Source organism: Poeciliopsis prolifica, unplaced genomic scaffold (assembly GCF_027474105.1).
Source record: "Poeciliopsis prolifica strain line A6 unplaced genomic scaffold, Auburn_PproV2 SCAFFOLD068, whole genome shotgun sequence".
In the NCBI taxonomy this organism is placed as follows: Eukaryota; Metazoa; Chordata; class Actinopteri; order Cyprinodontiformes; family Poeciliidae; genus Poeciliopsis; species Poeciliopsis prolifica.
The window spans coordinates 583,616-655,704 of NW_026562443.1; the positions used below are offsets into that span (position 1 = coordinate 583,616).

The following is a 72,089-nucleotide window of genomic DNA, read 5'->3' on the forward strand; positions in this document are numbered from 1 at the left end:
GTACCAGATCACACACCTGAAATCGTCTATTAGACCTGCAACACTGTGACAAACATAATAATGATAAGAAATGTTTCTGTCTAGTTTCAAACCTGAGACCTTTTTCATGTTAGGTAGACATGATAACCACTACACTACATAATCTGATCTTCCATGAATGGTTGAGTTAAACCTCAGACTTTATTTTACTTGAGTATCTTGAAAAATTGCTCTTAACAGATTCTCTCCAGTCCGAATGGACAAAAATTTCAATGTGCAGAAGAGATATATCCTGAAAGGCTTGCATCTTCATCGGCAATTTGGTTTTCCTCTGCAGAATATTGACTCAGGGTATTTGAATACAAATGCATGCCACTTTTGAGATCTATATTTGTAAAGAGAATAAAAGCTATGTCTATATTGTCTTCCAATCACAAATAGCCACCATTTTGTGTCAGTGTTTCACATAATACTCCAAAAACATATACAGAACTTCAAAGAAAATTGAGTGGAGAAAAAGCTAAGGGAAGTAGTTGTGTTCTCTATAGTCTAGATAAGGGAATAAGGACTGATTGTATGAAAAGCAGCATTGACATTTCACAGACTTTTCACAAAAAGAATGTAGCCATTCAGGTCCATGAAGCCTTACCTGCTGCTGTGAAAGCACTACAGACATGTCATGATCAAAGACAACAGGATAGAAAAGTGAAAAAGAACACAAAGCATAGAATATAACAAGGAGTATAATGAAAGAGTTCTTTATGCTGGAAGGATTCACTGATCTTAACAATCCTGCTGGACATTATAAGAACCTTCAATATTTGTGTAGTTGCTGGAACAAAGTAAAAGCCACAACACATTGGCATCACAACCACCACAACCTGTTGACTCAGGTTGTTCTTTCATGTTGTGGTGGAGGTAAAGACCATGACTAATACATAAAACAATCAACTTTCCTCAGTAAGTTGATATATACAGTCATATGAAAAAGTTTGGGCACCCCCATTAATCTTTATTATTTTTATTTCTAAATATTTGGGTGTTTGCAATAGCTATCTCAGTTTGATATATCTAATAACTGATGCACACAGTTATATTTCAGTATTGAAATGAGGTTTATTGTACTAATAGAAAATGGGCAATATGCATAAAAACAAAATTTGACAGGTGCAAAAATTTGGGTACCCTTTTCATTTAATTGATTTGAATGCTCCTAACTACTTTTCACTGACTTACTGAAACACAAAATTGGTTTGGCAGCCTCAATAAGCTTTGAACTTCATAGCCAGGTGTATCCAATCATTAGAAAAGGTATTTAAGGTAGCCGATTGCAAGTTGTTCTCCAATCTGGATCTCCTATGAAGAGTGGCATTCATAGGAGTGGCATCTCCTATGAAGAGTGGCATCAGATCAACTCTCACATGATCTGAAAACAAAGATTGCTCAACACAGTTGTTTAGGGGAAGGATACAAAAAGTTTTCTCAGAGATTTAAACTGTCAGTTTCCACTGTGAGGAACATAGTAAGAAAATGGAAGACCACAGGGACACTACATGTTAAACCCAGAAGTGGCAGGCCAAGAAAAATATCAGAGAGGCAGAGAAGAAGAATGGTGAGAACTGTGAAGGACAACCCACAGACCACCTCCAAAGACCTACAGCATCATCTTGCTGCAGATGGTGTCACTGTGCATCGTTCAACAATTCAGCACACTTTGCACAAAGAGAAGCTGTATGGGAGAGTGATGCGACGGAAGCCTTTTCTGCAAGCACGCCACAAACAGAGTCACTTGAGGTATGCAAAAGCACATTTGGACAAGCCAGCTTCATTTTGGAATAAGGTCCTGTGGACTGATGAAACAAAGATTGAGTTGTTTGGTCATAAAAAAAGGCATTATGCATGGCGGCAAAAAAACACAGCTTTCCAAGAAAAACACTTGAAATTTGGTGGAGGTTCTATCATGCTTTGGGGCTGTGTGGCCAATGCTGGTACTGGGAATATTGTTAAAGTTGAGGGTCGCATGGATTCCACTCAATATCAACAGATTCTTGAGACTGATGTTCAAGAATCTGTTATGAAGTTGAAGCTATGCCGGGGATGGATATTTCAGCAAGACAATGATCCAAAACACCGCTCCAAATCTACTCAGGCATTCATGCAGAGGAACAATTACAATGTTCTGGAATGGCCATCCCAATCACCAGACCTGAATATTATTGAACATCTGTGAAATGATTTGAAGCGTGCTGTCCATGCTCGGCGACCATCAAACTTAACTGAACTGGAATTGTTTTGCAAAGAAGAATGGTTAAAAATACCTTCATCCATCCTCAATATAATTTTCAGAACCCAACAAAACCCAAAAGGAAATTGCTCTGTACAAAGTCTGTTTTTTGATCAGATAGACTGCAGTACCAGGCAATGACACAAAACATTACAGCAGTCAATAACACTTCACAAAGTCAATTAACATGGCCTTAGTATGCAGTGTTTCTCTTTAAAATTCAAACCAAGAAAAAAAAGAAAAAAATAGAATTAATGCCAGACCTTCACACCCTGTACCACAGAAATGTGTCACTGGGTGGCGCTGTTTTTCCACTTTGGTAAAGAGAGACGTTTTTTCCTTCCTCTTATCGGACACTGTTGTTTACCAGGAAGGTGTCTTCATATAAAACTGATTGTCCAGACCAAATACAGTCTCCAGCACCTCTGTACGTTAACATTCCATTAGCTGACCCAAACAGAGCACTGCAAATTTATGACAAACAATTGCATTATATAATAGTTTTATAATGACATGATATTTTTTGGTCAGGGCATCTATAAGAGACAATGCCTTTAGAAATCAGTAAATTGATTTCTAAAACCAAACTATTGCCAAAGGTAGGACCCAGCACCCCTCCTGATCCCACTAGGGACAAGAATGTTAGAAAATGGAAGCATGGACATATATATTTGTGTATAAATCAAACATAATGTAGTATATGTTAAAATATATACTAAATGACTATATGAAAGCAAAATTCAGAAATAATAAAACATCCTGGAAACTTTGCCTTAGACATGCAAAAGCAAAAATAACAGAGTATTACATTGCTGGCAAAACAAGGAATCTGATAAACCATGAATTAGTAAAGATACTATATAGTTCAACTATCACGTCATGATTTTTTTGGTGATGTTCATGTATACTGCTGAATAAATTTTCACTAGTAACACTAACGCTCCGCATTGAGCCACAATATGCACAGACTTTCAATTGATAGGACAATAATTTGGTAGCAGTATTCACTTTATTTTAAAGAACGTTCTTGGAGCCAGGAGGTGAATTGTCTGTAGCACTTCCTTTAGTATTAACAGTTCTTGTAAGTCCTGCAAGTGAAACTTTGCAGGTGGTACTAATTAACCCAACATTGTATTTATGTATGTGATGAGTACAGTTCTGCTCAATGAAGGTTTGTAGGTTTCCAAAATAATCAAATCGGTATGACAGCCTGTTTGATAGAATTCAGAAAACAAAATGGCTCCACAGGGCCACCATGTGTTTCCTCTTTTACATACAAAACTCAACAATCTTATTTGTTTCAGAAGAAGACACAATGTGCATCCTTATATGCTGTATGCATGGTAATGCTTTACAAATGAAATTGCACTAGACATTTTCAGGAAAAAGAATTTATTTTGGCTTTATTCATTTTGCTCAGATCACTGTTTACACTATTCTGTATGTCATAATTCAACATACAAAAGAAAGAAAAAAAACTTTATTTTTAGAAAGAAAGAAAGAGAGAAAGAAAAAGACTCTCCCCTTCCCATCACCAGAAGTATTCAGTTTCTTTTTCCCTGAGCTGACTTCCTCCCACTGGAGGTGTAAACTGCAGCAGTCCGCCCTCTGCTGGTTGTTACCTGCCAGCTTTTATTCTGCAACAAGACAGGAAATACTGGTAAAGAGTGACTCAGGAAACAAGTACACATATTAAATATGCAGAGAGATAAGAATGTCTTGTGGTTTGCATGAAGCTCCAGACTGATAAAAGCTTCTCCAGCTGGCAGACATGTCTGGACTGGACAATCTTCAGTGGGTTGAGAAAATCTTTCAGAAGGTGGAACTGAGTTGAGTTGCAATGCAGCTGCCAAGCTAAAGTTGCTGCCCATCCTTTTTAGCTCCTGAGCAGAATCATGTTGCTGTGGATATTTGACATGTGCTAAATGTCCTGTATGTGTCCGTGAGCCTGCATGGTGGAATCATTTCCTTCTTCTTCTTATCTATACAAATGTCTATTCTTACTGATGGGACTGCTTGCTACTTGTGGCAAATGTGTCCACTTTGTATTGTTACATTTTATTATTTATTTCTGCATATGTCTGCATAGTGTGATTGTGTGGATAGCATGTGAGACAAAATAATAGAGCTTGAAAGCTCAATCTATAGGACAGTTGTTCTTTTGTTTACAGAGTAAGGAAGTTTTGCTAGAAGAAATTGAAATGTGTTCTAATGGTTACCTTTAGCTTTTTTGTTGAACGTTTTCTTTATAGTAACCTTCGTTTGTTATGTTCCCAGCTGGGCGGTATTGCCCAACCACAAAGACAGTGTGACCATCAGTGGCAAAGCCAAGACCAAGCTCCTTGGTGTCTTTCCACACCACCTGGGTAAAATGTCCTGCAGGAAGACAGACAGACATCCAATCAGACTGTGGTGTTAAACTCTGTCGAACATTCCCCCATGCTGACGCAGATGGTCATCTGCAGCCTCTTCAAGCTCGATCTTTTCAGGATCTGCAGAATCTTTTCAGGATTGCCAGTATAAACATGTGATTTGCGAGGATGATGGTATTGTTATTGTGCACTTTTTCTCTAAATCTATATGTTTTTAATAGATCTGTGTTTCAGTTAAAAGTTGTTGAGTGTGTTGTGCTTTACCAGTGTTTTCTTGCCATCCAGGCCGGCTGAAGTCATAATCCTTGATTTCACTGTACCAATCATCTACAGCTGCGTTTCCTGAAACATCAGAGAACAAACAGGTGAGAATACAAAAAAAAAAAAAAAAAAAAAAAACAGATTGGAAACAGTAACTTCTTCTTTCATTGACCAAACATTAAGCAGACAACATTGACTGTTTTTGTTTTCTATATTATTTTTTCACAACTGTGATCATAATTCATTACTTTGAAATCAAAGCCAGTAAAAAAAAATGTGATAGAAAAGGAGAAGGCACCTTGTGGTGTAACTTTCTGTGAATTGAATGAATAGAAGATGTTTTCTCCATCCTCAGTGTTACTGTGTTTCATAGTCTTTGTGCTTAAAATTTCCTCAGCCCATTTCTGCGCTGCAGAGTTCAGCTCGCTGTTGTATGTCAGTTTTTGAGCACCATGCGCAGCCCTGTAGTTATTATGCGCGTCCAGGAACTGTTTCTTAAAGGTTTCGTCTAAAAAAAATGGAAAAAAAACTTATGAGCCATAGTAAACCCAGACAACACAGGTTTCAATGGTAAAATCAGTCCATTGTATTGCATTTATACTGCACCTTCACATCTTTACATTATTGTGTCTGTATGTTTCAGTCACAACACTTCTGGTGTCAAGAATTTATCTTAGAGTTATGTCTTGGAAAATTCTTGTAAAAAGCCACACTTACCTGCCATTGTTTGTCTGCCAATAAAGTCTGAAAAGGAATGAAACCAAGTTTAAAAGAATTAACAACAGTTAAATACAGCTCAGAAATTTATTAAGCTAATTTATATGAGAAACTTTCTACAGATGTACAACACAAATTACATGCAACCCCTCTGATTGTAGTCTACTCCAGAACTCACCTGCTTTAGGATGCCAGGTGTCCAGTGAGGATGAAGCTCATCTGTCTGAAGCTGCTATTTATCCACACAGGCTGCAAGTGGGAGGAGAGCAGCACACTGCTCTTCCTGTACATTTACATATCTGGTTACCTGGAAGGTAATCAAACACTCTTTCCCTGTTACTGGACTTCTTTTGCTAGTTTGAACTGCTCCTTATGTGGGGAATGAGAGTAATGCTATTAAGATATTAAGGATGCAGTACAGGAGCTGTAAGTATCAAAGCGAAAATTATTAAAGATGACTTAGTATGACAAAGAAAAAAAAATCATTTTTTACCATCGATGCAGGTGGGACACTTCACAGTTGCTTCAGGTCTTAAAAAGCACAACATGAATTTAACACAAGTAAGCCAAAAAATAAATAAAAAATAAACTGAATGTTGTTACTTAATCACAAAAGACTCTTCTTCCATGTGCTTAACACCGGGAGACACTTAATCACAAATTCAGGAAACCAGTGTGTGTGTGACTTCAGGAGGTAGAATCCAGGGAAAAGCTTCCTGCTCCTCTAATGTGTACAGACTTGTTTGTCTCAACTTTTAGACAGAAAGAAAAAATGATTTGATATCTTTAAACTCATGTATTCTCTATGAAATGATCCATGTAAACATTCAATACAACTTCAAATGAACACATTCATAAATGAAAGTTCAGAATTATTTAAAGCATACAAAACACCTTCATAATCCCAGATATTCTGAAAAAATATTTTGTTAATCAATTTTGAAATAAGAGTCATATTTTAACATCGCTCTTGCTCTGTCCATACTCTTAAAGAGCAATATTCATATTATTTATTTGACTCAAATAAATTGCCAACTTTGCTTGACCAAGAACGATATTCATCAATGGCACTGCTTTCTTCTTTCTTTTGACTTATGAAAAACCTCAAATAAATGAAACTGTCTCCAAATGATTCCTTCACATCCCTAAGTTATATCAATAAATTATTTTTTAAAACATTGTACAAAAAATAACAAAAAACTGTTTCTTGGCTTATAAAAAAACAATAGAGGTTTAACCTCAAAACCCAATCAAAAAATAATCTCTCCAAGGAGTTTCTTTTTCTCTTTTAATTTTATTTTGATCAAAGTCTTAACTCTGTGGATGTCAAAATTGATGTAATTAAAAAGAAAAGTAAAAATTTACGCTTTGTTTTTTCTTTTCCTCTTACATGCATTCTCGTTTCTTGAAGAGAAGAAAGAAAAGAAAAAACTCTCTCTCTATATATATATACATATACGAGGAATTAATTTTTTACACTAAATTAATTTAGTTGAAGAAACCAAACCAAAGTCCAAATGGAAGAATATAAACCTTACAACTATTTCTTTTGACTGCCAAGCACGTGACATTCATGCAACTCATTCAGCGGAACAGCCCTTTGTGTGCTTAATCTTCGAGCCTTTCCATGGAATTACATTTTCCAAAAAAGTACTTCAAACATTTTTTATTTGGTTCAGTGAAATGCAACACACCAAACTGGTTTTGATAAGAGCTGCTGCAAGAGAACTAAAAAAACAACTGCCAGTTATTCATCTGTTTGCTGCAGGAATGTTGCCTCCTGAAAGTAAAACAAAATGTGGGCACGGCAGTAACAAACAAATAGCAGACATGAGGAAACAAAAACAACAAAACCAGTTAGAACTGCAGTATTTACCACTTTGCACTGAAAGTTCAGAAAGGCCTACAGTGGATGACTGGAGATATGAAAAAGAAAAAAAAAACACCAGCAATGCTGATTTGTATTGTGTTTACTGACAAAAATAAAGTTAGTCTCTATTGCTGTGATCATGAGAAGAAGATCTCTAAAAGTTTCACTGGGTTTTTCCGTGGACCTGGAAAAATGATCCAGGTGGAGACAAGAAGCAGAGGGGCTTGTTACCTCATCAAAGCTTTCCCACTCAGGAAGACCCACATGTAAATATGTTATGGCTTTCTTTATGCGGTGACTGGTGTTTGATTCCAGGTAGACAGGAGTCTGACAAGATTCCACAAAAATGACACGGTGTCATTTCAGATGAACATCAATCAATGAGATGCAAAACTGATACCGGTTAGTTAAGTGGCATCTTTTTCAGTGGAAAAGCTTCAAGAACTGTGAAAATGAAATCAATTAAATTTAAATTTAGCTGAAACATTGAGACATGTGTTGAACTACTTCAATAAATTTTCATCTCCTGTACCACAAACAAGTAGGAGCAAATTAAGTCAGCCAGATCTATGAAGAGAAGGAAGACGGTGCCATTCAGTTGTTGTCACCCTGAATGTTGTTTACGGCACTCCTACAGCATCAAACAAAGTTTATCACGTAAAGCAAGATGAGAAGGAACTCAAAACTCCAAGGTTTCTTTGGAAAAGATAATATAATAACCGGCCTATCTACCTTCATTCCCCACAACACGAAACAGAGCAGCAACCAAGAAAAGAAAACAACAACAAGAGGCTGAATTCTGAGGCACCATTACTATGTTGCCAAAGAATCTCTGTTCCTGCAGGCCTGAATTGTTTTAAAGGTAAACAATTCAGGTAACATTGTTGTTCATGTACCAGTTCTGACTTCTATATCTTTTCAGAATGTCAAAGAACAATACCTGCTCAATCATTAGACACATAATTAAAAATAAGCACAAGTTTAATACAAGTGTAGCCACCGCTTATGATGAACAACATTGCATGAGTTTTTTCCTGATGCTACTGTAGAACAACCAGAGAACATATGTTTTCTCTACTATTTACTGCTACTTCTACTTGCATGGAATGCCAGGTTGAAGGAGGAGTTGCTGATCTTAATCTGCTTTGCATGTTAGAAACACATCAAACTATTGGTTTCAAATTTCTGATGACGCTCTTAAACATTTTAAAAGCATTCCCAGACTCCACTACAGAACACCCTGCTCATTATAACACCATACCTTATAATTTAGCTGCTGTTTGGAATGTGTAGGTTATAGTAAACAACCATCCCTCGAGCCTCTAAGGGTTGGCATGTTTGATGTTTTAAAGTGGAGCTGCTGAAACTGAATAATTAAGTTAATGTTAAAAAGGAAGTGATATGATAAACTAGGAAGTTTCAGAGATATTGAGACTCTCTTTGGGAGTGATGGGGATGATGACATCAAGGTGTGAGTGTGTGTGTTTGTCCTGTCTGTCTCTGTGTTGCCCTGCGACAGACTGGCGACCTGTCCAAGATGACCTCACCTCTCACCCGGAACGTTACCTAAAGGTAGGCTCCACACCCCACTAGGGACAAGGATGTTAGAAAATGGAAGCATGGACATATATATTTGTGTATAAATCAAATATAATATAGTTTGGAAAGCGAAAAATAATGAATATAATAACAGCATATGTTAAAATATATACTAAATGAGTATATGAAAGCAAAATTCAGAAATCATAAAACATTCTGGAAGCCTTGCCTTAGACATGCAAAAGGAAAAATACAGTATTACAAGATTCTATACGATTCAACTGTCTCATCATGCTTATATTATTATGTGGAGATTTGAGGAAACTCATAATTCATAAAAGGTTGCATCTGGAGCACAGAAACTCCTTATATTAAAGATGAACAAGATGGAATGTACAGAACTTGTCAAAATCAAAACTGCTCAAATAAAATACAGAGCAGAAAATAATTCCAAGAAAATATTTAAAGAATATTCTCAGACAAAGGGAGTAATGAATAAGGAGGTTGAACAGATTTTACAAAACAAAATTCACAAACAAAATGTGCACAGCAGTCAGAGTGAAACAGGAATAGAACGCAAATCAGGTAAACAAAAGTAAAAACAAAACAATTATAAAAGCACTTGGATGTAACAGAGTATCTGGTGGATAATGGATGAAGGAAGTGTGACCTCAATGAGGGCAAATTATATGCACATATTTATAATGTGGAAAATATATGAATCCACATGCAGACTGACTAAGACAAAGAGAGAAAGAAATTAATTAGCTGTGGCATTTCCCTGTTCCTTTTTGAACTAAAATCAACGTTTTATGGAGACCCTGGAGCTTTGGAGTTCATCTTGTCTCACCGGTAGATTGCTGGTTAAAACCCGTCAGACTGGATCTTTTCGGTCTTTGTGTTTTTGGGCAAGACACTTCACCCAGCTTCCCTGCCTGCTGGTGGTGGTCAGCGGGTCTGGTGGTGCGTGCATCAGGCTGCTCCATGGCAGCTGTGGCTACAGTCCAGTAGCTCACCACCATCAGTGTGTGAATGTGTGTGAAATTGCTGCTCATTCAATTTCCCAGGACAAATTGTGTGAATGTGTGTCTAAATAGGTGAATAAGTGAATATAGGTTCTCTTAACTTTATGAAGGACATTAGAGACCGTTTACACTTTTATTTTTTTATGTTTAATTCTTACTTTTATTTTATATAATGTTGCTGTTGAGATTTTTTGTTCAGATGTTGAAAACAATGTTCTACTTAATAAGGATTTTTTGTTTAAGAATTCCATTTATTATTTTTTACAATTGTTTTTAAGGTAAATGGATTGGTTGAGGAATTTGCTTAACAGTTTCAGAGATCTGAGTGATTCTTGTTAGGAGTATTTTGAGGCGGATTGTATTGTTAGGAGTATTTTGAGGTGGTATTAAAGAATACCATTTTGTGACTGCTTTGAGAATTTATCTTCCGTCCTTGTTTTTTTTTTTTAGTTCAAATTTTTTCAGTTTTTTTGGAAATGTTCATGTATGTTGCAGCAGGAATTTTCACTAGTGAAACTGACTTAAATTTGATTTATTTCTTCTTGCTTTTGAGTCAAAGTAACATGAAACTGAAAAGGAAGTGACTTAATCCTCCAGGCTTAAGGACTGGAGGTGGACCACAATATTCACAGATTTTCAATCTGTAGGACAATAATTTGGTAGCAGTATTTACTTTATTTTAAAGAAAACCTTTATGTTCTTGGAGCCAGGAGGTGAATTGTCTATAGCACTTCCTTTAGTATTAACAGTTCTTGTAAGTCCTGCAAGTGAAACTTTGCAGGTGGTACTAATTAACCCAACATTGTATTTATGTATGTGATGAGTACAGTTCTGCTCAATGAAGGTTTGTAGGTTTCCAAAATAATCAAATCGGTATGACAGCCTGTTTGATAGAATTCAGAAAACAAAATGGCTCCACAGGGCCACCATGTGTTTCCTCTTTTACATACAAAACTCAACAATCTTATTTGTTTCAGAAGAAGACACAATGTGCATCCTTATATGCTGTATGCATGGTAATGCTTTACAAATGAAATTGCACTAGACATTTTCAGGAAAAAGAATTTATTTTGGCTTTATTCATTTTGCTCAGATTACTGTTTACACTATTCTGTATGTCATAATTCAACATACAAAAGAAAGAAAAAAAACTTTATTTTTAGAAAGAAAGAAAGAGAGAAAGAAAAAGACTCTCCCCTTCCCATCACCAGAAGTATTCAGTTTCTTTTTCCCTGAGCTGACTTCCTCCCACTGGAGGTGTAAACTGCAGCAGTCCGCCCTCTGCTGGTTGTTACCTGCCAGCTTTTATTCTGCAACAAGACAGGAAATACTGGTAAAGAGTGACTCAGGAAACAAGTACACATATTAAATATGCAGAGAGATAAGAATGTCTTGTGGTTTGCATGAAGCTCCAGACTGATAAAAGCTTCTCCAGCTGGCAGACATGTCTGGACTGGACAATCTTCAGTGGGTTGAGAAAATCTTTCAGAAGGTGGAACTGAGTTGAGTTGCAATGCAGCTGCCAAGCTAAAGTTGCTGCCCATCCTTTTTAGCTCCTGAGCAGAATCATGTTGCTGTGGATATTTGACATGTGCTAAATGTCCTGTATGTGTCCGTGAGCCTGCATGGTGGAATCATTTCCTTCTTCTTCTTATCTATACAAATGTCTATTCTTACTGATGGGACTGCTTGCTACTTGTGGCAAATGTGTCCACTTTGTATTGTTACATTTTATTATTTATTTCTGCATATGTCTGCATAGTGTGATTGTGTGGATAGCATGTGAGACAAAATAATAGAGCTTGAAAGCTCAATCTATAGGACAGTTCTTTTGTTTACAGAGTAAGGAAGTTTTGCTAGAAGAAATTGAAATGTGTTCTAATGGTTACCTTTAGCTTTTTGTTGAACGTTTTTTTCAAAGTAACCTGCGTTTGTTATGTTCCCAGCTGGGCGGTATTGCCCAACCACAAAGACAGTGTGACCATCAGTGGCAAAGCCAAGACCAAGCTCCTTGGTGTCTTTCCACACCACCTGGGTAAAATGTCCTGCAGGAATACAGACAGACATCCAATCAGACTGTGGTGTTAAACTCTGTCGAACATTCCCCCATGCTGAAGCAGATGGTCATCTGCAGCCTCTTCAAGCTCGATCTTTTCAGGATTGCCAGTATAAACATGTGATTTGCGAGGATGATGGTATTGTTATTGTGTACATTTTTCTCTAAATCTATATGTTTTTAATAGATCTGTGTTTCAGTTAGAAGTTGTTGAGTGTGTTGTGCTTTACCAGTGTTTGGTTGCCATCCAGGCCGTTTGAATTCATAATCCTTGATTTCACTGTACCAAGCATCTACAGCTCCGTTTCCTGAAACATCAGAGAATAAACAGGTGAGACTGCAAAAAAAAAACTGATTGGAAACAGTAACTTCTTCTTTCAGTGACCAAACATTAAGCAGACAACATTGACTGTTCTTGTTTTCTACATTAATTTTTTCCAACTGTGATCATAATTCATTACTTTGAAATCAAAGCCAGTAAAAAAAGATGTAATAGAAAAGGAGAAGGCACCTTGTGGTGTAACGATACGTGAATTGTATGAGAAGTGGATGTTTTCTCCATCCTCAGTGTTACTGTGTTTCATAGTCTTTGTTTTCAAAAGATGCTCAGCCCATTTCTGCGCTGCAGAGTTCAGCTCGCTGTTGTATGTCAGTTTTTGAGCACCATGCGCAGCCCTGTAGTTATTATGCGCGTCCAGGAACTGTTTCTTAAAGGTTTCGTCTATAAAAAAAGGAAAAAAACTTATGAGCCATAGTAAACCCAGACAACACAGGTTTCAATGGTAAAACCAGTCCATTGTATTGCATATATCATTTTGGCATCATTATGAATACTTTGGGTTGAGGAAATTATGTAGATGATTTCTGCTCTAAATGAGCCCAAAAACTTCATTTTCCATGCAGCCCAAATCTACAATGTAAAAGAAAAAGTCTCTAATTTAAGGGAAAAAATGGCAGCTGTGGTTGCCATATTTATACAATACAATTCATATGAAATTCTAGCAAAGACAGCTGTTGGTATCTTATTGTAAATTTGAGGTAGACCTATTCTTTTTTTTTTTTTTACAGTGGAGACTTGCTAAAAATGAAAATCTTGATGAAAATAATTGGGTCATTCTCAACCTCCTCTTTTTCTATCCATCTACTGTATTTAAACAGGCAAAAAAACACCTTCATGGACTCGTCCTGTATAAATTATTAGGGAAATGCTACAGAGCTTTTAACTGCAAAATCATTTAAAACAATCTTTTTTTCCAACCTCCATGTCTTTTAATGAACCCACTGTCATTTGCAAAATGTCAGAGTAAGCCTTTTTTGCATTTGAAGTTATCTTATGCAATTAATTTAAATATCTAATTGTTTCTTTTTTGTGCTTTTCAAGGTAGTGGCTTTAAATCATTAAAATTGGACCAAACTGCATTCCTATGATCTGTACTGCACCTTCACATTATTGTGTCTGTATCTTTCAGTCACAACACTTCTGCTGTCAAGAATTTATCTTAGAGTTATGTCTTGGAAAATTCTTGTAAAAAGCCACACTTACCTGCCATTGTTTGTCTGCCAATAAAGTCTGAAAAGGAATGAAACCAAGTTTAAAAGAATTAGCAACAGTTAAATACAGCTCAGAAATTTATTAAGCTAATTTATATGAGAAACTTTCTACAGATGTACTAAACAAATCACATGTAACCCCTCTGATTGTAGTCTACTCCAGAACTCACCTGCTTCAGGATGCCAGGTGTCCAGTGAGGATGAAGCTAATCTCTCTGTGTTGAAGCTGCTATTTATCCACACAGGCTGCAAGTGGGAGGAGAGCAGCACACTGCTCTTCCTGTACATTTACATATCTGGTTACCTGGGAGGTGACCAAACACTTCTCATCCAGGTTGTCAGACACACTCAGACACACACACATAGGCCTACATCATACACATGCACAACAAAATATAGGCATTAATGTCAGAAAGCTTGGTGAAATAAGTACCAGGTGCAACAAGAAGCGCATCGTTGATTCGTGGGCGGGGTGTGGCTTCCATCTAGTCCTCACTTGTTGGTCCGCTCCCTCTCTGGGAAACTGCTTCCACTCCTGGGCACGAGATTGCTGTGGGCATTGCAGCGCTTTGAACGCTCTGCTGTCTTGTCCTGTCAGTGTGGTGTGAGCAGTTCTGAACGGAATCTGCTGCTATATGGACATGTGGGGCGTGACTCCTTCGGTCCTTTTGTGAGCGGCTTCTGAAATCGGACATCCACAATTATTCCATTGTTTGAAGTGTTTTGTTTGTTTGCAGTCCGTGCTTATTTGTTATTGGATTTATTATTCCTTTGTTTTTCTTTTTTTTGCATGGCATGTTTTGTGTTCATTTATTTCTTTTGGAATGATTTAACTTGTCTTTATTTCACAGAATTCCTTCCCCTTCCAGGGACTAAGTAGTACGCCTGAAATGTGTTTTTAAAAAGAGAAGTGTTTTAAAGAAATTGTTTAATAAACCGTTGTATATTAATCAGTGTTCTGGTGCGTCCTATAAATAAAAGGAACCCCGCCCCTCGGCCGGGTCACACAAACATCAGATCAAACATGAATCCATGGTTACTGTACTTCTTTTAACTGTTTGGGCAGCTGATTATTTAGCGAATGAGATTAAAGCCAATAAGACATTAATGATCCAGTACAGGAGCTGTAATATTCCCTTCTCACCCACCGCGGGTGGTTCTTATCCTCTGAGCTCGGGTCCTCTACCAGAGGCCTGGGAGCTTGAGGGTCCTGCAGTATCTTGGCTGTGCCAAGGACTGCACATTTCTGGACTGAGATGTCTGATGTTGTTCCTGGGATCTGTTGTAGCCACTGCTCCAGTTTGGGGGTTACTGCCCCGAGGGCCCCGATGACCACAGGCACCACTGTGGTCTTCACCTTCCAGGCCCTCTCCAGTTCCTCCCTGAGGCCCTGGTATTTCTGCAGTTTCTCGTGTTCTTTTTTTCTGATGTTGCAGTCGCTTGGTATTGCTACATCTACCACAACAGCTTTCCTCTGTTGTTTATCCACTACGACAATGTCTGGTTGGTTCGCCATTACCATTCTGTCTGTCTGGATCTGGAAGTCCCACAGGATCTTAGCTCTGGTGTTCTCCACAACCTTTGGGGGTGTTTCCCACTTTGATCTTGGGGTTTCCAGTCCATATTCTGCACAGACGTTTCTGTACAATATGCCTGTCACTTGGTTATGTCGTTCCATGTACGCTTTCCCTGCCAGTATCTTGCACCCTGTGCTGGACTGTCTCAGGGGCAAGATAAAGAGCCAGGCAGTGTAAGTTACCTCTATTTTGACTTCAAGTTGTCATTATTGGTAAAGTAGTTTTTTCAGTTGTTCAAGTTTCCAAGGAATGTTTTATATAGACATGGCATTATTTCAGACTAAATTACATCAGTTGAAGAAACCAAACCCAAGTCCAAATGGAAGAATATAAACCTTACAACTATTTCTTTTCACTGCATGTCATCTGACATTCATGCAACTCATTCAGCAGTACAGCCCTTTGTAATCTTAGAGCCTTCCCGTGGAATTGCATCTTCCAAAAAAAGTACTTCACACATTCTTTTATTTGCTACAGTGACAAAAGTTGTTGCAAGAGAGAATAAAACATTTGCAACACCTCTCATGGTTCATGATCAGAAAAAAAACAAAAAAAACCTCATCAAAACAAGCATTCCTTCTCAAAACACAAACCTTGGCCGAAGGGTTTTAGATCCCATGGTAAAATGTCTTGAGTGAAAAACCACATGAATTCTTCAGCAATGATCAGCAATGAAGCAAACACGCTTGTATTTTAAGATTGGCAGTTAAAAAAAAAAAGCATAATAACATCCCCATAATCCAGAGCAAGATGTAGCATGTATTGTGGCTTCAATCCAGGAAAAGGAAGTTGCACAAATTTTGCTTAATGTTTTTGTACTAGTTGTTCTGGAACAAAGCCTGGAACATATGGGAGGATTTAACATGAGACATATGGGAAGATTTAATATGGAACATATGAGGGGATTTAATATGAGTCGTTTGTGAGGCTTTAACATTTTACATATGGGAGGATATAATATGGAACATATGGGAGAATTTAACATGGGGCTTAACACATATGGGAGGTATAAGATCTTCATGTAACAGCAAATTTAAAACTTGCAGTACTGATGATACAGTGGGAAAAATAAGAATTTGATACCCACTGAGAACAAATAAAGCTTATACCCTAAAGTTCTGTTTTAGTCTCAACTGACCTCATTACCTTTTCCCCTACATCCTCAGATCATCCACATGGTCACAGGACATGTGTTTGCATCAGAGAGGACCTTGCAGAAAAATGAATTAATGACGGTGACACAGTAATGTGTTGCGATGGTAACCTTTGAGCCTGTGGTCCCAGATCGGTTCAGGTAATGGACCAGGTTCTGAGCTGACTCCTAACCTTGGTCATGATCATCGACACTCCACCAGGCCAGATCATGCATGGAGCCCCTGTCTGACGGAGGCAATCCAGTACATTGTTGGGGCAATTGTTAGAAAATGAGTTTCTTCCATTTTCTAACAATTGCCCCAACAACTGTTGTCTTCTCAACAAGCTGTTTTTCTGCAGTTCTGTAGCCCACCACAACCTCAAGCAGGTCTACAGCTTTGTCCTTGGTGTCCTAAGACAGTTCATTTGCTTTTATTAGAAAAGAAAGAAGAAATAATAATAATAATAATAATAATAATAATAATAATAATAATAATAATAATAATAATAATAATAATAATAATAATAATAATAATAATAATAATAATAATAATAATAATCCCAGCAGGTTCTTGGTGTGCTTTTACACCAGAAATTATTTTATACTTTCCTCAATGCTTTTTTTTTTTGTCATAGACTGCTTAACTGATCAGGTCAGACCTGATAGCCACTTCAAACTTAAATGGAAATCAGTGTTGATTTAAGACATGTTACTGTGTGCAATACATAACTATATCACCATGATTTCTAGAAGTTTTCTGTTTGACTGAGGAAAACCTCCATGAAACATCAAAGCAAAGCTGTGGACAGAGGGACGGAACTGAAGTATGACACAGAGCAACAAAATTTAAACATGGAACAGTTTTTGCTGGGTTCAATTTAGTGTGCATTTTTGAAACTCATGCATGAGAACTGATAAATAAATATATTAGCTGCTGCTTAATTAGTATTTAGAAAGATGAACCTCTCTTTGCACCCCAATGTACCCTGAAAAACCTGCTCAAGTTTTACTCAAAGCCTTCCACCTTTTTTGGCATGGCAATTCAACAACCTCAAACAATATTATTCAACTGTTCAGATGAAGACTGAAGCGTTTAGTGTTTGCTGTAAAAAGTAAATAAATATATCTCAAATTTAGAATAAAGTGGAGCATTTTCTAACATTCATTAATATTCATACCTGGGGATATTGTGGCTCAGGAGGTAAGATTTCCTCCTGTATTCAGTGGGATGTTTATATATATATATACTTTTTTTTCAGTCGGTAGGAGAAATGACTTGCCTGTCTGCATCATGTCAAGTCTATTGTTTGGTTTTCTCTTTGTTCTAGAAACAGAAACTATCTTTATCTTTAATGTACCAAGAAATCTTGGATAATTTCTTGCTCCCAAATTTGTCAGAACAGCTTAGAGTGCAAGATTTTTTCTGTGGAAGAACCTAATGGGATACCAGCAGGTATCCTTAATGGCCTTCTCATCTAGTATCACTGTCTGAGGTCAAACTGCATTTTTTAAACAACAGTCAAAAACAAAATGTTCCATAATCCTTGAGAAGACGTGAGGATTGAGTAGCTGTGAAGGATGGGTTGGCATCATATCAAGACCTTTGGATTGAGAATCTTCATGAGATAATGTGAAGACACATTTTCTCGTGTGACAGTGTGGTGTGTATTGTGCATGGGTGCATTGTGGGTTCCTGTGCTTCAGGAATGACTGATTACTTCATGCATTCTGACAAAAAGATTCTGCATATTATTTTCCTTTTCTTAACATCTAAAGTAGGCTTCTGTCTGTTCTGATTGTATGCTGATGAAGGAAAATAATCACATTTCTTCTTAGCCGAACAGGTTGCAGCTCCTCTGGATGGTTTGTGTGGGAGGAAACAGAGATTGAACCGCTACTTGAGCCTTTTAGAGAGTAGTAGCTCTCAAGCCATTTTGCATTTGTAGATGTACTTTCATCAAGAGAACTTACTCACCTGTAAAAGTTCTCACCTGCACAACCAAATGTACCTGTGAGAAAGTTCTGTCGGATGTCTAACCATTCACCCCACTAAAGCATCACTTATCTCTTGATACTCTGAGATCAACTGCCAGATCAACTGCCAGTTAGTCATCTTCATTCTGTTGAAATATTGGCTTTTGAAAGTAAAACGATATTGGAACATCAGCACGCAACAAACAAATAGCAAACACCAGGAAACGTAAAAACAAAAGCAGTTAGAACTGACATTACGTGACATTACTGACATTACATTTGCCCATTCCACAAAAAGTGCTGCATATGGCTGATGGGAAGAAAATGTGTTATGAAATTCTCATTTCATCACACATTCACACCGGTAGGCATTAAGATGTATAAAAGTAAAAGGCTTGTAACTTAAGGATATTTTATGGGGTTCACAAATAATTTATTGAAAACATCCTACACCAGGTGTAGATTCGATCACAAGGTCAAGTGGACAATAATAGATATTTTAGTTTAAAGAAGTCATAGGGAAGCTAGAGCTCTGCTGATTTCTCTGTGTCTTCTATATTTCACAATACTTCCACTGCATAATGTGTCCTGGTGACAGCATTTTAGATGAAAATAAAAACAAACAAAAAATGGTATTTAGTGTTCTGTTCCTTTTAATCACATGCCTCCAAAAAATTCAAAGAAGCATCCATGATGGCCAGTGTAGCTCTACAAGTCAGGTGGAGCTTCACAAATCAGGCCTTAAAGCAGTGCTTCTCAATTATTTTCCGTTACGCCCCCCTAGCAAGAAGAAAACTATTCGCGCCCCCCATTCCCCACCGTGACTATCCATCTCTGCATAACATTTTTTCCTTATTAACATTTCTTTCGCTGAAAAAACTCTAGCGGCTTATCGGCGTGATTGGGATGTAACGTATTTAAGTGACGCGCTAATTTATTTGGCTTCATGCTGTCCGCTGCGAGCATTTTTAGACACAGCAAACACACCGGTCTTTCCTCTTCTCCAACTGTAGTCACAGTGAAGCCAAGCGCTAAATAAGCTTCGTCGTATTTCCTCTTCTTAGCTTTCGGTTGACTTTCTGTTGTCTCATTATCTTTGTCTCTCTCCGCTTTTCTTTTCATCCCTGTGAAAAACTTTTTCATGTTGGGGGTTGTTGAATAACGGAGGCCATAGACAGAACGCAGTCGGAGCTTTTTGTTGACTTAACACTGCTAACCAAGGCAAACCTGTTGTCTTGTAAGTCATAAAATGTTGCACTGTCGCAAACGTGACAGAAGTAACAATGAGAGCGCCACTGCTGCCTACTGTGCGCAATTACACTTTATACTAGTTCGGCCAAAAAAAAGCCTGTTCCCCAGGATCACGCGCCCCCCAGGTATCGCACCGCGCCCCCCAAAGGGGGCCCGCCCCACTATTTGAGAAGCACTGCCTTAAAGGAAGAGTTTCAACCAGGAAGTCATAGCAGACCTCTGTGTATCATAACCCATGTAGGGTTATGACAGCACCAAGTAGAACAACCTGAACTAGTTTTAGGAGACCAACACTGAACTTCATCTCACATTTAACAGATGGTTTGTGGTGGAGCAGGTAGCTTTTATAACAAATTTATGTGAGATCATAATTTCTTAGTTTATGTCAAGTTGTCACAACATAGACATGTTGAATAATGTCAACTTTGTATTAAAAGTGTCATGATTTACCGAATGACACTTCATGACAACAGTCATAAATATTCATGAAGTCTAACTCATGTTCATGACAGGTGTTTTGCCATGTTTCTGACAGTGTCATGACAGTCTTATTCACAACCAGTCAAATAAAGTGTTACCATTTTTTCTGTGTGTCAGTTCAGTTCCTGTTTTGTCTCATCTGCTCTTGATTGCTCCCAGCTGTTTCTCATGTTTCCTGATTGCCCCATGTGTATTTAGTCACATGTGTTCCCTGCTCCTTGTCGGATCCTAGTCCTGTAGTGTTTCTGTCCTCGTTGCCTAGTTCAGTTGAAGTGCTAACAATGTTTGCGTTCACCTTGTCTCATCGCTCACCTGGGCTGCCTGGATTTCTGTACACTTCCTTCTTAAAATCATCCTTTTTGTCTATATCCTGGGTCCAACTGCATCTACCTCACCATCACAGCTTGATCCACAGTGCTTAGAGATGCTTAGAAAAAAAAAATATTACATAGTGAAGCAGTTGGTAGTGCTTTTGAATATACTGCACATGCATAGTGAATTTTCTCTGGATAATTACCCTCATCTGGCCTCTCCAGGTAAGGGTGCATTTCTGGCTGTTTGAACAGTGATGAACTGGGAAGCTCTACAGGCCTTAACCTGCCTCCCTTCCATTGAGATCTAGAGGAAGACGCCTTCCTCCCTCACCCCCTCCAAAATTATTTTGGATTTCTTCATGCACATAAAGATGTGTGTGTTTGTGTCCTTAGCAAAGAATAATAGTGGATAACTATTCAGTGGTTGGCTCATGGAGCTCCAGGGCATGCAGGGATTCCTGAACTGCACCAACTTGACTCAATGCACCATAATGTTTTGATATGACAGAGGTAATTATTTTACAATTATGTTGTCGAGACATACCAACCCTGCTTTTTATTACTACCTGTAATTATTATAAAGTATTACTACTTTGCAACATAGGAAGCATATTCTTTTTGCAAAAAACAGTAACAAGTGTAACTAAACTTCAACGTTCTGACAGTTCAGTTTACAGTAAATAGCAAACCAGGACAAAGTAGCACTTGAAGGAAAATTACTTTGTTTCAAAATAGTTTTTGAACAAAGATCAGTAGTGCTGTAACCTATTGAATCTGATGCAGTAAAATGTAATCCAGTGCAGCTTTTTGTGTTCGGTCATCTGTGTGTAATGCCTACGGATTTGTGAAGGCCTCAGAGGTTTGTTAGAACAAACAGCACATTAGTGAACTAACAACACTATTAAGACCAAAGAAAAAGAAAGAACATTATGAAGACGTTTGAAGCAGGATTAAGTGATAAAACAATATATCAAGCTTTGGAAATCTGAGAAAGAATTATCACAAGAACATAAGTAAAACTCCCGACCTAGTCAGACAGCCTGTCCAGCCTGTCCGGGCTGGACAAGGAGAGTATTAAACAGGGAAGCAGTGAAAGTGTTCATGGAGTATCTTAGGGTTATTTCCAGAGGAGCTGCAGAGATTCATAGGTCAGGCATGCAAGTCACAGAGTTGAGATTGTCTTTTTTGTAAAGACAGGGAGGATGGAGCTATATACAGAACAATAATGGTGCAAACCTGCTTCACCCTTCAACAGAAAAAGAAATATTTTTTGCAAGTGACTGACTACTGACTACATGCTCGTTAATGTCAATGATTTCATGCAATCTCCTGGGTTTCCTTAAAAAAACTATTTGAATACTAAATTGAACTACATCAAACAATTTGAATAATAAATTGAACTACATTAAATATAAAAACAAATTAAGAGGTGTAAATACTTTGGAATGCACAGAACATATTTTGCAGACTCATGTTTGCTAACTATAACAACCTGTCTGGTTACCCAGGTGAAAACGTTTCTTACAAGATATGAATAAGTTGTCTGTTTCACAGATAACATGTTTTGATGTTCTGCTGGTTAGTAGCTCATTCACCTAATAAACACTAGAAATCCAGGACATAATCAGAGTTTAAAATGCAATATCAACACTTCTGAAAGGAGAACAATTTTTGAAAAATTAAAGAAATTGAGAGAGCACAAAATATCTTTCATCCCTCAAAACAAAGAGCTTGTATTAAAGCTAACAACTGAACTGATAGCTTTAATTCCAGGAAGAAAAAGGAAAATGTTTTCAAAAACATTTATAGTTTAATGTTTTGCTGATGAGTTACACAAGGAAACTTAGTCACTGTGTGCATCTCACTACACACGTTCACCTTTAGGCACATTTTAAACCCATCAAACAAAATATTCCAGCACTGACACCTAGTGACTAACTGTGGTAGTTACACATTTCACCATTCAGATGCGTCCTGTGCGCCCTCCAGTGGATAAATTGGGGAAAAGCCATTGGGAGTTCATGTCCCCAAATGGCAGGACAGGGGGACAGAATCCCAAATGTCTTATGACAAGTGATTTCAAATATCTGAAACGTTCAGATTATAAAATCACTTTCACAGTATTCATCTGGGGACTGAATGTAAACTAAATGCTTTCTAACTATTTGATATTTATAGCTTTTATTTGAAATGAGCATTTATGTTATTAATGTAACTGTTAACCCTCCTCTGGTTATTAGATATATGCAGTCATACTAAAAACAAAACAAAACAAACAAACAAAAAAAACAACAATGAAAATAATTTTCTCTTAAATTCTGCCCTGGATGTTCCCTGGATGTTTTTATGAACTGGATAGTTTTTCACAAAGGTTGTCATTATTCTTCTAGATTTAGTAAGAAATCATATCTTACTACAAACAAACAAATGCTTGCTTGTTTGTTTCAGCTAAAGTTAGGTTAGGATCATTGTCTGTTCTTATAACCATATCATCTGTTCTTGATGTAGTGCTAGTAACGTGTGTGCCATTTTGTTATCCTAACATGATTACATGGCATTTCACGTTAAATTAAATTTGTATAATGAGCGAGCATTTACAGTGAGTTTCACAGAACATTAATTGTTTGGTGAAAGTGGCATTAAACTGTTGTAGGTTGATAGTATGGTGAGGCAGGGTAACACCTGTCTGCAATTTAAGAGATTTTCTTAAAAAAGTGACAATGTCAAAGAAGCAGGAAGTTGTCGTACCACTAAAAAAGGTGGTAAATCCATCTTTTTTAGCTCCAGCGATGCGGCTAGCCTGCCTCAAACCAGAGTTAGCCTGGTCTGGTCCTGGGGATTGCCAAGCCAGAAGCCTTGTTTAAAGCCTAATGAGGTCTCACCTAAGCCCCAGAAAGGATAGAGGGCATCATATGGCCCCAGGGATGCACTCAGTAGTCTGCTTTTCATTGTAAGATATTACGTCAGCAGCTTAATACATCCATATGACCTATGTCAAAAGTCTACAGCTGAGGGTGGTTTCAAAGCAGGCAAATATATTTATAACACAACATACTTTCATAATGCCTTTTGGCACATCCAAGAGCTCTTGAATCTTCTGGTTAATCGTTTAATACGCTGTTAAAAAACCGTCCTGATCTAAATCTTGTCAAAGTGGCGGTTTAGATCCTGAAGGATCTTATCCAGCAAATCTGATTGAAACTGCATGGTGATTTGTCTTTTTTTTTTTTTTTTTGCATGGTACTGTTACACATTAAATTTTTTGTAAAAGTTTGGTTTTCTATAAATCTTTCTCTGCTGACAGATATAGAACCAGAAACATTTAAACAACATTGCTCCAGCGATACGACTAGACATGAAGAGTCTGGACCATCTTCCCTCCCCTGCTGGGAGATTCTGCTAGTAATATCAGAGCTAAGCTGACAGACAGACAGGATTTTGAAAGCTAAATTGAATGTCATGTTTGGCTTTACTGTTTGCTTTCTAAATAAGACCAGAGGAAGTTTGCTTTGATCTCACACAGCTTTGTTCAAATCTCTTTCATTAGTGGAGTGTTTCAGGCAGCGTAGCTCAGCCCAGGTTTGGGTGGAAAAGGGCTGATAAAGGACGGTCAGGAGGGCCCAGGGGCCCTCTGGGGAGCTGGTGGGAGGCGTGTGTGTGTGTAGGGGGGCTACTGGTGGGGACCCTGTTGTTCAGACTTGTTATCCTCTCATCAAGATTACAGCAGACAGCAGGCCAGGGGTATAATCTACTGAAAATCATTTTGGAGCATGAAGAAAAAATATAATGAAAGGAGATGTTAGCTGTTTTTGTGAATCTCTGAATTTTTTCTGCATAGCTTAAACATGTACAGCTTTATCTTTAATTATAATGAATAATTTATTGTTCATGAATAAGGTGAAAAGAAACAGCTGTATAGCAGCTGTTTGACTGAATAGCAGTCAAACAATAAGAGTTTGACTGCTATACACAGCACTATTAAAAAAATTTACTTTTACTGTCTGAATCTGGCTTCATTGGGACTTATTTCATTTCAATAATTCCTTATCTACATCCCTTTATAGACACATGAGCTCCATTTAGACATAAAACAACTTGATGAGTTTAATGGGTTTTAAACCAACGCAGTCTTTTGATTTAGTTCTTATAAACATTTGCTTCATGTGTAGCTTTAATTAGTTATTGAAACTTAAAGTTTTACAGTTTTGAAGTTTAGGTAGTGATATTTAATAAAAGCTTACATATCCTGTTGTTCTGCTGTGGGCCTCTAAACCTGGATGTCAGAATTGGTTGGTAACCTGAGTTTGAATGCCTTCCTATTTGAGCGTGAGCCACATACTTTGTTGGCACAGTTCAGAAAAGAGTTGCAGAAGAGTGAAGTTAAGGGTCACAAGGCAATTGGAGGATCTTTGAGATTCCATTGTTGTAAAGGGTCAGACAGGAATGGAGGATGAAATGTGCAGGGGAAGGGAGTGTGAGGGTACACACAGAAAAAAAGGGAGTGAGAATGGCAGTGAGCACTGACTGCAAATCTGTCTGGAACTTTATATGGTCTCATAAATTATGAAGCACACTGGTCCTCCTCTCTTAATGGGAAGCAGAAAACGTAGCTAGGTGACTTGAGAAAAACAGGAAAAACCCATTCGGCTTTCCGACTTCAGGCATCAGGTGTAGCGGTTACTGTTGCCACCTTACAGCATCGGGACTTCCATTCAAATAAGAGCTGGAGTATTTCTGGGTGGAGTTGCAATAGTTTTCTTCTGTTACTCCACTTCTGTCCCATGTTCTGTGTATGCTTGGCTCTCCATTCAGTCTGTCTCTGCACTGGCTTTCAGATGGACTACAGACTTCATGAGGGATTTCCCAGGCTGAATAGCCCCTCCCTGTAATGTGAACAGAACAAAGCTAGCACATAAAATAAATGAATATTCAAACCTTTGTCTTGAAACACAAAGAACACAAACAGATTTTGGGGCCCTTTTGCCTCCCACTCTGATTCCACCAAAACCTTGTAACTCAGCTGGCTGTAATGGGCTGTTACAAACCTCTGTAACTGTTGAATAGCCAAATTAGCATCAGCTGCTCATTAGAGGACAGCTATGGTCGTTCTACCTGCCTGTAAATGCCACCAACTGTGTTTTCTTCATCGTCCAAATGGAAGCAAGCAGAGGTACACAAGAAGACTTAGATTTCTTTCACACAGCAGGTCTGAATGCTGAGTTCCAATTCTTTTGTTTAAATCCAATTCTTTTAGCCTCATTGTTCATTAATTAAATCCCATCCCAGTCAGACATCTGGGTGAACGTTTTACCAAAAGGGTGTTTTGTGGAGCATTGACTGCAAGTCTGTTGAGTGTGTGACAAAGTGCTGACGTGATGTGAACAGTGCTCTTTCATAATTTCATAATTAGGATTTTCACATCTGGTCTGGGATTTTCTGGTACAGAATCTGATACATTTCTGATTTAGTACCACATCTGGAAGGTGCTCGAAATGGAAAAGATTGAACTTCGACCATTCAAACTGCTGTGATGCAACAGTGTGAGGTTCTCATGATAATACACTGTAATGTTATGAATGTGTGAAGCAAGTCTGCTGATAAAGCAGCTGTATTATCGTCCAGCTCAGGTGTAAAAAAAGGAGGGGGTGTTAGTCCGTTAAGCTGTATTGTGTTCAGTGAGCATATTTGTTTACTCACATAAAACTTATTCAATCTTCTCGGTTCAGATCCGTCAGTCTGCTGCTCCGTATGGTTCCAGCAGTAAGCTGATGACAGCATGGGAAAAGACTGTGCTGCCGTCCAGCCAAGGGTTTATCTGTCTCTACACCTACATGAGGTACAGATAGTGCTGCCACTTGTTAACACACTGATGCATCGATCCTCAAACCATTCAATATTTTTAAACTAAGTACACAAGTATACACTGATATTTCATAAATAGAGCATGTGTATATAGAGTATTTACATATATACTGCTCAAAAAATAAAGGGAACACTCAAACAACACAATGTAACTCCAAGTAAATCAAACTTCTGTGAAATCAAACTGTCCACTTAGAAAGTAACACTGATTGACAATCAATATCACCTGCTGTTGTGCAAATGGAATAGACAACAGGTGGAAATTATTTTCATATTTATTTCATTCATTCAGATCTAGGATGTGTTATTTGAGTGTTCCCTTTATTTGTTTGAGCAGTGTATATATATATATATATATATATATATATATATATATATAATTCTTTATTGATCTCCTAAGGAGTCAATAAATCCTCAGAGCTAAATCGGAATTTTGTTTGTCCCGGTATGTATGTCTGATTCAATTCTATTTATTCTAGGAGAGTTTAGATATTTTATTTTTAGAATAATGAGCATGTATCTTTATACAGATCAGGTTTGCTGGCCTCTTTGCTTACATGCACTTTTTTAGCTTTGCATATTTGTTTTCTGTAGGACTGAGATCAGAGACAGGGTGCTGAAGAGATTGGTTCAATTCCTTTGACCAGTTTTGTTTTACTTATTGTCATGTTGGAAGGGAATAATGTTCTAAGACTGGATGGTCCAAAGCCCAATCCACCAGTTCTGTTAATGTGGTGAAGTCCCCTGAACAGAATAACGTTTTTCCTCTATGATACATTGTACATCTTTCACTCATTGTACATCTTTTACTGTGCAACTCCCCAATCACAACCTGTTTAAAACAGCAGTTGCATCAAAGTTGACTATTATTATCTGACATCTCAATTATAATGGTAACATTACACTAACACTGACATTTTTGGGAAATTTTGCGTTAAAAACAGAAAAAAGCTTTGCTTCATCCAGTTTTTCTGTCTGTTGAGAAACAATTCCTTCCTGGAGACATGGTTTGTGCTGAAACATACAAACTACAATTCTAAAACACTTGTTGTTCTCAACTTATCTTTCTGTTAGCTGAATTCAGTCAGTGGAAGAAATCCCAGACTGAGATGTGAAGGGAGATTTGAAATGTGTAGGAAGGCGATAGCCAGGCCAGGTTCTTACAGATGTTGCAAATGTAAAAAAGTAAATAAAAATGCCATAACATTTTATTCACTAATTCTAATGTAATTCTTTTAAATTATTTAATTAAAAGAATTACATTTGTTTGTCATGCCTGTCAGTAATGCAGGTTACTGTTGTTTTGTTACATGGAAAGCACATTTTTCTGTTTAAAATGTAAATCTTAATCACTTTTCAGCATCATGAAAGACATAAAGTTAGAGCAGCTCTTTCTAGTGCAGAATGAGATAAAGGTTCCTAAAGTATCATGACTCCTGATGCTGGTGTGGGTAGGGGGTTGGTGATGACTCATGCCTGGGTCTTTAGAAACATCTCAGTCTAAAAGAACACAGCAGTAGTGTGAACCTGTGGATCTGTTGCAGACTGATTCTGGCTATTGGATGCTGCTTGTTGATGGTTTCCTCCCTAACGCCTCCCTCTGTTGTTTCCTTTCAGAATTTGCCAAATGTTTAATTAAAACTTTAGAGTAGTTGTGAAGGCTGGAGATAAGCCTGATGCTGAAGAGCTGCAGTGGGGGTTTGGGGTTGTTTGGGAGGTTTGTGAAGAGGGGGTGGGTTAAGGCATTTCTCATTTTGTTAAGCTTCCAAAGAGGCCTCCTCCAACCAGATAGCTGCTAGATAATCTCCTCCCGCTCTCAGTGGAGGGGTTAGGCATGGTGGTGTGGTGTGTGGGTGTGGTAGGCGAGACAGATCATTGATCTCAGAACTTCTCATTATAATCCTGGACTGGACTTCAAGTTTGGGCAATGGCAAGTGTTCTTACTATGAAAATAATTTGTATAATACTCTCTAGACACTGTTCTACCCTCAGCAGCTTGCAAAAGTTTTCCTTCCCCCACATTTTGTTATGCTGCAGCCACAGACTATTTTATTGGTCTCACTCTTGATAATTGAGCAACAGTAAGCAGTGAGTTGGGAGGATTTCCCTGTATTTAGCTTCATCCATCTTCCCATTGACTCTCACCAGCTTTCCTGTTTCTGGTGAAGAAAAGATCCCACACAGCATGATGCCACTACTACCATGTTTCACAGAGGGGATGGCATGTCCAGGCCACCTTCTTCATTTTTGCTGTGTACTTGTATGGTTTGTGAAAATAATGGCTTTTTATTCCTGCTCTTACATAGCGGCCGTACTTGTGGATGGTCCTGTCTACAGATTCTTCCACTTATTCCATGGCTTTCTGCAGCTCCTCCAGAGTTACCATCAACTCTCAGCTGTGACTAATGGTCTCCTTTGTCGGGAATGTTAGTGTAGGAGGAGAGTCTAGAATTATGTCGTACTACTTTTTCCTCTTTATCCATGCTCAAAACCTTAAATATAACTTTGTCATCTGACTATGAGTGCTGTGTCTTTTGGTTTCTGAAAAGACTGAACCATAGTTTTTATTGACCACCACAGATTTTCTGCTTACAACTTGAATATTCGTCCATCCATTTATTGTCTGTACCCACTGAACCCCTGCAGGGTGCTGGAGCCTGTCTCCAGCAGTGATTGGGCGAGAGGCAGGTACACCCTGGACAGGTCACTAGTAAACCTCTGTGTAACACAGAGACCCCAAAACACACACGCAGACGTTGTTATGTTGATATGGTTTGTCTTTTTTTTATTTGTTTTCATACTACTAATTGGAAATTAGCTTAATTAGTACTGATTAACACTAAGAGGTGCTAAAATACCACTTAGAAAACAGAACATTGGAATAGAAAAGTCAATTGATGTTTTCCATTTTATCACATTTCTCAATAATTGTCCTTAATAAATGTATACTTACATTCTAAATTAGTGAGCAAAATGAATTTAATTTGAATATTTCAAAACAAACATAGGGTGCAAAATTAGTAGAAAATGAATCAGTTTCGCTTTTCAAATCTTCCATCTAATCTAAACTGGATAACATGTTGCTTGAGCTCTGTGATCACTTTGCAGCAGCCTGAATTTAGATCCACTGCACCGTTGACCTGCAGAGACAGTTACAACTGTCAGCAAGTCAGGAGAGACAATGAATCCAATCCTTGACTCCATCCCTTGGTTTTCTTCCCTCTCTGTCTGCTGGGGTGATTACGCTCCCTTACTCCATCCCTGCTTGGACCCTCAAGACACACACATACGCACACACGAAAAGTCCACAACTCTCTCACACAGACTCCTACTCAGTGTCAGTGGTCCAGCATGGAGCGGCTGCTGTTGTCTGTCTGCAGCTAACCTGAAGCAGCCTGGATGGAGAACCGGTGGTCTCTCATCATCCACCTGCACTGACTAGAGACACCAGCAGCCTGGTCACCATGGAGCCTGGCAGAGTTTGGTCCAGATATCAGAGGACGGTGCTGATCACAATGATGATGTTCAAGCTGGGTACGTGGTTGTTCAGCCGTTCATCACATCACAGCCGGGTTTCCAGGTGTTAAATGAAGTTTTTTTTAACCTGTAGTATGTTTGTGTTTGGCACAACTTTTCTGTGAGATCATAGTATTTTCTAGTTTGATAACTAAAATACTTATTTAGATTCTTCCAGTCGAGAAAGTTGTCTTTTTTTATTTAGTTTTGTCAGCTTTTTGAATGGTTTCTGTGAAATAAAAAAAAAAGAAAAACAATTTTTTCCCCCCAACATCTGCAAATATTCTCCTGGCAGAAAGACTTAACATTATTTGACTTTTCCCACTAACTTTATGGTTGATGTTGATTTACAGCATGTGGTGACCCACGGCGTGTGTGTGTGTACGGGGGGCGGTCAGTCAACCCCAGCAGCTTTATGAAACCCTCTCAAGCCATTTTTCCCGTGACCTTCATTTGTGTGAGGCGTCTTAGGCTTGTATGAATGGTGCCTCGCCGAACGCACTGATTGGATCTGAGTGGCATTGTCAGAGGTCACCATGGAAACATGTTAGGCGTCCAGCTGCACTGTTGCACAGTTTTTTTTGGTTTTTTTTGTCTCAGCTCTGAATAGAGGGGTCAATAGACGTTAAGCAGCATGGAGGGAGTTGTGCGGCTGAGCTGGTTTTTTAAAGGAAAATGCAGAGCTGAGGTGAGGAAAATAAAATAAGAAGCATAAAATAAGCAGAAAATGTTGATTAAATTCAGAGTGATTAGCCTTCACAAAGTCCAACTTAAAGAACAACAGCAACTTCAAATATGGGAAAAACACATATTACTGTAATTGCTGTCATTTTCAGCCTGTCAAAGTGAAACTGTGACTAATTCTAAGATAATTTGGCCTGATGGGAGCAGGATGATCCAAATGCTAAACTAGAGCTTTGCAAAGAAAGAAACACTTGAAGGGGACAAACTTTTATAAACTCTCCAGAAAATACTTCTAAAAGCTCTGAAGTTCCTTAATGGAAAAGCAACAGTTGGTTTCTAAAACAAGGCCCATATTCTGCCTCCAAAATGAAACACTAGGCTTCCACAGGAGACAAAAGGATGTACGTCTCAGACTTTGACTGGGTCCAAAAGGATTTAGGAATTTTTTTTTCTGTATAAAACAAAGCAGCCACCTGCTGTGGAGCCTCCAGAGGACAAAGCTTGGCCTGGTGGAGCTGGCAGTCTCATGTCGTGATTCAATAAAATTCCTCTGAGCTTAACGTGCGTTATCCTGGGGCTCCCCTGTCTCTGGGAGGAACCGCGCTGATTCTTCTTCTAGACATAGCAGGCCACTTTCACCTGCACGTGAATCAGTTCATTTCAGTTTGTTTCAGTTCAGTTCCACTTGATTCAAACCCAGTTAATTAATTTCAATTCAAAGGTACCACAGAACCTTTAAAATGAAGTGATGTCAGAGGACTGAATATAAAATTATCAGGTCCAAGTCAAACCAGTTCATTCCATCTGTTCAGACCGTCTGCTCTGGAAACTGGATTCTTCTTGTTTTGGCGTTTCAGTCAAAGTGAGGTGAATCCCATCTCTGCACATCAGAACCAATTTCTTTTTCTGAAACATCCTTCAGTAATCTATAAAGCCTAAGTAGTTTGTGGAAGATGATGGGGCCTGACAGGTCAGGTTGTGAAGGTGTAAAAATTGATATAGTTTACAAAAAGTTTTGTGTATTTGTTGTTTTGAACTTTCATCCAATTCCTATGAGCCTCAATCAGCAGCTCAGGGAGAATTGTTGGAGTTATTTAGATTTTTGCTCAGATGGAGGAATGTTTTCTGTGACAAATAATCTCCCCTTGTATTTTTTAGTTTTTCATAAACTAAAATGAATATTAAATATCTGCAGTTTTTTGGTATAAGAAATGGGGTGAATTAGCCTTTATTTGTAGCTGGTATTTCCAATATCAAATAATATAATCTATTAGCAAAATAAAATAAACACTAGAGATTTTTCTCCTTCCATAGGCATTAAAGCCGGCGTGTCCTGTTTCTAACTGATCAGACATGTTTGTACTGACGCTAATAAAGCTTTATTCAATACTTGGAGTGTTTTTAAAAATATATATATTAGACATTTATTAAAATATGAAAAATACTTTTTGCACAGCGAGTAGAAGCAAAGACTTTAAAAGTGAATTTGTTTTAAACCCCCACAGCAGGGGGGGTTAATGTGTTAGGTCAAACTCAGTTGGCCCTACCTCCCCCCTCCTCCTAACACACACACCTCTTAAGATATGCAGAGACCTCTGGTGAGTGTCATTCTGACATCCTACCTGCTAAAAGTAAGCAGCTCTGCTTAGTGTTACAGCTGGTTCGAGATGCTGGTACCAGTCAGTGCCAGGTTTGAACTCCGTCAGACTCCAGCAGTGATCTATGAAGTGCTTTGGGATGGGATGGGATGGGAGGGTGGGTGAAGGAGGGGCCATTATCATCGCACTGGAATGTGTGAGGCGTTGATTGAGCTTGGATGATGGGGCGAGGAGTGAGGAAAGCCTTGCTGCCTTTAAAAACCCTTCAGCGGTGGTCATGAGATTAGACGGCCATGATTTGATTTACAGCATCTTTGCTAGAGAGAATCGTCTAAGATTTGTGTGGTAAGAAGGAGACAGAAGAGTTCAACAATGCAAAAAGAAATATAAAATAAATTTGATCTCAGAACGAGTTTAAAAGGAGAGATGATCTCTTCTAATTGTATTTGCTGCTTTTGCTTTCCATCCAGGATGCCTCTTCTTTAAAACATATCCTTGTGCACCTAGAAGTCTGTTGTTTCAGGGTAACTCTGACCAAGCGTGAACAGTGTCCTAACAAGCTTGTATGTTCTTAAAGTGTAGGTGATATAGTGAACTGATAGTGATATATAGAATATCCCAAGTTTTATGGGGTATGAAAAGCAGGGATGTGAGGGGAGGAGAAGTGAGACAGTGATGTGAGAAGAAAGGTTTGGTGTTAGGTGGAATTGATAGGAGATGCCAGTGAAAGGAAGTGGAGGTGTTAAAGTGCATACAGTGGAAAATAAGGGATGGAGGTGTTAGATAGAAGACATAAAGGCATTGTTACTGCTGTTGATGATGTTGTTTACAGAAAAGCTCGGTGTTTCCCTTGTAATTGGGAAGCTTTTATCCACCCAACCAGCAGCACAGTGGTAAAAATCAATTGTCTTGTTAGATGGCAGGAGAGGAAGGTGTCAGGAATGACCTGCCTGACATATAAGTGCCTTATCTCTGAAGGTTGGCCTTTAAATCCAGAAAATTATAAAAGCAGAATGGTTTGAAGATAGAATGTACTTTAAGATTTACTTTGCTTTTACCACAAGGGTAAAAATGGCTGACTGGGTAAGTTCAGATTCTTCCCTCTAAATTAGACTTGTTCAACTTATTTCCTTCACACACATATGAGCTTGAGTCACATCCTATTCCATGGGATTCAACATGATGTCAACCCACTCTTTGCAGTATAACAGCTTCAGCTCTTCTGGGAAAGCTTTTCACAGGTTTAAGAGTATGTTTATGGGAAAATTTGATGATTATTTAAAGATAATGATGTTGGACAAGATTGCCTGGTTCATAGTCTCCCTTCAGTTCAGTCCAAAGGTGTATTAGATTTAGGACAGAGACTTTGTGCAGGAAAGGTTCTTCCATGTCTGCGTTGTTTTCCTGGCAATAGTCAAATCCAGACTTGTCTACTGAGTTGCCAGACAGAATGCTGACCTCTTGTTCCAAAGTTCTGTATACTCTATAATCTAATGGAAGTGTACTTTGGACTGCTCCAGCCAATGTCCTGCTTTGGACTTGACGTTAAAAGTCTTGGATGCAGCTGCTCAACCATGGTTACAAATTTCTTGAAGCTCTCTATTTAAATTTGTTTCCCTAATCTGAAGGTTACATGAAGCTTGGAAGTCTCTTGCTATTGACTTTGCATGCTCCTCAGCATCTGCTGACTCTCTCTGTGATATCGTAATATTTTAGCGTAATATACCACTTCACATCTGAGTCTCTGTTGTCTCCAGTGACTTTCGTCCTGCTGCATCTGTAGACATTTTATGACTGGACTTATTGCACAGGTGGCATTCTATCATGGTCCACTATTTAATCCACTTATTCAGTTGGGCTGAAATTACTGGAAGTGATCTAATCTTTTACAAATGTTATTAGAAACAGTCAGCATGGCTTTGTGCTGGCTTTTGCACCTTCAACCGTGGAAATAACTGGATCACCTGAATTGACTGATCTGTTGTCATAACAGTTTAAATCATAAACTCTGTTCTGTGTGTGACTGTCATTATCTTCTACTGTCTTACATTAAATGAAGTGGGTAAAACTTTCATTATTGACACAGACACTGTAATAGGTTTATCTTTAACACCATCTGCTCTACACATATGTCTATAGAAAAGCGCTGGTGGTAATTCTTCATCATCAGATTGGTTTCTAATCCTCTCCAAGTGTTACAGCAGTAAGCAGACTATTGTACTAGCAACAGTGGAATATTAAAACATAAGGACAAAATTGTATAGAATTTAATTGATAAACACTGAAAACTCTAACATTTCCATAACATGTCAGACATGTTTGATTTTTATCTGGCATAAAGCCCAGAGGAGAGTGAGCTGATATTATCCAAGTGGCAGAAATCTAGAACAAACATGCCTACATTTTAAATTACAATATGAGCATAAAATTGTAAGTATTTGACAAAACGTAAGCAGTGTAGTTTTCTTTATTCAACTAGATTATGTAATTGGAGATGATTAATACCATTGTTACTGTAAAACATAACTAAAACGATAGTTTGTGATGAACAGCATATCTTTTTCATGTCTTAATTTCCTCCTATAGTTCAGATTTCTAAGCAAAACATCTGAGCAAGTCTGTTCTGTAAGTTAAAGAGTCTGAGGTTGGTTTAGAGCATAGGGGCTTCCAGATACTCCTTCATGACACTCAGCAGGAAATGCGGAAGTGGACATTGAGGTTTCCAATCTCAGAAAACTGCAAAGGTTTATGGTTGCCAGAGGAGGTGCAACAAAGTACCAGAGTTGTTGTTAACAGCAGCAATATATGAATCTCAGAAGATTTGAATTTTATAGAATGCACAATTTAATTCATTTATTCAGTTGGAAAATTAAGTGAAATATTCTACAGACTCATTACACATATAAACATTTGTTGCATTACTGTAGACAATCGAGGCTCAAAATTTCACTTTCAACCTCATTTCATCTTAATTTGACTTAAATTTATTTCTTTATTTCATTTTAATTTGATCAAAATAAGGTCTAATAGTTTTTGTGTACATGAATGTTTTTCTTAAATATTTGGCAGTGTTTGCCCACCAGTATTCACAGGGGGAATCCTTGCTCTATGTGTAATGAATTCTTTCAGTATTTTATTGTTTAAATAATTGGAAGACTGCAACTTGTAACTTCTTGAATTTAAAGCACAGTTTGTTCTCTCTGGCCAAAACATCTTCCAGGTGCAGGTATTTCACATGTTCTACCAAAAGTATTTTTCTGAAGCATATCAGCAAACCACCCAGTTACTTAATTAGAAATTAGAAGATCTCACAAAGGCACTTAGACAATCGCTTTTACTTGGTTTTACTTGATTATCACTCATACAATGTATAGATTGTACGTTTGTGATTTGTTTCTTTTCTTTTCTTTTTCTTTCCCTTTTTAGGATTATTGTGCACAGCAGCAGCAGACAGCTGTTTATCCTCTCCTTGCAACAATGGTGCAACATGTTTGGACCACGGGGATGAATATGTGTGTGTGTGCATCAAAGGAGCAGTCAGGTTCATGGGCAAAAACTGCGATGAACTCTACGATCCCTGTATTTTTGCACCTTGCAGCAACTGTACCAGTGAACTTGGGACTGAACAGTTCACTTGCCATTGCCCAGATGGCTTCACAGGAAACAGATGTGATCAGGATGTAGATGAATGTCAGCATGACCCCTGCAGTGGTGTGAAGTCCAACTGTGTGAACAAAGTCAATGGGTATTCATGCCACTGTCCTCTTGGTCTGGGAGGTGACGACTGCCAGGAGAACATGGCCACTTGCTCAGAGGAAACATGTCAGAATGGTGCTACTTGCCTGGACATCCCTGACCAGGGCCCTCAGTGCCAATGTGCTGCTGGATTCCAAGGGAATAACTGTGAGGAGAATATTGACGAGTGCTGGTCTGACCCCTGCCAAAATGGAGCCATCTGTAAAGACATAGTTGATGGCTACCAGTGTTTCTGTGTGCCTGGATATCAGGGCTATCATTGTGACCTTGACATAAATGAGTGTGCCTCACAACCCTGTCAGAACAATGGCACATGTCTGGAATTGGTGGATCACTACATGTGTGACTGCACTCCAGGTTTTAAAGGTAATGTGGTAGTTTAAAGTAGGTTTTTAAAAAGGATGCGATCAATACATAAAATGTTTTATAAACTGTAAACTGTTCATAAACAGTTTACAGTTTATCACAGTTTCATAAACTGTGATATTCAGTTTTGGCTTTTAGTGGTAAAAAGAGAGAGAGTGCTGTCAATGTTTTAATATCTATTGATCTTTAATATCTATTGCTCTATCTTGTCAAAATTATATTATATTCTCTTGAAACTACACACTTCCTATATTGGTGGAAAATAGGCAATGTGTAGTTTGTATAACAGTGTAGATTTGCTGACCACTCAAAATAACTGAACACATAGTCATTGATCTCATGCAGTCCCACAACACAATATTCTCACAAGATAGTAAATCCCTGGATTTATTGTCTATGACATAGAGAAAGAATCAAAACAGAGGTACTGTATCTTTTCTGAACCTTATAACATAAAGTTTGGATTGGTGTTCATTTCAGAAGAGATTTATAGCAGTTACAAAACCACATTTAACTTGTATATAATTCATCAAAAAATGAAAATGTTTGCAGGAGAAAACACATTTGATCTGTAATAGATACTTGTTGTACCATCATTAGTTTGTCAGTCCTGTTGTTCTCATGGGTTTAGTGCTTCACATAATTTGGGATTATGAAGCATGGTGTTTGTTTCATTCTCTCTGGTACTCTGCAGGTATCAACTGTGAGGAGGAGATCAATGAGTGTGAGTCTCTTCCCTGTCAGAATGGCGCCACCTGTCAAGACCATGTTGCCTTGTACTCGTGTGAGTGCATGGCAGGTTTCCAGGGCCAGGATTGCGAGGTCAACATTGATGAATGTGCCAGCATCCCTTGTCTGAACAGGGGCAAGTGCAAAGATAGGGTCAACAGGTAAGATTACGAAAAGCCATGCTTTTGAGCTTCAACTCATGACATTTTGTTCTCAGACTTTCTCCAACCTTAACTGTGATGAGACCTGTTGCTTGAGCAAAAACTCAATAATCACCCGATAAATTAAAAAAAACCTATAATTTCCTTTTTTGTAATTAATTGTTTTTGTCTACTCTCTCTCTTTTTACCAAAAACTGACAAAAATCTTCAGACTGGTGCTTTGGTCTCAAATAGCTGTTTTCTGAACCCTCATTTTTCAATGAGGTGTGAAGGATACACGGCCCACCATATCCGTGTATGAATATGGGGATTTTCCCAAATCCTTCAAATTTGGAGTTTCCTTGTTCTTATACTGCAAGGTTTAGTAGGTTATCTGGTTTCTTCCCAGAATATGAATTCATGCTAACAGTAAATGTATATGTTATATAGACATAGTGACCACCCAATGCCACATTCTACCATTTCGTCTCACAAACAACTCCCCCCAACACTTCCCAAGCACCCACACTTAAAGGCATAGTAACTAACTTTTATAAGAATATGTTTTTTACATATTTGCTTAATTTATCACAATGTTGTGACTTTATAATATGAAAAAAATAAGTCTCCTCCAATACTTCCCCAAGCTATTATTGTCGTAGTAATATCACCACTCCTCACTGAAAACAACCAATCAGAGCCAGGAGGAGAATATTTGCACAGTCAATCAACCTCATCAACGTTCTGCTAAATGTGCTAACAGCAAAGAAACAATTCATTGTTACAGGAAAACCATTTGTCCGATGTCATCGGTGGCTATGCTAACTCGTCTTAGTATTCAGGACAAGCTCAGCCGACAGGGACAAGCGGAGGGAATATTTTGGACCCTAGCATGTTAAAGAGCTCTCCTGGCTCTGATTGGTTGTTTCTAGTTAGCACACAAATTACGTGTATATTACTATACTGTCACAAGTCACGACATAGTGTGACAGTTTCAACAAAAACATCGGAAGCAATCTTGCCTTGCAAAAAATGGTAAATGGCTTGAACTTGTACAGCACTTTATCATGTCCAGAAGAGCTCAAAATTTTTCATACTTCAGTCATTCACCCATTCACGCACACATTCACACACTGTAGGTGGCAAGCTACAATAGTAGCCACAGCTGCCCTGGGGTGGTCTGACAGAGGTGAGGCTGCCAGGCACCAGTGCCACTGGGCCCTCTGACCACCACCAGCAGACAAGCCGGGAGGAGTGAGGATCAAACTAGCAACCCGGCAAATCCGGGCGAACTCCCATAGGAGAACATCAACATTTGGAAGGAGTTGGAATCAAATATAAACCATCTGAATGCATCATGACTATTCTATTCACTGAGTCACAGCTGAGCTGATAGCAACACAGACTCAAAGTAATGAACAGAAAAAAATAAATAGAAACTCAGAGACTTTCTGGATGTGTTTAAAACAAAGGGTTGGTAACCAAAGATTGGTGTTTGAATCAGGCATCATAATGAGGAGCTGTGTCAGAGTCACATCCTGCAGCCTGTCTGTCTGAGGCAGCAGGGCAGACTGTAAAGTTGAACCTGGATAAGAATTAATCCACTTATTGTTAAGCGTCTTGATGAGTCATTGGACAGCTTCCAAAAACCTGGCGTGTTAGAATCACAGATTGCATACGAAGGATTTAATAAATACTATGCTAGTTTTAGCTGGAATCCAGTGTGTGTCATGAACTCAGCCTTGGCTGAATTTTGTACTTTTCCTTTTTTCTCTCTAAATTTTTCACTCTTCTCTATCCCTCCCTTTTATAGTATATTGACCAATTTTAATCACTTATTTTCTTCCTTTCTTTTCTTTTTCAAACTGAGAGGTGCCGCTTGTATCTGTCATTAGTATGCAAAGTATCAGACTGACTCAATCTGACATTTCAAGCTGTTGATAGTAATGCTCTGTTTCATGAGGTTTAAAAAAAGCAAAAACAAAAAAAAACACACACACTATCTGACCACTGGCCAGGCCAAACTGTCTCAATGTAAATGGATGCCACAGGTTTTCCAACTTTTACCAGTAAAGGATTTTGAAAATTATGTTCTTTTAACTTCACTATGTAAATCACATAAGACCTAATACAGGTTGTAACATTATAAAATATATGGCAAAGTATACAGTACATACTTTCCCTACTTAATCAGATATAAATGTAATAATCTATTTTGTGAATTACTGTTTCATCCTGTCCAGCTTTAATTTAGGGGCATCAGAATAAAGAGCTCAAATACAATGCATAGCCCTCTTTTTAGATTACTTTTTACAAAGTGTTGACCTATTATATAAAACTCAAGGTTCAAGGCACAATTCCCTGCTTAACATAGCATAAAATGTTGGCGCCATTATTTGTTTTTGGGAGTAGCTTTATGCTTCACTTTGAAACATTTTATGCTACATTTGAGTTAAATTTAGCATGCATGGCCTCTGTGGGGTGATGGCTATGGAGAAGCAACAGAGAAGGCTATTACTGAAAGAAAACCCTCCTTTGTAAAATCGTACGTGATTATGACCATTCTGTGTGTGTGTTTGTTCCTAGTTATCAGTGTGACTGTGACGGGACGGGCTTCACCGGGGACCACTGTGAAAACGACATCCTGGAATGTGCATCTGATCCCTGCCAGCATGGAGCCACGTGCTCAGAGGGAATCAACCAGTACATGTGCCTCTGCTGGCCAGGTATACCACAGTTCAACACAAACTAGCCTGAAAATAAACCGCCCACCTCAGGGCAAGGAAACATTCAGACACACGTTGAAAGATGTTATTTAAGTATTAAAAGCAGGCATGTAAATGCAACACAACGTGTGTGGCATGTACACAACACATGTTGTGTACAGGTTAGGTGGAATAGTTAATAAACAATTCCTTTAAAACGCAGTATGTCACCAAAAGTATTAACTCTATTCCACACTGTGCTGTTAGTTGAGTTTTGACAAAGTGAAAGCAACATTGGAATGTTGTGTAAAGCAAGCTGACACTGGATCCAGCTGCAGAGCTGTGTTCTCTAAATCATGTCTCTCTGGAATTGGGAGTTGCCAGGAGAATGACTCGTCTCTGACTGGAATGTGGCAAACATTATGTTTGGTGAAGAGGGATAATATTGTGAGGCTGATTTTCAGGAGGTAGACACAGCCCATTAGTTCCACTAAAAGGAACTCTTCAAATTTGGCGTACCAACAAATTTTGGACAATGTTATGGTTCCACATCTTTCAGAACCACTACGGGATAGTCTCTGTCTTCATATAGAGGCTGTCTCTATATAGCCTGTGTTAAGTGTTGTGTGGAATTAGCTCAGAAGAACTTGTAAGTCCTGACAACACTTTTGGAATTAGAGCAGAAATTGTTAGACAAGATTTTTCATCCAACATCACTGTCTGGCTTTACAAATACTGTTCTGGTAGAATGATGAGTGATTCCCATAATAACACAATGATATTAAATAAATCCTATCAATTAAAAATGTGAGGTCATTCAAATTCATGTGAGTAAAGGCAGACATGCAACACTTTTAGCAATATTATGTGTTTATTTTGAACTTAAAATATGCTATTAGTTACAAGGACTTTATGTACAATTAAAAGCTATTTTTTATTTTTAATTACTCATCATAACTTAATTTGCTGAGGGACAGTGTACAAATTTGGACTAAAAAAACATTTAGCTACAATTTTCTAAAACTTAAATGTTGCAGATTAACAAGGTATTGATCAGTGCAAAATAGTTCATTACTGTATGCGACTTGAATGTTTAGGTTATGAAGGAGAGAACTGCCAGGTGGATATAGACGAGTGTGAACAGCATCCATGTGAAAATGATGGAGAGTGTTTCCAGCGCTCCATTTTCCAGAACTATGGGACGCTTCCTGAACTGACAACAGTCAACTTCAGCTACAATGTGGCAGCTGGGTTCATTTGTCAATGCCTGCCAGGATTTGCAGGTAAGTTTCAGATCATCTACAAAATATTCACTTTTCTTTATTCATAGTCTCTGTTTGTGATCAAAGTGTCCCTCTAACAGGAGATAACTGCACAGTCAATGTGGACGAATGTGAGTCTGCTCCATGTCATCATGGTGGGAGTTGTCAGGATCAGATCAACTCCTTTCGATGTGTGTGTCCAGAGGGCTTCACAGGTAGGAGAAACCTCTTATCTGCTGTCCTCATCTCACCTCCGAACAGAACATGTATCCTGAGCTGCACCCAGCACATGGCTGTCTGCTTTAACGCAATCAAACATTTATTTTCCAGTGTGAGTGGAAGAGCCATATTTGTTTGAACGTATAGGAAACAGAAAGTACACCTCTTTCACTTCCAGTGGTTTTATTCCAATCTACTAAAAATGAAGAGGCCCTAATTAGATTATAGGATAGTATAAAAACAATGCATAATAGATTATAAATTTTTAGGTAACACTTTATTTTATGTGATGTGACATAATATTTATTATGAACATGAAGGAGTCTTTATGGATGTCTATGACTGTTGTCATGAACTGTCATAAAATTATGACACTTTTGATGCAAAGTTGCTTTAAAAGTTGCTTTAAAAGGGCCTTCTTATTCACACTTTGTCAAATGAAGTAATATTCATGTTGAATATTAAGTAAAACAGTCAAAACAGCAAGGCTGTGTAAAAATCTAAGAACAGCCCTGATTCTATGAGTCTGAGCCACATAGTTGCAAAAATATAATAATTTCAATTCCCTTTTTTCATAAAGCACCAATTCACAACAAATGTGGTCTTGAAGCACTTTACTAAAAAGTCAGTTGAGTCTACAGACAGATTCAGTCATTTAGGTTCAACCCAATTTGATCAAACAATTTGTCCAGTCCAGTATTTATTAATTTATTTAATTATGTTTATTTAAGGATCCCCCTTTAGTCTCTATTGTTGTAGTGTTTGAACTATGGACAGTCACCAGATAACTGTTTTTCGACATTTTCTGTGTCATTGTATCTCATATCAGTTTTAGAAATATTTTTTTTTACTTTAGCAAGGCACTCTGAACAGAATAGCTCCCGTAGTTTCCAGAAACTTCTCAACCAGTCAATAAAGGGTTAATCCTCTTCTTGCTAATTATTTCTCATGGCTAGTCAACCCATTAATTCCTTATTAGAAGAGATTAGTCACTTTAACACTCAAAACAGAAAGACACAGAACAGCCGATGACCCTAAAATAAGACCCTAAAATATTGACTCCAGTCCAAGGAAGTCAGTTTCTATCCAAAGAATAAAAGTCTGGTTTACCCATATTGTTATGACTTTGAGATGTGCAGGTCACAGCACAGAAGAGGATATGAAGGGCGAGAGAGCATATGTTATAGATAAACATTGCAGCAAACAACAAAGACAGTCCATGGAGCCATATGCCAGGAATCCACGTTGGATATTAAGTGGGGTCTGTTAGTAAACTTGTCAGAGGAGGATTAAAGCAAAGCTGCTTAGGACCCTAATTAAAGTCTGATGAAAACAGGACATTTTAAGCAGCAAAACACGAACCTGTTTCAGTTCATTTGTCCTGCAGTTATCAGCCAGGATTTTCTACAAAGCTGCGAAGAGCAGAAGAACCTTTGAAGACATTTTATAGTGTTAACTGTAGTTATTATGCTGCCATCCTCAGGGACCTATTGAGTTGCATATAAGTGTTTATGGGGCATTTGGGACAGTTAAAGGGTTAAAAAATTTTTTACGGGCCTCATTATTTACCCTTTTATCTTGAAAATCTGATTTTTGTTTTTTTTCCTGGCCAAATTCTTCTCATCATTTATTTTAAATTTCATTCAATTCAATGATTAACTAAACAAGACAGAAAAAAAATAAATAAATAAAAATCTCCAATTTGTCTTGGTACATATTTTTCTAAAACAGATAGAAATAACTTTGTGTTTCAGATTTAGATTATGTTTGGTATTACAACAACAAATAATAAGATTCATTCTGAATTACGACAATTTTTTGTTGTTGTTATGAACAAATGCTTTGGTCTTTTACACACATTCTAAAGAATCCTGCAGGGACAAAATTTAAAAGGCTCTATGATTAGTTGAACATTTTGGCCTAAATATGTTGTAATTTCCTCCTAACTAAAGAATTGATATTTGTGATATGTCAAAACTCATAATTACTTCAAAAAATTTATATTTTTAACATATTTTTCACCCATGGTGGTCGGCATTGTTTCACCTGATGAGGTTGCATCCATTCTGTACTGGAATCTACAGAGTGAACAGGAAGACTAACATTACCTCAGTTGTTGTTTATCATTTTGTGATTGACTGAAGTAATTTTAGGCAACCCTGCATTGAGTTGAGTGTAATAAAATAAAATATAGTGAGGTGAGTCTGCATTGCTTCCCACATGTAAAAAGAAGAGCACAGTGGGAAAGAGTACATCAACGTTTCTCTCCAGAAGACTGAGTAAATTTGACAGAAGACCAGGAGCCATTTCTCCTACGAGTGCATTCGTTTTGGTTGTATTTACTCAGAATGCTCTTCTCACTTCCTGATTTTGGAGTGGTCTTTGATCAGCTTGGCATTTGCACATACATTCTAACATCCTAACCACAGCAGAGTTTATTTGATGGGACAAATTCTTACCTTTAACAGATTACAACATATCCCATTTCCTGTCTGTGGAAAAAAATAAAGGACCTTGTTAAATGTAAAAAAGACAGTATGATGTAACGCTGATGAAAAATTTACAGAGTTGAAAAAAGAGATTTCTATTGCTCAGCTGAAACCTTGACTCTCCTAATGTCCTTCATTTACCAAGCAGTGGCTTTGAACTAAGACAGAGGAACTTCCAATGCTCTTGAGTATTCTATGAACCTTTTTTACCATGAAGGTTGCTTGTGAAAACACAGTTTATTCACAAAAGCATTTGAACAATCTTTCATATTAAAATAGTCGACCAAAACTAATAGATAAACAGTGATTATCCACCATGTCTGAACCTTCTCAGAGATACGCTGTTTGGTCTGCCTCAGTTTGACCCTGGAGCACCTCCTGCTGGTCCTCCCAAACAATATCTACTGTTAGTTGCCATGTATGTTAGGAAGAGTTGTGGGAGGGACTGAAGCATTCCTCGTGTCAATTGACAGGAGCCAGATGGAGGCTTAGCTCTGTGCCAGGGCTGAGCTGAAGTCAGGAGAGTGGGAAAGGGAGGGGAGAACATTTTCAGGGAAAGACAAGGGAGGGTGACAGAGGGAGGAAGAGAAAAGGTGGGCAGGGCAGCCTTGTAATCACTTCTGCCTAACAGTTTGAGGCAAAGCAAAGGAAGTGAGAAAGAGAGGCAGCGGACCTCGTTGTGTCTCTGCTGCTATCCCTAGTGAGAGGAGTGGGTTGGCAGTTGTCCTGGAGGATCATGGAAGGGAGGCGGCTGATGCTGCTGCCACTGCCACTGTTGTGCTGCTGCTACTGGGCACAATGCTTGATAGGTATGATGAACAGACATTTTTAAAGCAACAACAGTGGAGAAAACTTCTAGCCTTTTTGATTCAGAGGTTGGAGTTTTGGCATTGAGAAGATGGGCTGCAGAGCTCTTTGACTGCAGTGTATTTTTAAGGACAATGTTAATGCAGGTTGACTGCTCCTGCCAACGCTGCTAACGCAGAATTTAAAGAGGAAGTTCTCAACAACACCAGTTTGACAATCTGTAATTAGAGTTCAGACTGTGTCAGTGGGTTTATCTGACAAGTATCTAGTGCAGTATTTCTATGTCCAGCTGACTGTTTCATTAAAAAAAAAAAAGATACAGATTTAACTGGATTACTAATCGATGTCTAATATTGCATTTCTTCATATTCAAATTATTTGGACAATGGATGCCTTACAGTAACCAGAACTGCCTGATTATCTGTATTTGTCAATGGTAATTGACTTCCTAGACACATATTGTTACTGATTCATAGTTAGACTTTACAGTTTTACCTAAATACACCCTTTTAATGCTTCTCAATGAGAGTTTTATGAGCAACATTAACGTTAGTGCTTTTTTTCATTAAGGTGTTCTCTGTGAGGTTGACATCAATGAGTGTGACAGCAATCCCTGCCAGAATGGTGCCACGTGTGAGGATGCTGCCAACTCTTACAGGTGTCACTGCCCCACAACAGATCGGGGTCAGGAACCCTGGGGGGGCCGTGATTGTGACGTGAAGCTGCTTGGCTGCCGGCAGCATCAGTGTCAGCATGGGGCAACTTGCATCCCCATATTAAATGTTGCCGGAGGTCACAGTTACATCTGTATGTGCTCCCCTGGCTGGGGCGGAGAACGCTGCAACACCCTAACCACCTTCTCCTTCAACATAGAGGGCTATGTTCTCATGCAGCTGCCTGTTTTCGACAACAAGACAAAACGAGAGGCTGTCGAAAAAATCTATGCACTCCACATGCAGCTTCGTTTCAGGAGTACTCTACCCAACATGCTGCTGTACTACCGGGGCACCATGGACCGTTTCCTCTCCCTGGAGCTAGTTGACGGCACTCTGCAGGCTACGTTGAGCTCAGAGAAGGTATTGAAGGTAGTTTACCCCATCCCGGTCAATGATGGAGAATGGCATCAGGTGACTGTAACTATGGATGATGGGTTGGTTCTGACTGTGGCAGGACCTGGTTGTAAAGAAGAATGCCAAGTGAGGAATGACGGTCACAACCATCTGATTTTCCTACAGCCTAGATTTTTCCAACAGCTCTATATAGGAGGAATACCTCTGAATTACTCATCTCACTTATCCAGTGGGAAGGGGTTCATTGGCTGTATGGAAGACCTTAAAGTTGACCACACACTGCTGCTGCCTCAGGACCTCATCAGGGAGGAAAACAAGGGCTTGGAACTCGGATGTTCCAAAAGGGACTGGTGCTCTGAGGGCGTCTGCTTGGACCGAGGACAGTGTGTGGACATGTGGGTTCGTGCAAACTGTGTGTGTCATCGCCCATATTATGGCAGCCGCTGTGAAAAAGGTAATAGTTCACTTATGTCAAAGACTTGTTTTATTAATAAAATAATGTGCATGGTTTGTTGGATGACTTACCTGTAGCTGGAAAAGTGAGTATTTGTCAGACGTTTGTACACAAAGGCAGATGTAGGAACTGAAACATGCATCTTCATAGATCTTTTTTTTTTCTTAAAGCTTTTCCCAGTGAAATTTAGAGTGGCTTTGATTGGTGGTTTGTACTTCCTAATGACCCAGATGCCTTTGCTCTTTTAAAGTTATACACAGTTTCAGACACAAATTTACAAACACTGATTTTTTTTATGTAAACAATTTATTTGACTCGTGATTTCTGAGTTGTTGACCACGAATACCAGGATGTTTCATGCTTTCAAACCAAACAATTTTCTGTTTCCACTGTAGAATCACTCACACTAGAGTCAGTTTTTGAATGGTTGCAGCTTTTAGATATGGCTGCCAAATATCCAGTCATAATTCTTTGCAGAAACTTGTTGATAGCTGCAAAAACCATGTGGCATTGGCATAACCTCCTACAGGATGTGAACTATTGAAGATGTATATATTTGAACCTGTATGCGTAATTTTTAACTTATATGGGATGGGGAAATCCAGAATATAGTCAAATTCTTGTTTCTTTAAATCATTACAGTTGTATATTGTGTGATTTTTACACCCTGAAACAAACATTCAAATCCATAACTGAACACTCCAAATTATGGTGCGATTCCTGATTATAACAACTGAATGTAAAGCTCTCTCTGAAACTGTACAACGCGAAATGTGGAACCTTTTAGGTCTTTTGCTTGTCCAATTTATATATGTGGTCAGTTTGCCAATATTTTGAAATAATATAGTTGCACTTTTCTTTTTTCCATTCCCAACTCAGAATACCAGTCATTGACCTTTGGCCATGAGAACACCAGCAGCTACTCTTCTGTCAACATTTCCAACAGCCATGGAGAAAACTTTACCATTTCCTTTTTAATGCGTTCCCTAAAACACAGCGGCCTGCTTCTGCAGTTCCACCGAGAGGGGAAGTCCTATCTTACGATCTATCTGAAGGAAAGCACTGTTGCCATCTACAGTCCTCACACAACTCTGCGGTCTGAGGCTAAGCAAGTCACTGATGGAAAGAGTCATTTAGTGACCATAAAGATTATCAATGGCCATGTGGTTTTTCCTAAAGCGGGGAACCACCGTGCCTTAGGCAACCTGAGCGTAGAAGCAGGAGATGTGGCATTTATTGGAGGGCTCCCTGCAGGCAGGAACGTGAATGCCTGGGGTGGAAACTTCAAGGGCTGCCTTCAGGACATGCGGCTGGATGACAAACAAATGAGTTCTGGGGATCATCTAGAGGGTTTGGAGCTTTATCAATCCACCAAGGTGAATGTGCTTCAAGGCTGTCACAGTGACAACTCATGCAAGGTAAAAGAGAAGGAATGCTGGCCATTTTAAAGACTATCTAAGCTCCGCAACAAAAAGTGGATGAACAACAGTGGAGAAGTTGTATTTAATATTATTTTATTATATGAATCATGCTAATTCCTGATTGTTCCCTTATTTTTATGGTTGATACAGATAAAAAACACTGATTCTCCACCTGCTATTATTTAACTAGGAATCATGTAAAGGGCCTAAAAAGGCCCTTTTGACTCAGTGTGTTAGATTTCATTTTACCCTTTTGACTGTGTTCGATTGTGACATCCTTTGATCTGAAAGTCACCATTTAATCCCTTGCACAGCTTTTACTGAGGTAGGTTCAAAAGGTGAGAGATTCTACTGCTGATCATTTAATCCCTCAATCTGTGTTCTGTTCACAGGATAACCCCTGTTTAAATAACGGACAATGTCAGGTCACTTGGAATGACTTCACGTGTGTGTGCCCCAGTAACTTCTCGGGCCGGCTGTGTGAAACCCGCCTGTGGTGCATTGAGAAGCCATGTTTTGAAGGAGCAATCTGTGTGGATCTAACAGATGGTTACGAATGTGAGGAGCGATACTTTTCTCATGTTACCTATTAAATCAACCATGGTGTCTTAAAAACACAACATGGCTAATTTTATTAATACATTTACTTGGAACATTTACTTGGTTTTCTTACAGGTTTAACAGAAGCTGCTTTTCAGCACAATTCTCTTCAGTTTGTTGCCAATGGCTCCCTGCTGAACCCTGTGACCAACATCACCATGGCCATACGGACACGGGATGAAAATGGAATCTTGTTGCGTTCTGAAGGCAGAGATGAGGTTTTTTGTTTGGGTTTATTAAACTCCAGCCTCCTGGTCAAGCTGGACAGTGGGCCAGGTGAAGAACTGCTGGCCTTTATGAGTGACAGGACCATTGCAGATGGGGCATGGCACCAGATCCAGCTCAGTATGGTCAACCCTCTCTTTTCAGTGTCTCGTTGGCACCTCGTAGTGGATGGGCAGAAGGCTGGTGGCAGCTTTGGCGTTGGAGGATATCTCAACTTCATGAATAACAGCAAAGTTTGGCTGGCAGAAAACTACACTGGTTGTTTACGGGAAATGAGAATAGGTGGTGTCTACCTGCCTCTTCAAAAGGTACCAGATGCCCCTCAGAAAAGCCAGTTCTCCTTGATCAGTGGACTTCAGCCAATCATTGGATGTCAAGGTGCACCAGTTTGTGAATCCCAGCCCTGCCTTAACCAGGGACTCTGTCAGGACCATTTTAACGAGTTTAACTGCAGCTGTAGCCCTGGATGGGAAGGCAACCTGTGTGAGAAAGAAATAAATGAGTGCTCTTCAGCTCCCTGTGTCTATGGGTCCTGTACAGACCTCATGGCAGACTACCAGTGTACATGTGATCCTGGATATGATGGGATTAACTGCCAGAATGAAGTGGATAACTGTCTTGAGTTCAGCTGTGTTAACGGAGGAATCTGTGAAGAAATTGCTGGTGCTCATACATGTTCATGTCCTCCTGGGTACAAGGGCACGCGCTGCCAGTGAGTACATTATTTAATGTAACATTCAGAGATATCTGCATAAAAAAATGCAAAAAAAAAAAAAAAAATCCACTATTACATTCTGAATCCTGCATGTAGATGTTGAACTTGCCATAGAATAGCCACAGCAAAATTAGTTGCTCTACAAATTCTTCGTGTCTCATTTAATTTTTCTTATACAGCATAAATCAGCATTTATACAATATTTATTTTACATCTAATACTGGTTCATTGTTGTTTTCTCATGTCTGAAATTGAGACATATGTAAATGCATGTGAAAGAAACATGTATACATGTAGCTAAAAACAGAACTATGACACAACATCACACTTGCTCAATGCCACTTTATGAGGTACAGACAATATCAGGTTAAAGCCACTTTAGCCTGCTGAACTACTATGTGCAATCTTGATTTGTGGATGCTATCATACCATCAGACATTTGTGTAGCTGGATAGCATGTTAGAACAATTAGCCACTCTGAATCATCCATAAATATGAAGTTTTAGCGTTTATACTATAGAATGTCCATGTTGAACTTTGATGAACTGGTGATCTATTTAGAGTTTGCCAAGTGATTGTACTTTCCATTATGTTTTGATATTGTCCAACAAATTTGTTGGTGAAGAAAAATTGTGTTTTTATATGTACTAAAGTGTCATTGGAAATAAATTGTGCATTTGTACATTTCTAATAGATGGCGTTTCCCTCCAGTAACTTGTGATGCAAGCAAGGATTGTCTCAATGGTGGGGTTTGCATAGGAGGCAACTGCACCTGCAAACCTGGATATACCAGCATCAGGTAAGACCTTCATACTATACAAATCTAACTGCACACTCACCACTTAGCACAGTGTGTTTCTGATATAGGCCAGTTTAACCCTCTCCAGGCAGGTGTTGCAGATTTGCAACAACTTAGCCAGTCTTTTCAAGTAATTTGAACCCGAGAGGGTTAAGGAGTGTGTGTACCATATATTGGATGCATTGTGGAGACTATTTTTCTGACACATATTACATTGTGGGGTCTATTTTTCTGAGACTTTGTGGGGACTCACTGATCCTTGTGGGCCAAAGCCTGGTCCCCACAACGACAAATGCTGTTTTTGGTGTAGAAATAGAAGTCAGTGGAAAGTCTCCACAAAGATAGCATGTAAACAAAAAAGCGTGTGTGTGATGGGCGTGTGCATGTGTGTGTTAGCCTCCACCCTGTCAGTCAGCATTTTGCAAAAAACCTTCTGTTGTGTTTCAGGTGCGAGACGGAAATAGATGAATGTGAGTCCAGTCCGTGTCAAAATGGAGCCACTTGTCTAAACCGACTCAACCACTTCCAGTGTGTTTGTGTCCCAGGCTTCAGTGGCAAGCTGTGTGAGAGCAATGTAAGTTGGATGCATTCTGCAAGCTGAATATTTTTTATTGATGTTCAGAGACTGAAGTTTAAAATTTTGACATAGCTGGCTAAGGATAATGCCTAATGTTGCTTTGAATAAAGATCTTGCTTAAAGAGACAGTGACTCGACCTCCATCAAGTGCAGTTTTATGAAACTCTAACACTGCCTCCTTTTCAAATAAAAGTATTATAAGATGGTTCTATAAACATTATAAATGAACATTATAACATTATAAATAAGTGTGTGATTGTGCATAGCTCCATTTTCAGATATTGTGTTCTTGGTATAATGTTTGGACAGCATACCTTGAATCCCTCCTGAATCTTTGTTCTGAACCCATTCTTTCACTTGTTTATAGTCAGACCATGTCCTTGACCATGTCCAGACCATGTCCTTGAATAGGTGAATTGTTAATGTGTCTGTAATGTCACTCCACAAAGCATATGATTGCTTTTGCAGTCATATGCAGTGCCGTGAGAAAATGCCTGTTTAAGTGATGACTGGCTCTTTAACTTAACTCTTCCATTGGCACAACTGGTGCCCGAGGTCAAAGCTGACAACCATAATATCAAACATCATAGGTATACCAAGAAATGTTTTCTGCTGAGATGTGGGCTTACTATTGCGACAGAGACTCTCATAGCTGTTATGTAACAGACTGTTGTGCTATCTGGCTGGCTAGCTAATGAACTTTTCATTGTGTGGGATTTGGCAGCGTCATTCTATGTAGCACGTCTAGCTACAGACAATATTGTACAAATTGCTACCTGTTGAAGAGTTACAGTGTTTTTTTTCTGCAATGGCACAGCATGATGCTACATGAGAACAGGTCCTGTACCACGGTGTGTTGAAAGGCCTTTCAGTCAGTGCAGAGGAAGTCTTTACTTCACAAAAAACATCTAAAGTCAGATTATAGTTTGGAAATCCACACAAGCACAAAAACATTCATTTTTAGGGACATGTCCTGTCGTCTGATGACACTAAAGTCTTGACTAAAGTCATAGTGACTGTAAATACTCATTATGAACTGTTTACATTTGGAGGAAAAGCAGGTATCACCTGAACTGGAAAATTAACAATATCTGCTGGAACTGTGTAACCAAGCTATTCTTGCTATTCTGATCAAAACATTACTTGGCTTGGTTAAACTTTCATAAACACTTAGTTATTGAAACTGCCACCTGCAGATGAAAGTTAGAGCTGAAATTCATTTAATTAGTTCTAAATATTACTCTGTGCTGTTGTTGCAGAAAGGAGAGCATAAGGAAAGGGTTCCCTGGCTGGCAGTCACCATCCCTCTGACTACCCTGTGTGTGCTGTTAGCCATCCTGACTGTGTTTTTCCTGATCATGACAGCAAGAAAGAAGCGGCAGTCAGAGGGTACGTACAGCCCCAGCTCTCAGGAGGTGGCCGGTGCCAGGCTGGAAATGGGTAGTGTGCTCAAAGTGCCACCAGAGGAGAGGCTGATCTAAAGCCTTACATTGCCACCTCGCTATCTTACATCCAAAGGATGCATATCAACCCCAGAGAAATATTTAGCAGTATCATACTGCTTTAACCACAAATAAGAGACAGTGGAAGATGTCATAAACTGCCTGGAGAAACTACTGGATTCGTCATTAAATGGTTAACAAAGGAAAAACCTTTTTCTGCTGATTCCAACAATGACAAAGAAGAATGAGGAATGTATGGCTGTTGAGGGGAAATAAGCTTCTCCATGTATTTTATATAATGTGAAATTTGCACAACAGTCGGTTTACTGACAAGTCCTGGCAGCTTTTTTGACAAGCAAAATCATTTAAAACTTTTTAACTATTTTCTTGTAACTATTTTCTTGTACTCATCCTTCTATTCTTCTGCATTTTTTTTCAGATGATATATTTTTCCTAAAGCTTTGAGAATAAAATCGTTCTGTGTGAATGATTTTACAGTTCATGTGAGAAGTTTTCACAAAGTTCTCACTTGTGAGAACTTTGCCTCACAATTGAAAGGTCTACAAAGTTTTACTGCTGCACAGAGGGATGTCCCAATCATTTCAGAACAGGTATCAGCCCAGTCCCCATCTGGTTAAAATAAAATCTGCAATTATTATGTGATGCTCTAACACAGGTTAACAATGTCAAACAAAGTGACAATCTGCAAATATAAAGATATATATGTGTACATCCGTATAATGTACGTAGATGTACATGCATCTGTGTTTAATAAACTCAATTCAGTGGAGTGCTTTGTTGCAATGGTTGGTCATTGTTATCACTCTATAAATTAGCTCACAGTGGATTTTGTTGCAGTTTAAGGCAAATACACTTCTCCTGCTTCAGAAACTGCAGACAGGTGTTTCTGTGTCCCGCACTGAAACTTTCTGAACTTGGCACACAAAGCAGATCACGGGCAAAAAGCAATGGGCAAAAAAAATGGGCAAAAAAAATGGGGGAAGAAAAATGGGCAAAAAGCACAAAAAAAATATTTAGATTCTAAGCATAATCTCCCCCAAATTACGCAGAAACCGTAATACAGCTTTAAGAGACTCAAGAAAATCTGCAATGATAATCAAAATGTTACTATGCAGAATACAACTAAGGCGAAATGACAGGCAAACAAAAAGGAACAGGCAAACTGAACATGTCAAAATCTGATCAGAATTCTGAGGCGATACCTGGGATTGGACTGGGACATCCTGAGCTGTATTATTATTCAGTAAACACTGTGGGGCTCAATAGGCTAACCGTGCTACCTATTATTCTTATTCTACTTAGTTTGAGTATTTATCCTCATTTTTGTGTTTTGGGTTGAATGTTCATCTAAACTGCTCAAGTTGAAGTCACTGAATCTTTTTCTATATTTTCATATGGATATTTGAAGTATTTATTTAAAAATACGGTTGCTGTGGTCAGTGTGACAGAAAATGCTCAAAAAGGGGATATTAAGTTTAATCAAATCATAGTTGTGTACATTTGTATGTTCAACAATTTGATGTACAACCATTATTTATGACAACTTCAAAATAGGAAAAAAAACTGGCATGGCCTTGTCCAGAGAAGAAAAATATATCTACTGTTGATCAGACATAAAACACTGTCATTAATTGCAAATAGGCTGCTTATGTAGGAAAAATAATCTGCTTTAATAAAGAGTAATTGTTGTGGTGTGATAATGCCATGACAAACTAAACCACCTCACTAAGTGTAATGAGAGTGGAAAAATTCTGTGTAACTTCAAGATTTTCAAGCTACACTTTAAAGTGTGCATCTGAAAAAACAATCCATTTGAAGAACCTGACAGCCTTCCGCTGCATGAGAGGAATGTGATCAGGAAGCTGCTACAAAACACAGAGCTGAGAAAAGGCACCGGTGTGAGGGGTGCAACAGATTAGTTCTAATCTTCCTTACAGTGAACAGAAACCTGGGAAACCTGGGTTTGGAGAACCAGCTAAGAATATGATCAAAATCAAAACATGCTGGACTGCCATATGGACTGAACAAATATTTTATATGATATTGTTGCACCTTATCACTTTGAAATCTGACATGATTTATGCATTTTTGCTTTCATCCGATCCGTAAAAATGCAACAACAGATAAAGTGAAGAAAAGTAACTTCATAAATAACTTGTGGCTTATAAAAATATAGCAGGAAGTTAACCTGCTTCAGTCACTGTGAGGTTCGTTGAACTTTCATTTTACAAGGGTTTAAAATTGTAAACAAACTTTGCCTGGTTGATTGGTTGAAAAATGAATAAACAGATGAAATGTGTTTCCTAACACTGCTGAATTAGGAAATACTTTTGATGTTGATGCCTGCCTTTGATCTGGTCCTGCTCATAGCACTGGTTTGTTCAAACCGAGGACAAACTGACCGCTGCCTCCTCCAGGTGTGATACTGACGACTTATTAACAAAAAAAACCTGACAATGTTCTTTTTACTTTTTGACAGGCATTGTATTAGTACAAGAAGAATCATGTTAGCTACTTTGTAATATTAGGAAATTATTTCAACATGCTCCTGTACGTCTCCATATCCAGAAAAATCCCATAACTTGCTTGCCTTTTTCTTCTGTTCTCTGGTGCTGATAACTTCTCAAAATCATTCAAAGAACTGCTTTTGCGATACTGAAAGGTGCTCATTTGAAATCAAGTCACTACCCTCATCTTATGGCATGGATAACTAGGTTCTGCAGAAGAAGTTACTTATATATTGATGGAAAAAACAAACATCAGAATTATGTATTACGAGATGAAATAAGAGCAACAATGGGCTGGTGAACCCAGGTGTTAACAAAACAATATAAAACTATTGGACTTTGTTTTATCTTACAAACATCTGGTTTTTGAAGTTGTTCATGTAAATTGTGTTTTACATGAGTCAAATGTGACGTAAATGACTGCATATTGGAGTAGTTTTAGAGAGAATGAAGCAAAATGCCAAAAGTCTGGTTGAAAAAAGAAAAAGGTGTTGAATCTACACATAAAAGAATATGTTGCTGTTTTTTTTTACATTTCCTGTTCAAGCCATCTTCTCTTGCAAAAGGGAAGTTGGTTGGAATTGAGGTGTTTAATGTATTTCTTACATCTGGATGATTTCTTGCTACAAAGTAAATATGTATTCATGTAATATATGTACAGTCAGGCCAAACTGTATTTTGTTGCTTAGTTTTTTTTTTCTCTTTCTCTCAGTTTTTTCAAGAACATTGCTGAGAAGAACATTGCTGCACATCTATTACTCCCATAATCTATGGTGGCATATTAGTTTTTCATCAGGAGGTGTTGCATTTTAACCTGATTAGGTAAACAGCAATCAAAAGCAATAAAGGGAATACAAAGAAACAAAGTTATTTGTTATTTATTACTGACATATTATACTGTAAATCTGTGTTTGTTTATTTTGCAAAAGCAATTGTTAGGCTAATTGTATTAAGTGAAATAATGTCTGCAAATCTCATTCCTGTACTGATGAAATAATATAAAATTTGAAAATAGGAAAACTTATATGTTCATGGTGCAACACTGATATGTGCCTTGATGTTTTTCTGAACCCATGAACCTGATGTGTCCCATGATGCTGTATGGATGCTCTGTGTTCAGATCAACTGGCAGACTGAAGCAGACTCAGATCTTACAATATTGACAACATGCTATTTTACACTATTATTCAAAGATGAAAGTATGTAGTATTTTCAGAATGGTTGTGGATCATTTAAACTTATAATGTGCTCAGCTTTGGTAAAAATGAAGTTCCTATGAAACAGTTCCTACTAGTTTCACTTTTATGCAATAGAGGAAAAAGTAGTTCCCTGAAGCTGTGTAGCAAGAGCCTACACAGCTCTTGCTATCAGTTTCACTGATTTGAACTCAGCCTACATGTGTCAACATTTCTTTGGCTTTGAATTTGTATGTGTTGATCTGATATCATGCCCATTGTCTTTGAAGATATCCTTTTGCAAGACAACTCTTCATATGCACTGACTGAACCTGTCTATGTGAAGATGCATATGTTTGACATTGATAGATTTTATATGTTTTATCTTTGTATAAATAGAAACATGTGGTTGTCAATCACATATGTGTGTTTTTATTTGTTTTTTCACAGTTCAAGTAAAAACACAAAACAAACAAAAAACTGAATTTAACAAGTATTAATGATTCTATCTTCTAAAATCTTCTGCTTCGATGCCTTAAACATTCTGGGAATACACCAGATAGAGAGGATAAAGCTATTACTCCACAAGAAAAAAGAAAGGGGAATTCAAGACTTGTGGACTTTTGATAATGAATACCATCATGAGGAATGAACATTATGCAGAAATATAAGTCTCAGAATTTCTTCAATTTTGGAGGCAGAGTTAGACCAGTATGTTAGAACATGGCAGTTGACAAAGTTCTGTCAGAAGGAATGGGCCAAACCTCCAGTATTTAACTGTGAGGAGCTTGTTGAAGGATCCAAAATGTGTCACCCAAGTCATACACAGTAAGGGGGAAATTCTACCAAATAATATGGAAATATATGGAAACTTATTTATTTGAAGAAAGATAAAGCAATTCTCTTAAACTTTTTGCATTTAACAAATAGCAATGATTTTGGTAATGCTAACAAATAGGATAGGAAATGAACTGCATAAAGTTTTAAAGTGAAGCAGTGTTGCCTTCAGGTAGGTGGAACATGCCATTCGACTTTCATGTCAGCATTCCAGACTCCTCCACTCCCACGTAATGGGTTAAGGGAGGATGAGGGTGATGGTTGACCTATTAGATGGGTTATCAGTAGCCAATCCAAAACCAGCAGACATTCTGGATGGGAGTGTCATGTACACAAAGGAATGCACTTTATATTAACTGAGTAGGTCAGAAATAGGATGCGGTGTGGTAGAGAGGATGTGTTTTAACGGTGTCAAAAGTGCATCTAATTCTCAGTTAACCCTGTAAGAATTGAAACAGTGAGTTCAATTTTGTCTGGCTGTACATTTGGTATTCTTTTATTTGATCTGACCTTACCTTGCCGCGTGGTTAAAATTTTATTTTTTCTAACAGTCAATCCAACTTCTTCCTGAATATTTGAGCCACATTTGTACTTTTGGGTAAAACATTACCAGGTGGATGTCTTGCTTTCGGAGTTTCACTATTAAAGCACTGATAATGTTTGTCAGGGCTTTAACTGTGTGAGAATCAACAGAAATGTCATAATCCAAAATTATTTACAAGTTAGAGACATTGAATCTAGTGGATTTAAAAAAAAAAAGGCAGCTGCCCTGCTCAAATCTAAGTGTATTTCAGAGAGGCACTTCTGGAGGAGGTGAAGCAACAATGTTTGTTAAACAATAATCTTTTTGGCAAATTTTTAGACTTGGAGTTCTCTGTTCAAAGTGATGGTCAGGACAGCCCAGGAGATGTTATAGACGTTCAGTAGAACAGCGGTGGTGGTGTCTTGTCAGCTCATCAGTTCCCAAAACCACACAGAAAAAAAACAACAGCTTGCAAACTGGGGACCCGTCACACAGAACAAGCTCAGCCAGTGTTACTCATTTTTAGTTTCTCTGCATAGTCACCTTTAGGTTTCAGAAAAAGCACAGACCCACCAAAGAAACAAAAATAAACAGACCAATAAGATTTAGGTTTAGGATGGACATGTGGTTGTGGTTTATGTACAGGATGCTTCGACACAAAAGACCGTTTTTGTTTCTCAACAACTTTAATAATAAAGAACGTTTGATAATAAAAAGATATCCTTCTGCAAGACAACTCTTCATATGCACTGACTGAACCTGTCTATGTGAAGATGCATATGTTTGACATTGATAGTTTTTATATGTTTTATCTTTGTATAAATAGAAACATATGGTTGTCAATCACATATGTGTGTTTTTATTTGTTTTTTCACATATCAGGTAAAAAGGTCAGGTAAAAAAAAATAAAAAATAAAAAACTGAATTTAACAAGTATCAATGATTTTATCTTCTAAAATAGTAAAACTTAAAATATAAATATATTTTACTTAGAGGAAAATGTCAAGGTGCATAATACCTACAGTCATAAAGCTGCAGGGGCAGTTGACATACTGCACAATGGCTGCAGGACGAGTAAAATATAGAGCATGTGTCCATGCATTTTCTCCCAGGCATGTAAAAGAGAGCTGTGTATCTTTGTTTTACTTTTGTTGGTAATGTCCCTGTCCATGTTCAGAGAACTGCTTCTCCTCTAACCTCGCAAATATATATATTTAAAACAAATCGCATTTACAGAAGAAATGGTCTTTGTGCCAAATTCTTGTGCTGTCAGCTGTTCCACTTCACTTCTTGGCACACTACCTAGAAAGCAAAGAAGAATCCTCAGTTTGAACTAATAATGATATAAATATGCATCAGATCTGCAGCGTTTTAGCCTTCAGTGGATTGATGGTTGTTCAGGGTCAGAGTCAAAGATGGCTACAGTTGCACCATGGTGCATTTACTTGTGTCCATTTTTTAGTTTGAGGTTCTAATTTAAACAGGGCGTGGCCAGCAGAAGCTCATTTCCATAATTATGATGTAGCTCTAAAACAGCGCATTCCTTAGTGAGCTCAATGGCAGAACTGATGGGATAAAATCTCAATTTCTGGCAATGATTTTGTGTATTAAACTTAATAAACATGTTTTAAATATCCCAATGTATTCAGTAATTTAGAAGTAGATAACTATTTTAAAGTCTATTCTCCGATCAGCAGGGTGTCAGTGTAGTCAATGGAACTACAGATAAACACATATGAGTTTCTCTAGTTCTTGCTGGGATGTCAGTTCTTTAATTCCGGGCATGATCTTCAGGTGATCAAAGACCAACTTTATAACTGTCTTTATGTGACTCTGAATGTGTATGGAAAATATAAACTCATATGGCTAGAAAATACATAACAGCACCCCTTTAATTATATTTAGATATCAACTTAAATGTATTCAATTATATTTATTAATTGTAATATAACTTAATGCAGTTTAAATTAATTAAAATTAGCAGTTCACACCCTCCGGGTCTGCAAATACTTGCAAGCACATGAACACATAGATGCAAAGTTCACACAAATAGAAGAAGGCCAGAAAGATACAGTTATTTGAGAATATTAGCATTAGACAAGGGGAAATGAAATAATAATAAAAACTTGTTTTTAAAGAAAGGTACTTTTTTTATAGGTTTAAGTTTGGCAAATTGTGATAAAGACCCCTTTAGCAAATATATAACATCCCTAGCTTTTTCTATTTTTTTTTTTATTCTAAGATCATGTCTAGAAAAAGTCCATAAATAAAATCCTTCTTACACTGCTTTTCCATTTCAAATACTTGGATCCAGTCTTCTATTTAAATATTACGTAATGTTGCTGACAGTCAGATAGTCTCGCTCTCCAGTCTCCATTCACTATCATAGCTCTGCTGGTGAAAGAGAGTTCATGCAGTTCACAATGTCCACCACACCAAAATGACCACTCTGGGTCACATGGCTTCCTAAAATTCCATATACTGAAGCTGCGCTTTCCAAATAAATTTAAATATAGTCTCAGGTTCTCAGAAAGTGGAGAAGGAAGCATCTTCCCACCCTCTACCCCTCACTCTACCTGGGTAGCTGGCTGGCAAGTGACAAGGCTGACAGACGTGCTATGTTGGTGGATTAGCATCAAGATGGCGGGGAGTGCAGTTTCCTGGTGGTGTCAGCCATCATGATACCAGCTACAGGTCTAATGAGGGAGACTGCCGCCTCGGCATTCCGTCCCCAGTGTCAGGAATTGGACGGCAAATCAGCAGTGCATCACAGGCACACCACAAATGATATGTTGACAAATGCAGATATTTCACTTTTAATTGACACTAAGAGACAGAGATGATCCGGCTGCCAGGGCTTCTGAGGAGACAAGGACAAGACAAGATGGGAGGGAGAGAGAAGGAGAAGTGGGGGAGGAATGAGGTCCTGGAGGGTGGGAGGAGTGTTGGAGAAAAGAATACTTAAGCCTTGGAAGATGTTTAATATTTGTGCTGGTGTCACTTTTCATGGTTGAAGTGGAGAAAGAGGGGGTTGAGGGGGTTGAGATTAGAGGTGTGTTTCTGAGACTTGTCAGAACTGACAGCAGATATATTATCCAGCTGTCTCAAAGACAAGAGGCTTAAAACCTGAAAACATTGAGTATTCCTTTTTCCAAATATATTTTCTTTGAAAAGTTTCTGACAAAAGCTTCATTACAACTGATAATACTTGTTCAATTTGCTCATATTTTCCTATTGCAAATTGAAATTTTTTAAGCTTTACCTTTTCTTAAATCGATATGAGATCAAATTTATATGATGACAGTATGATATAGGGACTCTGACACACCTACTTACAGTACTGACCATATCAACTTTGGTGTGTTTACTGGTGGAGTTAAATTTCTAGATATAGCTTGGGTATTTCTAGTCTTATATTGTGTTTGACTGGAGTAATTTTAGATAATGCGTCACTGCATAACTGTTGGCTGTAATAAAAAAAAACAAACAAAATAAAAGCATTTTGATTTTGAATCATTTCCCACATGAAAAAAAAAAAAAAAGATACAGTGCAGTGGTAGAGAGTTGAACACAACTTCCGAAAAGTCATATTTGTAAATGTCCCTCCAGAAGACTTTGAGTCATTTGTATGAGTGATTGTTACTTTCTTAACTAAAAACCAATGCAGTGCAGACAGTTTTTAACCACAAAGCATCTAAACTCCAATGCTGCTGACCTGTGAGCAAAAGGCTCTGGCAGAAATATCAGACATGCAGCGCTGGAAGATCTTTCAGATGATAACAGACTGAAGACCGGACCCTAAACAGGTCTTACTGGACCAGACATAGAGCTACAGAAATACTGAATCACACAGTTCAACCAGAGGTACATTCATTGTTTCATTTATGAAGCTTCTTTGCCATCTTTCCTCTGTTTATTCCTCCTCATCTTCATTACCTCTTGTGATTTCTACACACATTCTGAATCATTTAAGAGCCGATTTAACTCTTTAAAATCTTGGTCTTTAAGCATACATATTGATACTGGAATGTGATAAAACTGTATGTGATTCTACAAACTATTTCATGCTTGAAATTCTCTTTTTTTTGCTGTTGCTTTGTGTGTCTGATCTACAGCCCGTATTGATGTAGCCTAATCCAAATTACTTACAAACCAATTTGGCCACATTTTTAAATTATTCTTAAATAAGTCTTGCTTCTACACTTCACATTTCATACTGAATTTTGACACCAATTTATTGTTTTATTGATTATTGGTTCTATTTTTATATGTATATTTTACTATTTTACTTTTCTTGGTTTTCATCAGTTAAGTGTTACTAGCTTTGTGAGTTTGTTCAATAACAACAAGGTTGAAATCATTTTGTCAACAAACTCATATGTTGTGCCTTGCTGTTGAAGACATCAGTGATTAACTTATTCCCTAATCTGATATTACTTTAATACCTAATCTTTATTCAATAGGTAACCATTAACAATAACTAAGGCTGAACATTATATGGCAATATTTTTCCAGGTTATCAGGTGTAATTTCGATCCAAATTTATTTATTACTGCCTTTGTGTTTTACTAATAGTGAACTTGTTCAGAACCAAATCAAGTCTGTGAATATTATAATGTGGAGGCCTTGTTTGGCTTCTGACTTGCCCAAGTGACTGCAGAGTGCATTTTAATAAACTGTGTAGTTTGTGGCTTCATGTTTCGTAGCAAATGTCTGCATGCATTTTAGGAAAAGAGTCAATCTGTGTCCCTCTGCTTTACATCCTTGTTGGACAACGTACTGCATTTCTCTTCCTTGCCCAGCAGAGGGAAGACATGCACTGCTGCACTGACTGTACACTAACAGAAAGGAGGCCGTCAGTGTTTTTTTTTTTTTTTTTTTTTTCAAATCCTCGGACATCGACAGCTCATCAGATCAGTTTCGATAACACACCCTGCACAGGTCTCCCATGAGTAAAGATGTGGTCGTTGGTGGGGCCACATATTAAGCTAGCCCTTGGTGCTAGCTTAATACATAGACACACACAAAAGACACACACACGCACACATGCAGACACAATTATCTACAAATATATTCACACTGCTTGGGTGACAGTTGTTGGTCAAAGCAAACATATATTTTTATATACCTGTCAGACAGTTTAAATAGGTAGCAGAAGAAATGTTGTGGACAATAATAACTGTATATACTGTCTGATCTATTAATCCAGAAAAAGAAGGACAAAATTAATATTTGCCAATAACAACATCATTACAAAAACCCTGTATAATTTAAATATGTACACATATTTAAATTATACAGAATCAAAATAAGTCTGAATCACTTGACCTGCATTACCAGTCACCAGTGGAAGATTTCTGGCAAAAGTTTCACACGACAAAAGAGAGTATTTACTGTGCAGATGAATTTGTGGTTAATTGTGAGTGATGTTTTGTATGTCTATAAGGGGGAAATGTTAATGTGTACCCTTGGGTCGGGTTGATAGATAGGGAGACATCCCTCATTAAAGTAATTACACCAGCAGAAGAGGTTCCCCAGACCCAGGAGTACATTTGCACACAGTCTACAGCACACACACCTAACTGCATACTTTCACACCCAGGACCACGTCGATATGAACTGTGATTTACTTATTTCCTGTTGTCTCATAAATTAATTCAATTGTTTAAAGCAAAGAGAAATATCAGGTCCCATAAAACCCATGTTTTTGAGTGCCAAGATAAATATTAAACTTTATTGTATACATGTTTAGAATCTCTGCCAGATCTTACTACTACTACTACTACTACTACTACTACTATAATATAATAATAATAATAATAATAATAATAATAGTTACTTAAAGTTTGATCGTTTGCTGTGAATATATGTAACCTGCCAGATACAATGACATACCATAATTAATCCACATTAAATATTCAGAACCTGTATATTCATCCTTACCTCCTACCTTCTGTACTGGGTAAGGACATCCTAGATTCTACTATATAGCATTAAAGAAATTAACTGAATTAAGTAATGGCACATTTTATTAACTCTTAATTCTCCTTCAACATGCAACACACACATCACATGCACACACTTCTAAGCTTTGGAAAATAGGCAACTACCTGTAAGTTAAATGTGAGCCTTTAGTTTACTAAACATGTCATTTTAAGATAAAAGCACATAAAACCACTAATGCACTCAGATTGTTCACTATCCAGTGGCTTGCAAAAGTGTTCATACCCCTTGAACTTTTGCATATTTTGTCACATTACAACCACAAGCATAAGTACATTTAATTGAAATTTTATGTAAAAGACATAAACTATGTGAGGAGTCCAATGCCCAATCACACAAACACACCACTAGTTATCTTATCATAACATTTGAGGTGGAAACCTGGGCAAAGCTTAAAATCAGTGAGATGCAAAAGTTAATAAACAACAAACAACCTAAACAAAGCAGTATCAGTACAAACACTGTACACTGTGTACTGAATGTTGATGGCATAGTTCCCTTGCAGAATACTGAAGTGACGTTTGCATGTTCTCCAAGTGCATGTATGGGTTCTGTCTGGGTACTCCAGCTTCCTCCCAACGTGCAAAAACATTATTGTTAGGTTAATTGGTCTAAAGTGATCTGAATTCTCCTTTGGAGTGTGTGCACATGTGTATGGTTGTTTGTCCTGCCTGTCTCTGTGTTGCCCTGCAGTGGACTGGTGGGAAGAGATCATCCCTCTGCTGGTCCAGGTGGAACCATGTGAATCTGTCTACCTGTAGTTTTCTACACTCGGGCCTAAAGCAATCTACAGAAGTCAAGTATGGACATCTGGGTCAAGCCCTATTTGGGCACTTGACCCAGTATCAAACGTACCCATTGGGTACAGTGTACTAGGAGTGTTTCTATTTTCTGGTTTAGGTTTTCTGGGTTATGGTAGTAACAGAACATCTCTGTGTGGGCTCAGTGTATCTTTTGTAGGCTCTGGTTAACAACTCAAGAAATATTTTGTGGGGGATGCTATCAGGTGCCGAATTTATTTTTAGGGGCAATAGGCTTAACAAAACAGGAACTGTGCAATTCTTGGGTAACACTGAAATCTGCAAGGCCTGCCTCTTGTCATTTGTCCCATTTTCAAGACCTCAAGGCCTACCTTTGAGTATAATTTATTTATTTTTTTCAATTTAGGATCCGCAGGATGGTAGTGGTGTTATTCTGTTGATATGCTCAAGCATTTGGTACACAGTTAAGAGTGAGAAGCAGGGATGAGATATATTTCTTTAAAGTCACAAGTCTTCAATCTGAGCCAGAAAAAAGTGGAATGCTTCCTGTTTGCTATGGAGATGTTGCTTCATTACAGGGTTACCAGTGACGCGTTCCTAAATTCCCATGAAGCTCAGAGTGATGAATCCTGCTCACACGCTTTCTGCACGGTTAAAGTCTTTAGGCTCCAATGTGATTGGAAGAAGATAAATTTTATATTTGATGACCTATTTGTCGATTTGATATGTCATTTATTTAGGCTTTTTCATGATTTAACACAGTATGAAAACATGAATGAGCAGCAGAGAAGTCATAGTTCTACCCACAAGAATGAACACAAGCATCAAAAATATGAAATTAGTATAGAGTTATCTGATTAATTAGAATTGAATTATAATTATTGCAGCAGAAAATAAAATTTCATCAATATATGATAGGATTGTTGAATATATGTAATTCAGCTCAGCACAGAGCCAAGAACATTATAAACCAGTTGGCTACATTTTTTAGCAGTAGCAGAAGTGCTTGCTAGTCCACACCTGCTGTGATGGATAAAGCAGCAGGCTTGTTGCATATGAAAAGATTCATACATATTGAAACCACAGCAGGTTTGATCGCGCCCTCATTCATAATCCATATTCCTTAAGAGCAGCAAGAGCAAAATGCTTCTTAGTGCTTAGCTTTGGCATTCATTATAATGCATTCTCCCACCACTGCCTTGTTCTGACCTGTGAAGGTAGAGGAGGATTCATGTAATAAAGCTTTGTGGCCCACCTATAATATCATTATACATGCAAGGCATAATACATTTGGTACCATGGAGACTACCTGGGGCAGATAGACAGGGTCAAACCACAAAGGAGGACGCATTGGCAGATTGAGAAAAGCTCTAGCCAAGTTTCTATTGTATTTTTCTGTTTCTTGAGGGTTACTGTTTTTCTGTGACTAAATTTGAATTTTCATTTGGATAAAAATGAGGAGTCATTCTTTCACATTCAACTTGGGTCATGGGTAATTAGATGTATAATTTGGCCTGATAAGCTAAATGCTACAAATTGTAGCATTAGAGGAAAGAACAGCTTGTATTCTTTTACCAAAGATAAAAGAGAAATCCAACAGTCACTAAAACCTCACACAACTCCAATTTTGTTTACATTCATGTTTTCTTCTGAGGTTTTTGTGTTGTCTCATTCAGTAGATCTTGGTGCAGCGCCCTCACAGTTGATTGGCTGAACAGGATTTTTGATTAGTTTGGATCGTGTGACATAGTGTAATGTGAAAGTGAAAATGTCACAAATGTTGCAACTTTGGTCCTCAATCAAACTGAATCTGCTGAACCATCAGGTGTCAAAGCTCCTTTAGTCTGCAGTTAGTTGCTCAAAGTAATAAAGTGACTTCAAAGGAGAATCATTTGGAGTCACTGACCAATTGGAAGCAGACTTTCAGAGGTCTGTGTTCACATAACTTTGAGCAGTCATTTCATTTTTTCCCTATGAAATTGTTTTAACTCAAGGAAATCTGGAAATACAACAGGTCATTGTAGGTAAAATCCAAAGCTGTTTTCTCATATAAGGTTACTCACTTGTCATGTTAGTCACATGCTTCACTCTGGACGTAGTGAAGAGCAGAAAAAGAGCAAGACGTTCACCAAAATAAAAGATTAGTTGTTCCTTCTGTAATCAGAATGATAATCGTGGAAAGGGAAACATACCAGTGGCTGGGTTGGAGCATGGTCAATGTATTTCATTGAAGTGAAGGATGTTTATGTGGCATTTGTTTGAACACATTCTGACACTTTTGTCATTCATAGCATCATGTTTCAAAAACTCAATGTTCCTGTCTTCTGAAACCTTTTCTCCTTCTTGTTCATGTCTTGATGAGAAGTAAATCTGGTCCTCAACAGTTTCATATGCAGTTGTTGGAAGAGTGCATGTTGTTAGAAGAGTGCATGTTGTTAGAAGAGTGCATGTGTGCATATATGAGACTATGTGTGAGAGTGTGTGTGTGCATGCTCTTACTTGTGAGTGATGGAGGGCTGATTAACCGACTGGTGAGCTGCAGGAGAGTAAGAAAAAAAAAGAGCACATCCAGAAAAACACACTCATGCAAATGTGTCACTCTGACAGCATGTCTCAATTAGGGCCCCAAAAAACTGAGCAGAGACGGGCTGAGCTGCCAGTATCACTGACCCTACCCCTGTAACCCTGACTCACATACAAACACTACGTCGGCACGCTTACTTAAAGCATAGCGAGAGCTGAAAAGAACAAAGACGAGGGGAAAAACTGAAGGGAATGAGAAGAAGGAAGCCTTCAGTGACGTGACAGCGAGGGAAAACTTCTTGTGAAGGGACTCCACAGTAAATTGACAGCTGGAGAACTGTGGAAAGGGGAGATGTGTAATAATATGACTTGCTGGAGCAGATGCCAGTGCTAGCCATAATGACAGCAATAATGGCAAACAATAAACGCTGATATTCCTGTCAGTTTTTACACACACACACGCGCGCGCCCACACACGCATGTGTGCAAGCAAACTAAAACACAACAGTGTGGAGATGGAAGCAATTACACCGAAACATGCAGCGATGAACACATTCTGAAAAATGTGCAGTTATGTAGTTTTCACACACACATACTCATGCACAACCTCACAAAAAAATGGCACACACAAAACACTGATAGAACAGATCCGTTTTAATGGTGTGTAGAGGTGCACAAGCACAAACACTCTGTGCAGCCCCTCGTGGCAGGTAGCTGATGCTGGGGAGAGCCTGATGATAGCTGGTGTGCCAATGGCTGGCTGGGCAGCCGTTTAATTAATCTCCAGACACACAGTGGCATCAGAGAGAGGGAGAACATGTGAGACGGAAGCAGAAAAAGAGTGAGAGCAAGAGTACAAGAAAAATAAAGACAGAGGCAGTGACAGCCATGCAGAAGCTGTCTGTCTTCTTGTCAGCCCTCAGGACACTGTCGAAGACACGCCGCAGGAGCCTCCAAAAATTGGTGAAGCACGCAATCTCAGAGGCCTGTCTTTGGTGGAGCAGAGGAGTCTTAAGTCTTAGTTTATGCAATACAGAGAAACTGTTAGATGGGCTGCAATTTTCAACACAGCCTGGCTGGCTGTACACAAACGCACAGTGAAAGCTCTGCTCCAAAGAGCCAGCTGCAACATCAGTCAGCTGTAAGCTAAACCTCAGCTGCTGAAATAATAAAATGTCCATGATCATATCTGCTCACTTTTCAACCTTCTGTCCAAATTGGAAGTAGCTTGTCTTAAATAAGAAACTAAGATTATTTTCAATACATGGGTAATGTGCTTGAAATGGAAAAAATACTCATATTCATTAAAACTTTCATAACACACAGGCTTTAATTTAAAACAGGATAATTCTCAAATTCTTTTTTGTTTTTTTTTAGACAGTGAGTCGATGAAGATACTTTCTAGAGAACTTCACATCAAAGCAATACAACAACAATTAATAATAATCCATTATTAATTAATAATGATTACAAGGGACTTATAAACCAACTCGTTATAATCAACACAACAAAAAAAAAGTTCTGGTTCCCAGATATTAACAGTGGCAGTGGAGAGAAAATACTTGACAACATCTACTTTGCACTGGAGTGTGGAAATATGAGTATAATTTAAACAGGTTCAGTCAATAATAATATCATCTGATGCTCAAACATTGTTATTCCAAGTTAGGAGTCTATTTCCATTTTTTCTTTTTTTGTTGTTGTATTTTTTACTTTTTTATGTGTTGGCATTTCCTTTGCATGATGTCATACTTTTTTTTTTCATACTAAGAAAACTTGGTTTTTGTGAAATTAATGACATTTAAGGCCAGCAGATAGTCTTTAGTGTTTGTCTCTATCAGCTTCTAGTGACTGAAATGTTTGTCCATTCTTCTTTGTAAAACAGTGCAAGCTCAGTCAGATTAGATGCAGAGTGTCTGTGAACAGTTTTCAGATGTTGCAAAATGATTCTCGATTGGGTTTACATCTAGACTTTGACTGGGCCATTCTAACACGACTCAACGTTGGCCTGCTCCTGCTTTAACAAACATGACAAGAGGACGGTCAACCGACCATAATTATACCAGATTCTCTCTGTTGGCTAAAAAAAAGTGTGGTCAGAGCCCAGCTTTTTACACCATGTGGGTGTTGGATGTTGGATATAGAAAAAAAAAAAAAAAAAATTCTGACAACTTTTTTTTATCAGTTCAAAAGTAGTCACACAATTTTTGCTTTTTAAATTTAAGACACAATTGTATTTTAAAATCATTCCAGTGAAAGACTACTTCAAAAAAGTAACTAAAATGTGACAACACTGGCCATAATTTGTGTGCTTCACCACAAAACATCAGATTTGTCTTCATTGACTATCATGTCTGACTCAACAGAATTACTACAGAGTTTTATCTACATGGGATCTGTTTGCGAATTACAATGTGTGCATGTTTGTGTGTTGATCTACATGTATGGGCCTGCACATATTTCAGACTCTGCTTACCTGTATACAGTGGGTGTGTCTGAGGTCCCCTGGCGTGGAGAACTTACTAACGGAGTTAATTGGGTGTAAAGGGAGGTGTGTGCGTGCGTGTGTGTGTGTGTGTGTGTGTGTGTGTGTGTGTGTGTGCTTTAGTGGGGTTTGGAGTGTGTGTTGTGAGCCTGAACAGCATCAGCTGCACCTGATCAGGCAGCCTGATTAAGCTGTGTAATCTCCTGTATGAAACAACAGCTGACCAGCTCCCTGGGGTGATGACTACACACACATACACACACCCACACCCACACACACACACACGCACCTGTGCTGTTGGCCATGACAGCAGGCACCCTGTTCTCCCTGAGGACAATACTCTCTATCACACACCTGGTATCCACAGGTTGCTGTCTCAAAGGTGAGCTCTTACAGCAGAAAAAATAAGGCGTTTGCCCCACAGAGGCTTTTGAATTCGCAGCAGGGATTTTGGAAAGATGAAAACTGTTCCAGTGATGCATGCAAGCTCACATGCTGCAGAGCACAAATGTTTTCAGGCAAAGAAGAGAAAGTGGATATTCCATACTTTTAAAATGACTACATCTACAATACAGTATGTGGTAAATACAAACGTTTGTAAATACACTGTTGGTGTCTGATGATGATTGAGTTGTTTCCTATCTTGTAATCCCAGTCATACTCCATGATGTGAAGATTATGGTCTCTGGAGGTCTGAACACCATCTGTTGCAGGGCTTCCTGCAAGTTGTTTAAAGAAGGGTTGTCATTCTGGTGAGAACAACTTGTTGCTTTAATGTCTTTTCAACAAATATGATTCAATCTTTACTGCTAAATACTTGCACTGGATATAAGGGGTAGTAGTGCAATAGGCCACTTTAGATTTCGATAAAAACTACTGTCCATTAGATATATATATATATATATATATATATATGTGTGTGTGTGTGTATGTATGTTATTTCACCTAACCCTAACCGGACAACAATTGCACAGTTAAACCAATGATTCACCACAGGAAACATAGATTATCTCAATACCCAGGTGACATTTTTTGCACTTCCCCATAATACATGTCTACCTGCTAATGCACTCAAAGTAGGACTTCTTGTGTTCTTAACTCAACTCTCTTCTTCAGATGAGTTTACCTTTATGGTTAAAGAAAAACTCCTGAGCCAGATGTTGAGAACCTTAGTTTTCAAGTGAATTTGTCAATGAAAACCACATAGAAGCGTGACAGGTGGAGAACCAGGGCCAACTGAAATGGGCAGATTTTATTTCAATGTACCGACTACATACTATGTCCTACCTGGACTTGAAAACCCACGGCACCAACAACGATCGACCAAGCGACGAATGGCAAATCCATAGAGATATGATTTTATTAGCAGGATGCAGAGCAAGACACTTTGTTTTGGCCTCAGCTTCACATTGTCATAAAAAAAACTGGATAGTTGTCAGGAGGAAGAGTTCTTCTGTCAGAACTGTATTGATGCTGGAATTTGTTTGTAAAGCCAACAAATCACTCTTAAATGTACGTCTTTACGTCAGCCTTCTCTGTTTACAAGTACTCTCACCACACTGGATGATTTCAATGTTCACAACTGCAGAAACACAAGGCTTTTGGCTCTCTTTTGGAAATATCTGGGCAAAATAATTTACTGGAAATTCATATTTGTATACAAGGGATTTCTTTTATAATTAAATGTACAGTGGTTGAAAGAGAAATGGAACATTTTCTTGAACTTTGTAGAAAGCTTAACATATTGTAAGGCATTAAAAAGGTTTAAGCATGAATTCCTAATATTAACTGTGTTGATGAACTGTTGTAGTTACATTTATTCTTTTTTTTTTCATTTGATCAAATTTACTGATGATTTAACCAAAACATCAGGGCATATAACATTATATGAACATTTCACAGGTAAACTGATTAAAATAACAGGATCAAGCAGTAATTCTTATAGTTTTTCTATCTATAGTCCTAGAAATATTAACTGAATATTAGCAACATTTTTAAATCAGCCAAAAAAAAAAAAAAAGGAGAAAAGGTAAAAAAAAAAAAAACCCAGAACCATAGCTCTGGTCAGCAGTTTGAGTTATTTTTTCTGTTTTTAATATTATTCAAACATTACAGCAAGCACTGGTCCACCAGAAAGTATCCAAGGCAGCATGCGCGCGCATACACACACACGCACACACACGACTCCAATAACTCCCCTCTCTGGGCGGTGTGCTGTGGGAGCTGGTCAGCAGCGTCAGTCAATTGATCGACTGCGGAGGAGAAGGAGGATGGAGCCGCAGGCAATGAGCAGCGGAGGAGGTGAAGACTTATCGGAAATCAGTGCAGCAAGAACGTTTGTGCCCTGCACAGTGCAGAACACACACTCCAACAACTTCCACAGACCGCGGCATCCGACCCGATCGGACAGCAAGAGGGGGATCGCTCACCTCAGATGCTGTTAGCAGACTGACTCTGGGTGCATGACGAGGGGATCTTTGAAAAATAAACCTCATGCAAATATGTTAGTGAATCCAGTGCAACTGAATTGTCAGCCTCGTCTCTTAAATCTTTTTTTGTTCATATAGAACAAAAAAAGTTATTGAACAATATTGTGTTAAAAATGCTAATTTTAGATAATTTTAAAGATAATTTTAAAGGCATTTTAATGTTACCTTAAAGCAACAAATACAAGTTAACATTCATGGGTTGTCTTTATTTATTTTTCATTATTTTGTCATTTCATCACAAACTTTCCATATTGATTTTAAATGTAATAATTTCCCATAGAATCATGATGCTCCTTTGACAGCTGTATATTTGGGGTAATATAAAAATAAGATTGCACATAACAGACATTTCTTATCACAGAGCTTATACAAAAATGGTTTTTCCTTCTTTGAGAATTAGTTTGTGTGGGATAAAACAAAATACAAAATAATTTAGAAAGGAAATATGTAATTAAGTACTGCTGGAGGATTGCTTTGATGCTTTAACATCTGTTCTATCCTAACCTAAAATAAAAGGTTTAAACTATGAACAAATTTTTGGAAATCATTTACTCTGTGAAAAATCTAAAGATGTAAACTGTAAAATGAAATTGAGAAAAAAAAAAAAAATCTATGTTCTTTTAAGAACAATATGTGAATTCACTGTCTTGATGTTTTTATCATCTAAAAATTATTTTGTGGCTATTTTGTAAAATAGATTATATTTTCAAGGTGGATAGTCACTCTAAGGCAGAAACATCTGCTTTAAGTGTATGGAATGTTGCATATTTATGAAACTTTTTTGTGGTTTAAGTGAATCTCATCCTTCCAGGTAACAGGACCTGACTTTGGTCTGCACCGTTTCCGCTCTCAGTGTTGTCTCTCCTTCAGTACCAACCAGTTCTACAAACACCCTGACCCCAAACAACATCCTAACACGCTGCTGCTTAAACAGGTCTCGTTTT

At 38.2% G+C, this 72,089-nt stretch overlaps 2 protein-coding genes across 3 annotated transcripts; one reads left to right on the top strand and one right to left on the bottom strand.

Annotated features, from left to right (window-relative positions):
* Positions 1 to 4,482: 4,482 nt before the first annotated feature.
* Positions 4,483 to 14,056, bottom strand: LOC129351592 (ancylostoma secreted protein-like). Its single transcript, XM_055020515.1, has 10 exons — positions 13,825 to 14,056; positions 13,647 to 13,673; positions 12,615 to 12,824; positions 12,334 to 12,411; positions 11,937 to 12,092; positions 5,792 to 5,827; positions 5,614 to 5,640; positions 5,195 to 5,404; positions 4,900 to 4,977; positions 4,483 to 4,639 (listed from the first exon to the last, which is right to left on the bottom strand). The coding sequence occupies exons 1-10, from the start codon at positions 13,940 to 13,942 to the stop codon at positions 4,485 to 4,487; spliced, it is 1,095 nt and encodes a 364-aa protein (XP_054876490.1). The 5' UTR covers positions 13,943 to 14,056; the 3' UTR covers positions 4,483 to 4,484.
* Positions 14,057 to 29,578: 15,522 nt separating this feature from the next.
* Positions 29,579 to 55,945, top strand: LOC129351624 (protein crumbs homolog 2-like). Of its 2 annotated transcripts, XM_055020571.1 has the most exons (14): positions 29,579 to 29,781; positions 35,472 to 36,167; positions 36,862 to 37,057; positions 39,623 to 39,762; positions 40,839 to 41,024; positions 41,105 to 41,218; positions 45,089 to 46,042; positions 46,922 to 47,460; positions 47,856 to 48,021; positions 48,139 to 48,339; positions 48,433 to 49,000; positions 49,698 to 49,802; positions 50,250 to 50,376; positions 51,639 to 55,945. In XM_055020571.1, exons 1-14 carry the CDS (start codon positions 29,712 to 29,714, stop codon positions 51,858 to 51,860), a joined length of 4,284 nt encoding a protein of 1,427 aa, XP_054876546.1. In that variant the 5' UTR covers positions 29,579 to 29,711; the 3' UTR covers positions 51,861 to 55,945. The 2 variants fall into 2 exon arrangements, with proteins under 2 accessions (XP_054876546.1, XP_054876545.1); XM_055020570.1 differs by having other exon boundaries at positions 48,139 to 49,000.
* The last annotated feature ends 16,144 nt before the right edge of the window (positions 55,946 to 72,089 follow it).

Excerpts from the sequence above, each read along its gene's own strand:
- LOC129351592 (XM_055020515.1), bottom strand. The coding sequence starts at position 13,942 with ATGTACAGGAAGAGCAGTGTGCTGCTCTCCTCCCACTTGCAGCCTGTG. Across the intron at positions 4,978-5,194 it reads ACAGAAAGTTACACCACAAG|GAAACGCAGCTGTAGATGAT; the intron begins GTGCCTTCTCCT and ends CTGATGTTTCAG. Across the intron at positions 4,640-4,899 it reads TGGATGGCAAGAAAACACTG|GACATTTTACCCAGGTGGTG; the intron begins GTAAAGCACAAC and ends GTCTTCCTGCAG.
- LOC129351624 (XM_055020570.1), top strand. The coding sequence starts at position 29,712 with ATGGAGCCTGGCAGAGTTTGGTCCAGATATCAGAGGACGGTGCTGATC. Across the intron at positions 29,782-35,471 it reads AATGATGATGTTCAAGCTGG|GATTATTGTGCACAGCAGCA; the intron begins GTACGTGGTTGT and ends TTCCCTTTTTAG. Across the intron at positions 39,763-40,838 it reads CATGTGCCTCTGCTGGCCAG|GTTATGAAGGAGAGAACTGC; the intron begins GTATACCACAGT and ends TTGAATGTTTAG.